General features: G+C 41.7%; 1 protein-coding gene across 3 annotated transcripts; it reads right to left on the bottom strand.

Annotated features, from left to right (window-relative positions):
• Positions 1 to 25,370: 25,370 nt before the first annotated feature.
• FAS (Fas cell surface death receptor) lies at positions 25,371 to 60,016 on the bottom strand. Of its 3 annotated transcripts, none has more exons than XR_006741690.1 (10): positions 59,806 to 60,012; positions 40,775 to 40,934; positions 35,359 to 35,496; positions 33,729 to 33,837; positions 30,936 to 30,994; positions 30,718 to 30,786; positions 28,954 to 29,009; positions 27,945 to 27,972; positions 26,545 to 27,195; positions 25,371 to 25,587 (listed from the first exon to the last, which is right to left on the bottom strand). XR_006741690.1 is itself a non-coding variant. In XM_045581887.1 (10 exons), exons 1-10 carry the CDS (start codon positions 59,833 to 59,835, stop codon positions 25,675 to 25,677), a joined length of 1,005 nt encoding a protein of 334 aa, XP_045437843.1. In that variant the 5' UTR covers positions 59,836 to 60,016; the 3' UTR covers positions 25,371 to 25,674. The 3 variants fall into 3 exon arrangements, 2 of the variants coding, with proteins under 2 accessions (XP_045437843.1, XP_045437844.1); XM_045581887.1 differs by having other exon boundaries at positions 25,371 to 25,702; positions 26,868 to 27,195; positions 59,806 to 60,016; XM_045581888.1 differs by lacking the exon at positions 30,718 to 30,786 and having other exon boundaries at positions 25,371 to 25,702; positions 26,868 to 27,195; positions 59,806 to 60,014.
• Between the last annotated feature and the right edge of the window lie 12,073 nt (positions 60,017 to 72,089).

The raw sequence follows: 72,089 nt of genomic DNA, 5'->3' as shown, positions 1-72,089 counted from the left end.
ACACGTAAAAACTGGTGAAATTCACTCCTCTATGTTATCAGGTTACCCCAAGTTGGGGTTGGGGTATCTAGGGGATTCTGAGATGCTGGTATTATTCTGTGCGTGTGTGTGTGTGTGTGTGTGTGTGTGTGTGTGTGTGTTTAATTTTATTTTATTTGAGTGCTTGTTACATGGGTGTGATCAGATTGTAAACTTTATTTGAGCTGCATACTTATGACGAATACACTTTACTGTATATATGCTATATGTCAATACATTTTTTCTTAAAAAGTACATGCATGCAGTTTTTAAAAAAATACATTTTTATTGATTTCAGAGAGGAAGAGGGAGAGAGAAAAAAAATCAGTCATAAGAGAGAATCATTGATTGGTTGCCTCCTGCACACCCCCAATTGGAAATTGGGCCCGCAACCCAGGCATGTGCCCCTGACCAGAATCGAACCCAGGACCCTTCAGTCCACAGGCAGACGCTCTATCCACTAAGCCAAACCAGTTAGGGCAATGTATGCCATTTTTGCTGCAAAGTCTCAGTGAGTAGGATAGACAGAGAGTAGGTGGGTTTGATCTTCTACAGAGAATGACCTTTGATTCTGAGACAAAAATAAAAGTTCGGCCAGATTCTTTTAATCAAATAGAACCAAATAGACCAAAGTGAATATTTAAAACACATTCAATCTATTATTTAGATTTATCAAGTGTTTGGATTTAAAAAAAATAACAGGATTTTAAACTAGAAAAATTGTTCTGGTTTGACCTTTATATTAATTTTCTGGATAGTTGGGTTTGGAATTTCAAAACTTTATGTGTTTCTTTTGGGGGTTGGGAGGGAGGTGTTTGTTTGGTTCTGTGATCCTGTTGAGTAAACTTCCAGAGCATTCAGGCTTTTGAAAACCAAGGAAACAGACATATTGATAAATATTTTTCAGATTTCCTATTTTCTTTAAGTTTTGTGAATAAATGCAACACTGTGATCAATATTCAAGAAGCCAGTTCTCTTAGGTATTCAAATTTAATCTTCATTTATTCAAACCCTTTTCCCCTCCACAAAATACCGTTTTGGATATCTCATATTCTCATATAATTTAATTTTTATTGCAACTACATGATATGGCTATTTATCTCCTTTAGACATATAAGGATATTGATGCTATTGAGATGAACTTGTCCAGCTAGACTTCAGAGTCCAAGTTCAGGAATTTTTAAAATTTTTTATAATTAAAAAATATATATCTATTGATTTCAGATATATAGGGAGAGTGAGAGAGAGAAAGAAACATCAATGATGAGAAAGAATTGTTGATTGGCCACCTCCTACAGGATGAGGGGAAAGGTGGAGCCCACAACCCAGGCCTATATCCTGACTGGGAATCGAACTGTGACCTTGACCTCTTGTTTCATAAGTTGATGCTCAACCACTGAACCACTGCAGCCAGGCCAAATTTTCCATCACACTAGTGACCCTCAGAAAACATCTTCTAGAAGATGTCACTGCGTCACTGCTGAGAGAATCTAGGAGGCAGTGAGCTCTGAGCTATGCTCACTAAGGCACCATCCTATGCCCATAAATAAATCAGCAGATGTTAGGCTAGAAGTAGGTATGGAGAAAGGAATATGGGCCTGGGAAGGTTACGGGAAGATTGGGCAAGTCTGCGAAGCGTTTACATTTCTTTTTATGAGGATAAGGGCAAGGCAAACAAAATCCAGTCCAAGATTTTTTTTTTTTTTTTTTTAATCAGACATCATTTTGACTACCTTAATACAGGGAAATTCAGCAATCCCCTTTTTCATCTGCACAAATGTTGATAAGAAGGAACAAACCACAGGGCCCTTTGAGGCTACAATCTTGACCTTGGCGTTGCTAAAGAATGTGTTCATTTGTCTTTGTCACAAGCTCTGCTGGAACCAAAAAGAGAAGAAATTGAATTTTGTAAACAAAGTTCAGAAAGACGTACTTTGGTTCCAGGAAAGGATTCACTTTGGCCTTACACTCAATATGGACTGAGTTGGCAACTTCAACATTTTCTCTGGGAAGCCCCTGAATAGGAGAACTGATGTTACATAAAAGGGTAATTTCTGTCATAAAAAAAAAAAATTAATGTTTGGGTCTTTGGGTGACATTGTGAGAGGAAAAATATTTATTTAAAATTGGCCTGTAGATGTAAGGAAAAAGTAGACCCCAGAGAAAGAAAAAAAAAAAAAAAAAAGCTAGTGACCTCAACTCTCCAAAATAAAAGGCTATTGGGATGACAGGATTTAAGCCTCTGTGCCTTTCCCTTTAAAACAAAAATAAACTGAAAAGTGGGATGGACTACACATCAAATTTTGCTCTTGGATGCTTCCTTAGCTATTAGGACCTTGGTCTAACTTCTATTTCTACTTCCACATATCATTCTGCATGAATTAATTTATTTAACTATTTGTGTCTAGAGAGCCCTTCCTCTATCGTTTGCTCCTCTACCTTATATGTGAATTGAGCAATGACAAGACTGGTTTGAAAGGTCAGTTTTCAGAGGCTTTCAGTTTCCTTCTAGACTCCACAACTGACCTCTGAGTAGCCACCATAAAAGCTGCTGCCAAAGAGTTTTCCCATAGAGGGTCACGGTTCCTGAATCTTAAGTCCAGACCTGCCATTCAACCAAAAGCTTTCTTACGTTGAGTATTTGCTTACATTTGGCTGTCTATTTGAATAATTAAGTAATTAAATTGAAATATATCTGAAAAGCAGCTGCTCAATAAATGTTTATTGAGTAAATGAATAAATGAATGAATTGGCTTACTTACCTAAACCTGGTTCTGTCTCTGAATCTGCTAAAAAGTGGTTGACATTGACTCTTCCAGGCTTGGTCCATAAAGTATATGCAGCACAAGGATCTCTAGGAATTTTCAAAACAAGTATCCCTCTGGAATTTCTTTAATGAAGGATATTTAATGAATATATAACTAGCTCATGAGAGAGGTTACAATGACCCATTGGCTAAATCCAGCTCCAAATCTTTTTATTTTACTTCCATAGTCTTTTAAGTTTTCTAATTAAAATTTACCAGGCAAATGATTTTACCTAAAAATATAGCCTATCTCTTGCTAGGTACTAGGACTCTATTTCTCCACAGCTCCACGCAGGTGGGATAGAGTGTCACCCACCTATTGTAGGCAAGGCATGAGCCCTACACTTGACTACAGTGCATGTCTGCTCTAAGAGGAGTTGCCCTTAATGATTTTATTTGCATTGTTACTCTTCATATGTATAGTGACCACACCTTTAACTTTAGACTGAGAGCTGTATAATTTTAGAAAAATGAGGGGGGGGGGGGAAGCACATTTTCTTCTTTTTATAGGAAAATGCATTTTACAAAAATTTAATCATTTCATCTACCTGGTCTGTTGAGGCATTTGAGTTCACAACTCTTGCCTTTTTTATTTTTTTGCCTGTTAGGGAGATTCTATGCCTTTTGTTTGTAGAAGTTTTATAAAAGCCAGAAGGGAGAGAGAGAGAGAGAGAGAGAGAGAGAGAGAGAGAGAGAGAGAACTATTGTTGTCTGCAAAATAAAGCTTCCTTAACAGTTTTGTTTTTCCTACCAAGATGTATTTGAATAACTAGAGGCCTAATGCATGAGACTCACGCGGGAGGTTGGGGGTAAGGGGTGAGGTCCCTCAGTTTAGTCTGTGCCCTTTTGCAATCCTGGATCCCTCTCACAATCTGGGACCCCTTGCTCCTAACTGCCTGCCTGCCTGCCTGCCTGCTTGGCTTGCCGCTCTTTACCCTTTGCCTGCTTGCTCCTTACTGTTTGGTTTGCTGCTTCTTAGTGCTGGGGAGGCAGGAGAGGCTCACACCACCCTACTGCATTCACCAGCCATGAGCCCTGCTTCCTGGCTGAACGGCGCTTCTGCTGTGGGAGCTCACTGACCACCAGGGGGCAGATCCTGCACCGGTTGTTCTGCCATAATGGTCACTGGGCTTTTATATATATAGATGAAATCATCAACTCAGATTGTAAGCTAGTTAGAGACTGCTGATGTAAAGGCAAAACTTGAGAAGATGGAACTATAGACTGGACATGAAGCCAGTCCATGGGTGGGGACCTGGGATCACACATGGGGCTGAGCCAAGCTGGGGTCAGGCAGGAAGGTGAAGATTGGAGTTCCAAGAGGGAACAAACCACTAATTTACTGGAAGGGCTAAGTCATAGTTCAGGAAACTCAAAGAGGAAAACATGTTTGGAACTTGTGTCCTGTCTAGGTTTCAAGACCTCAACACACATAGAAGCTGGAGGCCAAGTTTGCGTGTGTGTGTGTGTGTGTGTGTGTGTGTGTGTGTGTGTTTGGCAATGAGGTTTACTTTGTTTCACTGCAAATTTTTTAATGAATATGAATTCCATTGTGGCAAAGTCCAGTGGCAAATTGCAGAATTATTCACCTTTTTTTTTTTTTTTTTCATACAACTTGTCACTTAAACCTTTACTCTTTTAGAGAATTAAAAATGTGATTTAGGTTTTTTCACACTTTCCTTATTTGAGTAACACTTTTAAAGAAATTAACATAATTTTTATTGATGCATATGTTTATCAGTTTCCAAAGATACATGGAGACTAGACACTCCAAGTATCACTGAGCTTCAACAGTGATCATTTGTTCAATATGTTAATGACATGCTTTCTGACTTAAATCATTTCTGATCTCATTACTGCTTCATTCAGATAATATCTTGGTATTTCCACATCACTGGTATAATTATTGCCTTACACTAATCATGGCTGATGTAGGGGACATTTGACTTACTATTAAATTCTATTGTTGCAGTTAGCTCCCTATAATTCACTCAGTATTTCTGTTTTACCTGGGAACACCATTTTTTCACGTTTTACATTTTGGCTTAGCTTGGGATTGAAAATGTATTTGGTATATGTTGGCCCCTTGGGTTGGTTCATGTTTATCACATTGACCATGCAATCTTCATTATTTTTCTGTTAAAAAAAAGAAAGAAATTTATCCTGTACATAGATCGTCAGAATAGAAAATTCAGCCACCTAAATAATGACAGTGTGCATAATAATGCAATTCACAGCTATTTGTAATGGGTCCATTCACATAGTTATCTAATGTGTATAATTCTACATGCTTGATGCCAATGAGGGCCAGTTGATTTTCTTGGTTCTGATCCTTACCCATCCTTCTTCACAACATGACAAAACAGCATGAATATTTCAATGAAAATCTATCCTGCTACTGGATAAAACAGATATAACCAATAACAACAACAAAGTGACAGTCATGCATTCTTAAGAGTGAAGTCATAATATTGCATTTTTATATAAATACTAGAGGCCCATTGCACGATATTCATACAAGAATAGGCCTTCCTTCCCTTGGCTTCATTCCTAGCTCCCCGGGAGCCAGCACATCCTTACTTCTGAATGAAGCACCACTCCAGTAACTCCCTCCACCGCTCCCCTTCCCCTCATAGCAGGCTTCACACTGCTGTGGCCTGCATATGCAAATTATCCTCCATCTTTGTTGGGTTAATTTGCATACCCACTCTGATTGGCTGTGGGTGTAGTGGAGTGATGGTTAATTTGCATGTTTCTCTTTTATTAGGTAAGACTAGAGTTTGGTGCCCAGATTTGTGCACCAGTGGGGTCCCTTGCCTAGCCTGAACCCTCTCACAATCCAGGACCCCTCCCAGGATGTCAGACTGTTGGTTTTGGACTGATCCCTGCAGGGCAGGCCAAGGGACCCCACCAGTGCACAAATCTATGCACCGAGCCTCTAAATTTTTGCATATAAGATCTTTGGTTAATCTCTTCCACCCTCCCTTCTCCACCCTCCCCTCTGAGATTCATCCGTCTGTTTCATGCTTCCATGCTTGTGTGTTGAGCATCTGCTCCTGGTGGTCATTGTGTGTTATAGTTACCAGATGGTCAGCCAGTTGGCTGGTTGGCAGGTTGCCTAAGTTTTTATATCTATATATCTATATCTATATCTATATCTATATCTATATCTATATCTATATCTATATTTCCCATTCATTTTTATAAATATGTATTGCTTAGACTAGTACACCCTTTTGAGCTATCTGTTTTGCAAATATGTCCTTACATTCAGTAGCTTGTCTTTTCACTGCCTTAATATCTTCTCATGAACTGACATTCTTAATTATAATGTAATCTACTGTATCTTTGTTTTTCTTTATGGATAGTGCTTTTTAGTGTATTTTATTTATATAATCTTTGTCTATTTCAAGGTGATAAAGCAATTCTGTATTTTAATAAATAATTTTTATTTTATTTATAATACCATCTGACCATCTGTGATTAATCTTGTTTACAGTGAGAAGTAGGGGTAAAAATTAATTTTTATATGGCTATTCACTTGACCCAGCATGATTTTTTAAATATATTTTATTGATTTTTTACAGAGAGGAAGAGAGAGGGATAGAGAGTTAGAAACATCGATGAGAGAGAATCATCGATCAGCTGCCTCTTGCACACCTCCTACTGGGGATGTGCCCTCAGCCAAGGTACATGCCCTTGACCGGAGTCGAGCCCGGGACCTTTCAGTCCGCAGGCTGACGCTCTATCCACTGAGCCAAACCGGTTTTGGCCCCAGCATGATTTAATAAGACCATTCTTTCCCTTTCCCTTTCCCATTCCCATTTTCATTTCCTTTTCCTTTTCCCTACTGTACTGCAGTAATCAAGTGACCACATATAAGTGGGTCTGTTTATGAGCTTTCTTTTCTGTTCTATTTGTCCATTTCTAGTTTCATACTGAAAGTTCTTATATTTTATTGATTTTTTTAAAGGAGAGTGATAGAAAGTTAAAAACATCGATGAGAGAGAAACATCGATCAGCTGCCTCCTGCACACCCCCTACTGGGGATGAGCTCGCAACCAAGGCACATGGCACTGACCGAAACTGAACCGGGGATCCCTCAATCTGCAGAATCCCTCTATCCACTGAGCCAAACCAGTTAGGGCATCATACTGAAAGTGTGTAACTGCTCTACAAGAAGTCTTGAAGTTCAGTAGTATAAGACCTTTAAGTTTGTTTTTCTTCTGCAATATCATCTTAGTTATTCCTGGATTTTTGAAAATAGCCTTATATATACAGGCTTTTGAAACTTCAAATACCCTTAAGTAAATTCTTATATTATGTGCTAGATATTGGGAAAGCAAAGATGAGTCAGAAACAGTCACCTATTTCTCTTGAGGCTATCAGAGTATAAGCTGGTAATTTCAATGTGAGAGATGAAAAATACCATGGTAAAATAAGTCATCAGGGAGACCATTTATCAAGAACTGAGAATCTGAGATTTTACCTTCCTTGTAAGCTATAATTTTGTCTGACATAGCTTAATGGAAACTGGCAGAAGATACCATACTCCTGGATCAATGATAAAGAATTCTATTACTCATGACATGAATATGAGTTCATGTTTACATCAGTTCTTGATACCCAGGAATTTTCACAGGTTTACTTGAAGGGACCCTGTTGGAGGCTGCATGAACAGTGGACTTGCTTCACAGCTGAGGCCAGTGGGTTTAGGGAACCTGAATCCTTTATACTACCAAGAAAACAAACTTGCCATGTCCTTCTGAGGCAGGCATTATATCTATAAAATATTTCCAAGGCTGCTCTCTGTATAGACATCATTGAAAAGACAGCCAGGAACAGGACAGTTAGCGCCTCACTCACAAAACATGAAATCAAAGAGGACTTCCTAGAGGAGTTGCCTAATTTTAAGAATAACTCAGATACCAGGTACAGAAGCAAGAGTGGAAACTGAGTGAGTGAAGAACTGGAAATAGAACGAGAAAAGCACAGGACAATTTAGAATTACTACAGAGTAAAGTATTGTGCTCAGCTTCAAAGATTTAACCAAATTTTGATCATCATTTAAATATACTTATGCTATAATCCATGTCATTGTGGTCCCGGAGATGTTTGTGAGACAAATTATTGGGACATGGATCAGGATCCAATTCTGCGGGGATGAGCACTACGTAGTATGTTGTGTCTTCTGGACCCACACAGAATGAATTCCTGTCCACCCACCCTGATGATGACAGCTGGCTGCAACTGTGTGAAGACAGCCCCTTTCCCATGGCCTGCAGAGCCTTCGCGTCTTTCAGCCACTCCACACCTGCCATGGTTTTTAATCCCATCACCATCTTGATCATCTTCTTCTGGACCTCTCCGGTAACACTCTAAAAGTGCGTTATCTAGACTTGGACAGAATTTGGGAGTCTTGAGTTAATCTTTTTTTTTTTTTTTTTTTTTTTTTTTCCCCCAAAAAAATCATACCCAGGTGAAGCAGAGTTCTAGTCAATACGAGTGTGTTGTTTAGGCATCGACAGTACTGCCCTCACTGTGTGCTCAATGGACAGAAGCACAACCCCAAGAAAAGGAAGATGAGTTCATCTTTGAAATTGCTGAGAATTTATTTATTTTTTATTTTCTAAAACCTTTATTTTCTAAAACCTTTATTGTTGAAAGTACTGCATAGGTCCTCCTCCCCTCCCATTAACCTCTTTCAGCCTGCTCCTGTTTCCCCCCTCCCCAAGCCCTCACCACTGCCTTGTCTGTGTCCACAGGTTATGCATACTAGTATACCAGTATGCATACAGGTTCATAGGTTGATTTCTTTCCACCCACCCTCTCCTGCCTTCCCTCTTAGGTTCAACAGTCTGTTCATACTTCTATGATTTTGGGTCTATTTTTTAAAAAATTATTATTATGTGAAGCACCGAGCTTATTTATTTATTTATTTATTTATTTATTTATTTATTGTTTAAAGCACATGTGTCAAACACAAGGCCCGCGGGCCAAATCCATCCCACCAGGCCTTGCAATGTGGCCCGCACCGCGCTGTCATCACTGCACTCTGCTGCGTTTCCATCACAATGACAGTTTATGACTGTTCAGTAAACCATTCGGCCCGCGATTTAGGCTGGATTTTAGATTTTGGCCCCTTCTCTGATTGAGTTCGACACCCCTAGTTTAAAGTATTACATGATTCCCCTCCCAATTAACCCCCACCACCACCACTACCACCCCGGAGCAAGCCCCCACCACCTTAGTGTCTGTGTCCATTGGTCATGCTAATATCATGCATATAAGTCCTTTGGTTTATCTCCAATCACCCCCACTCACTCCCCTGCCCTCTCCCCGAGGTTGGACAGTCTGCTCAGTTCCACCTTGCCTCTGGATTCATTTTTATTCATTGATTTATGTTGATTATTATATCCCACATATGAGTGAGATTCTGAGTCTATTTTGATCATCAGTTTATTTGGTTCATTAGATTCCACATATGAGTGAGATCACGTGATACTTCTCTTTCTCTGACTGCCTTATTTTGCTCAGCATAGTACTCTCCAGGTCCAACTATGCTCTTTTATTGCTGATAATTTAAATGACTATACCTATTTATTGCTTCTGGTTCTACTAGAATTTGTGTTGCCAAAGCAGTAAAGGTATCACCCTACCAGCTCAATCAATGCTATATGTGGCTTTGGACTGACACGGCTCTGCCAAGGACAGTGCTACCAATTTAGAGAAAATAATTCTTGGTAGCCTATTAATCCTTCCTGAATTAGGGCCAGAGGATCACCTGCATCAGCATAATGGGGAGGAGGAGAATCATGACTGTTAAATGCAGATTCCCGGGCACTACCCAAGACAAATCAGTCTCCTCACAGGTGGGGCCTGCAAACTCTGCATTTTACACAAGCCCATTCTGTAATTTTTATGCACTCAAATATTAGAAAACTCCTGCTTAAGAAGGTTCTTATAAAATTAGTCCTTTGGTCCTGAAGGAGTTAATAGATCTCCCGAGGAGCCAATGCACTTGCCAGCCCCTGGGAGGAATTTCCCACCTATTCCTGCCAGTCTTCCTCCAACACCCCTCAGAGGAAAGTACCCCTGTAGTACATTCTCCTTATCTCATCGTTAGGATAGAGTGGGAGCTGAGATTGTTTCCTGTTGTCCTGAGCTGACCAGCACAAGTGGCTCAGGAGCATGGCCTACATTGAGGCAGCTCGAATGTGATAATCCTTAGAAGAAGGTCCAAATGGATTGCCAGGCTCAATGTAGGTGCACGTGGGCCAGAGAGATGAATGGCACACCATGGGCTTGGATGTCTAGAGAAGGATACTAACAATAAAGTGGTGGACACACCAAAAAGTATGCATCACGTTAAGTGCCACAAGAGAAATAAATGAGGTACAGGGAGAGAAGGAATAGATGAATTGGGTTATTTTCCTTCAAAGGCAAAGAAAAAGATGTCATGAGAATCCAAATGAAGAAAACACTACATCTGGGAGAGACAAAAAGGCAGGCATATGCCAATATGTCTTGAAATAAGCATTTTATTTTATACTAGAAGCCTGATGCAGGAAGATTCGTGCTAGAATGGACCTTCCTTTCCCTGGCTGTTGGCACCACCTTTCCACTCTGGCCCAGCCTTGGAGCCACATTTTCTGCTCTGGCCCCACTTTCCCACACATTCCTGAGGTCCTGAGAGACTGAGGGTGGAGTAGAACGCCTGTGTTGTTGCCATGGCAATGATGCAAGCATCCTGCCAGCCTCTGGTCACTCAGCGCCTGTGTATACAAATTAATTGCCATCTTTATTGGGTCAATTTGCATATCACTCCTGATTGGCTGGTGGGTGTAGCAGAGGCATGGTCAATTGAAATGTTTGCCTATTATTATGTAAGACTAGAGGCCCGGTGCACAAAATTCATGCACTGTGGGAGACAGGGATGTGCCTCAGCCCAGCCTGTGCCCTCTCATAGTATGGGACCCCTCTGGGGATGTCTGTGCATCATAGTGACTGGTCATTCTGCCATAATGGTCACTTAGGCTTTTCTTATATAGATACTAGAGGCCCAGTGTACAAAATTTGTGCATGGGGGTGTGTGTTCCTCAGCCCAGCCTGCACTCTCTTCAATCTGGGACCCCTCAAGGGATGTCCAGCTGCCCATTTAGGCCCAATGCCATCACCATGGCTTTGTCTAGAAGAACATCCGGAAGGTCTCCCAGTCTAATTAGCATATTATCCTTTTATTAGTATAGATCACATGTGTCAAACACAAGGCCCGCGGGCCAAATCCGTCCCGCCAGGCCTTGCAATGTGGCCCACACCGCGCTGTCATCACTGCACTTCGCTGCGTTTCCATCACAATGACAGTTTATGACTGTTCAGTAAACCATTCGGCCCGTGATTTAGGCTGGATTTTAGATTTTGGCCCCTTCTCTGATTGAGTTCGACACCCCTAGTATAGATAGAGGCCTGGTGCATGGGTGAGGACCGGCTGGTTTGCTCTGAAGGGTGTCCTGGATCAGGGTGGGGTTCCCTTGGGCATGGGGCAGCCTGAGTGAGGGGCTGGTGCCTGTTTGCACACTGGCCATGTTCCCTAGGGGGGGACTTTTACTCCATGGGGGTGTGGCCAGCTTGGATAGGGGTCTGAGGCCAGCTTGGGTAAGGGACTGAGTGCCGTTTTCAGGTTGGCCATGCCCCCTGGTGACCCAGGCTCCCAGCCCCTCTTTGAGCAGACGCCAGGGCAGGCTAGAAGCCTAGGTCACTCCCGGCAACCCAGGCCACCAGCCACTTCTTCGGCGGCTGCCAGGGTGGGTGAGAAGCTTGGCTTTCTCTTTCACCTGGGAAAATCCAAGCCTCCTGCTTGCTCCAACTCCATGGCTGCTACCATCTTTGTTGGGTTGATTTGCATACTAACTCCTGATTAGCTGGATGTAGCAGAGGGATGGTCAATTTGCATGTTTCTCTTTTATTAATGTAGATTAGTGATAAGACTTAATAGCGTTAAGGAGTTATGTAGTAGAATATTCAACAATATTAAAATATATATGATAATAAATAATAAGGTGATGGTTGTTTAGACAGTAAGAGCCAAAGAAATCAGAAGCAATGTAAATTTGGCCTCTCAGTGCTTTTGGAAATTCCATGAAGAAAAAAACACGGGCAAATTAGCACGTGCGTATGTATGATTGTATTTTTCCAGGAAACATAGAGGTGTGGTTTAGTCTTTCCATATTGTTTTGAAGTAAATTACTTCCTGAAACTATAAGAGGAAGCTCATGATATTTTTCCCTTCCTCTTAAGAGTACGGATTTTTCATAATTTCCTATTTCTGAGGAATAGGAAATTATGAAAATTTGAATTCTAATTATTTTAGTTTTCTTTTCCTAAGGCTGTGTTTCTTAGCTTCCTACTTGACTCAGTGTACAGTGAAAAATTCTTAGAATGCAATTTTTCAGTGTGAATATTTTTGTAGTGTGTTTGTTCTGGGTGTATATTTAACATGTTTTCTTTTATTAAAATATCAGAAACACATATGACAAACTGATAATATTTGATATTTGTACAGTGAGTACATGAATTTTTTAAAAATATATTTTATTGATTTTTTCAGAGAAGAAGAGAGATAGAGAGCTAGAAATGTCGATGAGAGAGAAACACCGACCAGCTGCCTCTTGCACACCCCCCACCAGAGATGTGCCCCCAACCAATGTACATGCCCTTGACCAGAATCGAACCTGTGATGCTTCAGTCCGCAGACCGACCCTCTACCACTGAGCCAAACCGGCTTTGGCATACATGGATTTTTTTATTATGTCATATTCTATAATGTGGTATTATATTACTACTAGAGGTCCAGTGCACGAATTTGTGCACCTTGAAAGGAACTGTGGACTATGAGGCTGTGGTGGACACAGAGGTGGGTCTCAGCCCATCCCCTGTGCTCTCACTCAGCCCCTCCTGCCATGGCCCCTAGTATCCTATCTGCCAGCAGCCTGGTTCCCACTGCCACCATTCCCATGTGCTGATGGTTCCAGCCCCACTTGCACCTGCTGATGGCGTGGAGTGATTTGGGCCAGCACCAACACCAGGTGCTAGTTGGGCCAGTGCCATCAGTGGGTGTGAGCAGTGGCTGCTGCCCCAATCACTCTTCATGAGAAGGGGGAGATGGAGAAGCCCTCAGGGGAGATAGGAGGCAGCAGCCACTGCTCACACCCTCTGACAGCACCAAGTGATCAGGGCCAGAGCCGGGTGTCAGCAGTAGGTGCAAACGGTGGCTCCAGTGCCAGCTGTGGGTTTGTGCTGGCAGAAGGTGGGAGCACCTGGCAGGATTGGGGCACATGGGAGCAAAGAATTTTCAGTAACCCCCAGAGGCTCACCCCAATGACAGCGACCATGCCCTGCCTTGGTCTGGTATCCCCACTTACCTGCTCCACCATCCCACCATGACTGACACCTGCCATGTTCCATGCTCTGCTGCCTGCTGCCCGTGCCCACCATGTTCTGTGTGCCTCCCTTGGTGGTTAGTGCATGTCATAGCAACCAGTTGTTCGGTTGTTCTACCATTCTGTCTGTTTGCATATTAGCCTTTTATTATATAGGATGGAATAGATATATCCTATATAATAAAAGCCCAGCTGCCAAATGGCAGAACGACCAGAATAACCCATCGACCAGTTGCCATGACACGCACTGAGCACCAGAGGGCAGATGCTCAAAACATGAGCTGCCCCTGGGTAGTCAGTGCGCTTCCACAGTGGGAGTGTTGCTCCGCTGACTGAGATGAGCGGAGCTTCCACAGCAGGATGAGCCCCACAGGCCACGCCCCTCACCAGTGCACGAATCACAGCACTAAAAGGCGGCAGTTACTACGCACTGTCCTTGTGGTGGGAGATGGCTCCGTGTACTCTCCATGGAACCTGTCTCATAGGGTTGATCTATTCAGAGCTTTAAGAATGGAATGAGATCATCAGCTTTTAAGTAGTTGAGGGAAAATATACACTGTTCCTTTTTCATTCTCTTTGTCCTGCCTTCTTGCTGGAGAAGGAATACCTGGCTCCCATGGAATACCCTGAATGCTATGCAGAGAGCTCACCGGCCCTTGGCAACTAGTGAGTCTGCCTTCCAATTGCCTTTACACCTAGCTCCGCTGCCTGAGCATCTTACTCAACCCGTATCACCGACTGAGCACTCACGGTGTCCCAGGCCTGCCCCAGGTGGTGCTGGGTGCTCACATAGCAGCAAGGAAACAGCTGCCTCGAGCATACATTCTGCCAGGAGAGGATGGGGGTGTGGGAAAGAAGCAGCCTGGGACAGACATGAGGTCCAGCCATTAAAGGGCATGGGCACCATGAAAACATGGGAATGAAGTCACATAGGGCTCACTGAGGGAAAGTGGACAAATTGAGGAGAGCCAGGTGGAAGCCTGGAGAAGGGCATTGGGCAAAGGGGACAGCCCACAGAGGGACAGTGGGACAAGCAAGAAGCTGAGTGGAAGCGGGTCAAGGCTGGATTAGGGGTCACATCCTGCAGGGATAGAGGGCCTATGAGAACCTGGCGTCCCCTGAGGGAAGGGAGAGGCGCCGGGGCTGTAGGTGAGGACCCACTGGGCTGATGCATTGGGGACAGACCCTCTGGTTTCTGTGTCAGGAGCAGACTGAGGGGGAAGAGGAAGCAGGGAGACAGCAGGATTCGACAGCTCCCTCCCCGAGGACGATGCGAAGATGGTGGAAATTGTGGTGGAAATTGTGGCAGCCGAGGTGGTGGCTTTGGGGTATGCTGGAAGGAAGGCAGAGTGTGAAGAACGATGTGGGGGTGGTGTGGGGTGAGGAGGCCCCATGATCTGATAGACCCCTGGAAAGGCAGGGTCTCTGAAAGCTGCCTGCGGGAGACCTCAGGTCAGATCCTATCCATTTTGAGAGTCTGACTGTAAAACCTATTAGTAGACCTTAGTTTGAGCTCCACACATGGGACATGGCACGTTCACAACCAGTCTCCCATGGAGACGTCCAGGCAGCAGATCATTTCTGTGTAGCTGCACTAATCCCTTCACATCTCTCCCCTCTCCCCAGTTCAATAATAAAAAATATATATAAGTCATTTAAAATATGAGCACTGGATTTGAATAGACATATGGCCCATAAGCACATAATAAGATGTCCAACATCATCAGTCATTGGGAAGATGCAAATCAAAACCACCATGAGCTATCATGACACATCCACGTAAGATGACTATATATAATAATAAAAAAGACAGATAGTAACAAGTGTTGGGGAGAATGTGCAGAAATTGGAACTTGCCCTTGTTGCTGCTGGGAATGGAAAGTGGTGAGGTCACTCTGCAAAATGTTGACAGTTCAGCAAAATGTGAGACAGAGAGTTCCTCGTATCAACCGCTGGAGCTGAAAAAATAGGAAAAGCCTTTGATGACACTTCCTTTTCTGCCTGTGCAGTAATTAAAATCTGCAGCGTCACTTGAAGGTTCTTAGTACTAAGAAATGCGCTTTCTTGAAAGAAGCCAGGCATAGAAAATCACATGTTATGTGGTTTCATTTAGATGAGATATCTAAAACTAGAGGCCCAGTGCACAAAATTCATGCACAGGGGGTGTCCCTTAGCCCAGCCTGCACCCTCTCCATTCTGAAATCCCTCTCACAATCCAGGACTGCTGGCTTCCAAACACTCACCTGCCTGCCTGCCTGATTGCCCCTAACCGCTTCTGCCTGACAGCCTGATCACCCCCTAACCACGCCTCTGCCTGACTACTCCCCTGCTGGCCCGATTGCCCCTAACTGCCCTTCCCTGCCAGCCTGGTCACTCCTAACTGACCTCCCTGCTGGCCAGGTCTCCCCTAACTGCCCTCCCCTGCCAGCCCAGTCACCCCTAACTGCCCTCCCCTGCAGGCCTGGTCCCCCCCCTCCCCAACTTCCTTCCCTTGCAGGCCTGGGTGCCCCACCACTGCTCTCCCCTGCAGGCCTGATCCTCCCCAACTGCCCTTCTCTGCCAGCCTGGGTCCTCCCCAATTGTCCTCCTCTGCCAGCCCAGTCACCCCTAACTACCTTCCCCATCTTGTGGTGGCCATCTTGTATCCACATGGGAGTGGCCATCTTTGACTACATGAGGGTGGCCATCTTGTGTGTTGGAGTGATGGTCAATTTGCATATTACCTCTTTATTATATAAGATAGTTAAACCCATAGAGACAGACAGCAGGTGGGTGGTTTCCTGGGGCTGGAGTGAGAGGAGAGTGAGAAGTGACCGCTAATTAAAACCTGGTTGACTTTGGGAGTGATGAAAATGTTTGGAACTAGATAGAGGTGCTGATTGCACAATGTTGTAAGTCTATTAAACCACTGAATTGTGCACTTTGTGTAAGTCACGTGTCCATTTAAACCACACAGAGAGCAAGAGGAGAAAGGGACTTTCCAAGTGCTTAAGAAAGTCCTGTGTGAAAGGATGAGTAAGGTGTGATGCATAGCTCCATCCCTGGAACAGTCAGGGCTGGCAGAGAGGAGAGAAAGCAAGGACTCAGCAGGGTGGGTGTAGAAAGCACTGCGTGGAGCACCCCCCCCCCCCTTCACCTACTGACTCAGAGTTCAGCTAATTCAACCAAGTAGACCTTCCAAAGAGCATTTAAGTCCATTTATAATTTATTATCTGTCTTCTGATGCTAGACTCTCAGTTTCATGAAGGGCAGTTTTTGGATGATTAACATTTCAGCAAAATAAACCTAGAAGGGTTCAAAAAATAGCAGTTGTTCAATAAATGTTTGCTGAAAAACTAATAATCCTGCGATTCCATTAAAACACCCTCCTTTCTCTATTGGTGTGATGTTTGAACACAGCCCAAGTGGAGCAAGTTTCTGCAGCCGTTTCTGAAAGCTTTGCTAACAGCACTGTGTGCTGTTACCCGAGACGAGAGCAGAACTCCCACATCTGAGAATGCCATAGTGATGGAGAGCTCCTGAGGGTTCATACACTTCACTTGCTAACCCTGCACAGCCTGCTGGCCAGGTTACTCCTAACTGCCCTCTCCTGCCAGCCCAGTCACCCCTCACTGCCCTCCCCTGCAGGCCTGGGAGAGCAAGTAAAGAGTTCATATACTTTACTTGTTAACCCTGCACAGCCACCTGTCGTAGCAGGCCGAAGCCCGTGACTCAGGCATTGCCAGAAGGCACGAGGTCGCTTATTTGGTAGCAAAAATGAGCTCATTGAGGAACAAAGGCAAACCTCAGAACAATTCTGTTGAGTCTGCCAAGTCCTATTGCCCAAACATACCCATAACTGAGGTGAAATGTCTGGAAATGCTCTGCAGACTGTCCCAGCTCTGGCTGTCACCCAAGAAATAATTCCAAGTGATTCCTGTGAATGAAGAGGGTGACCAGAATATAGATGTCTGTCCTCCTAATTAAATAAGTAGTGGAGCTCTGGCCAGTGTGGCTGAGTGGCAGAGCATCAGTCAGTGCACCGAAAGGTTGTAGGTTTGATTCCCAGTCAAGGGCACATACCTAGGTTGTAGATTTGTTCCCTAGCCCCAAGGAGTGAGTGCAGGAGGCAATCAATCATTGTGTCTCTCTCACATTGGATATCTCTCCCTCTTTTTCTCTCTCTCTCCCCTGCTTCTCCCTCCATTCCTTTTATTCTCTCTCTAAATAAAAAAAAAGAGTTGTGGAAAATCTGTAACATTTTTATTCAAAAGAGAATATGATAAATTCCAATATAAACTAAGAAACACTTCTGTGCTTTAACTTATCTCCTTCCAGTGAAATGCATTTGCTCTTAAACTGTGATCCAAGGGCCTTCAGCAAGACAGTTGTCAGGAGTGCTGGGTAACATGTGGAGTCCAAGGCATGCTAGACTTACTGAAACATCTTAAGGAGTGGGACCTGGGGGCATGCATTTTAAAAATGTCCTCAGACGAGTCTTGCACATGGTAGGTGTTAAGGACCAATGCTATCATGCATTATAATCTATTACACTGGCACAGATATTTTTTCTTGTTCTTCACAATTATAAGAAGGTGCAGGTGACATTTGTCTTCATTGTTTACAGGGAAACCAAAATTTAAGAGATGTGAAACCCAAGGCCATACAGTTCAAAATGGCAGCGGAGCTAGAATTTGAACCAGGATTTTCATGATTCTAGATCCAATCCTTGACCTACCCCACACTGTGCTGCTCCTCTGCTAAGAGGAAGAAGAAGAAGAAGGAGAAAAAGGAGGAGAAGAAGGAGGAAGAGGAGGAAGAAAGGAGGAGGAGGAGGAGGAGGAGGAGGAGGAGGAGAAGGAGGAGGAGGGAAGGGGAGGAGAAAGGGAAGGGAGGAGGAAGAGGAGGAGGAAGAAGAGAAGGAGGAGGAGGAGGAGGAGGAGGAGGGAGAGGAGGAGGAGGAGGAGGAGGAGGAGGAGGAGGAGGAGGAGGAGGAGGAGGAGGAGGAGGAGGAGAAAGGAGAAAGGAGAAAGGAGAAAGAGAAAGGAGAAAGGAGAAAGGAGAAAGGAGAAAGGAGAAAGGAGAAAGGAGAAAGGAGAAAGGAGAAAGGAGAAAGGAGAAAGGAGAAAGGAGAAAGGAGAAAGGAGAAAGGAGAAAGGAGAAAGGAGAAAGGAGAAAGGAGAAAGGAGAAAGGAGAAAGGAGAAAGGAGAAGGAGAATGGAAATCCGAATATATCTGACAGGGATACAGTGCCAAGGGGACAAGTTTAACACAAGCAGGAGAAACACTGCCGCCTTGTGGCCACCTGAAAGCAAAGTGTAGCCTTGTTCCTGAACAAGTTCTCCTTTCTTCTTGCCTCACCTTGGTGTCTTTCATGAATGGATTTGTGCTGAGTCATCCCCAGTCTCCACTGATGCAGATGACTGGTCCTTTAGCTTTGGACTTCGGTTTTGGAGCTGAGGTTTTTTCTGAGTTGACGTTTGTTTACTCATGTAGGTCAGGGACCCAACCACAAGATCATTAGTGCCATAAAATAGCCAGCAGATCCAAGGACCCTGCTGAAATACTTTCTGGCACCAATCTATTCTAGATCTCTAGATCCTTAATCTTTATCTTTTAACTTTAATTTTAAAAGTTTTTGTTTTCTATGGTCACAAAATATTCCTGATGAAACCAAAGCCACCCCAGGCATCCATGCAAATTGTCCGTTACAGCTCAGCCCTCAGTTTTAGAAACCCACACATGTGCATGCCCTGTCTCATAAGGCAAACTCCCCCAGCAGCTGCATAGGGGAGCATTGGTCTGAACCCCTCTGCTGCTCTCTTGGCTCCAGGCCTTTCTTGGTCCCCATGTCCTACAACTGCTCTTCCTCCCATCTCTCCACTCCTCTTGCTCATTTCTGTCACTGGAGCCTATAGCATGCTATTTCTTCCTTCAGATTTCAAATCATCAGTCACTTTTCTGACCTCACACACACTAGGTCAAAACTTCCTATTCTGCTATCCCTTTAACTTTTCCTTCTAATGGCATCTGTCAAAGTTGTAATTTAGCATTTGCTTATGTCACTATCCCCTTGATATCTGCACCTAGATTGAAGCCTCCAGGAGGTAAGTGTTCATAGGCCAGGGCCTACCACATTGCCTGGCACCGAGTAGATGAGCAATAAGCATTGATTGAATGAACAAATGAATGAACGAACATGTAAGTGAGGTTAGTCCTGGTCCAACAATCTCACCCTAAATCTCCTCAAATCATATCTCCCAAACCATCTTTGTGTGACTGCTGCCAAATATCTCAAAGTTGCTTCTGAACTCTGTTTACTAAATCCAAATTTCAAAGTCAGGAGAGGTTAGACACCATTTTAGAGTCCTTGCAAGCTCTCGAGAGATGGCAATTCTGCTTTGACAACAGCCCGGCAATTTCTTAGAATGTTCTGGTTCTTATTGCTTGTGTGACTTTGCATGAGGTTACCAACCTTATCAACCCTGAACTCCTTCATTTGTAAGATGGGGGTAACAGGACCTTTGGAAGGAGTCCCCAGATAACCTACGTTTAAACATTCCTCATCAAGTGTTATTTTAGTCATGGGTTTTTCCCAGACATCCTCGCCAGGTGAAAATTTCACAAGGAATAGAAGTGGAATTCTGTCAAATGTTGTTTCTCATAAGCGTAGAGCATGATTCATAGCTTGCACTCAATCAAGTTAGTGCCTTTCTCTCTATTTTCTTTTCCTCCTCGTGACTTCCTCATTGACTGATTGACCCGCCTTGAGTAATAGGGAAACAATCTCCTGCTAGGAGCAGCTCCAAGTTTGGCAGATTTGAACTTGGCTAAGTCTTGTATTGGGAGTTGATAGTGAGAGTGAGAGAGGCCCGAAACATCAGGCAGGTTGACCTGAATATGTCTACTTAGAAACCTGTTCTCCTTTAGTCCTAGTCCAGGCTCACCCAATTCCTCAGCCACCTCTAGGCACCATGCTTCCCTGGGCCTGCACCCTAGCAGTGCCCAGGTTCCGGGCCATTGCTTCCTTGAACTCCCCCCCTACAAGTCTTCAGTTTAAGGTTAAACAAGTCCAGGAAAAACTGAAGTGTCAATGGCCACAGTGGTTAAATGTCTTTGCATTCCTATGTAGCATTTATATTTTAGCAAAATAAATGATAACTTTTGTATTTTAATAAAGCATGATAGTCAGAATTAGTGGAATATTAACTATCCAAATAGGATATTATGTTGTAAAGGAATATTAAAAAGGAATTATCCATGTTTGTTTATTCAAGCACCTGTGATTCATTGAGTAAAAAGCACGTTATAAGCATATTTGGTGTGATCACTTTTATTTAACTGTGTGTGTGTGTGTGTGTGTGTGTGTGTGTGTGTATGTGTATACCTAGAAATTAATGAGTGTGGTTACCTCTGTTCTGTGAGACTGCTTTAATTGACACTTTATTCTTTAAACCTTTCTGTATTGTTTGAACTTTCTGAATGACTGTGCATTGGCTTCATAATGAGGGAGGGAAAAGAATGAATTTGCTGGGTTGTACTTGAGAATCACAATCACAAAAAACGCAGGGAGTCATATGCCCCCAAGTTGTTTTAGGAATGAGTTAGGAATTTACTAGCTCACTAGTTTTTTTGGTCATTCGTGTAGCAAACTTTTCACGAATGCTTACACCTGCAAGAAGAGTCCAGCATACCTCCTACCCTCTGCTTTTAGGGTAATAAGCTTCATATATAACTAAATGCAATGAGAGTGATCATTATGACACAGTAACAGGTTCCACGTTTGTGTGAACCAGGCACTGTGCTAGTTCACACAAACACACTCCTCTCTAATCCACAGTACACAAGTGGAGGGGCCACATGAGCCCTGATACACAAATGGGTATTGGGTGCCACTTTACACAAATGGGTGCCCGGTACACTCCACAAATGCTAGAGTAAGGAAGGTCTTTGTCCTGAGGTACTAGAGAAGGCTTCATAATTAGAACAAAAGGTGGCCTTCAGCTAAGCCTGGAAAGAGGTTGGCATATGACTTTTATTGACAGGGAGAGAATTCCAGGTCAAAAGTAACCCAAGAAAAGGTGCAGAGCAGAGGCAATCACTAAGTCTGGTGGCTGGACCATTTGTTAGCATCGTTGGGGAGACTTTCCAATGAGATGTGCTTGACTGGGAGCCCCCTGAAAAGGGGGCTTTGGGTGCCAGGTTTAGAGGACAAATTTAAATCCTTGCAATCCCTAGTCTGAGCTGTATACTTCAGACAGCGGGGTTTGTGACAGGAGGTGGGAGGTTGCCACCCAGAAAAGAAACACTCTCACTTTAGTAGCTAGAACTGATGGTCCTTCTTTCTTCAAAATGTTCTTGTTATCTTATTGGCTGGCATTGACTAGTGTGGAAACAATCTCATTCCTTTTACCACAGCATCATCACTGAGAGAATGAAGGGAAAAGCATGAAATGAGAGCAGTCTTAACCTTTTACTTGGTACCATGTCATCTGTCATAGTGTTTGACTGCCCTCTCGTGGCCATTTCACTGCATTCTATTGCAGAATCATGTTTATTTCTTTAGGAGGGGTTATTTTTACAAAATTATTATTAAATGTACACTTAATGCATCATAGTGCCACTTTACCATGTTTCCTTTTATATCTTTATTACTGAAAGTATTACAGATGTCCCTCCCCTTCTCCCTCCATTGCCTTCCTCCACCCGGATCCTGCCTGCCCCATTGTCTGTGTCCATGAGTAATGCATATATGCATGCAAGCTCTTTGGTTAATCTTTTCCCACTCCCCTCCCTACTTCCCTCTGAGATTCATCAGTCTGTTTTCATTATTATTTTAAATATCTTTTATTGATTTTTTTACAGAGAGGGAGAGGGATAGAGAGCTAGAAACATCGATGAGAGAGAAACATCAACCAGCCGCCTCCTGCACACACACCCCCCCTTCCACGGGGATGTACCTGTAACCAAGATACATGCCCTTGACTGGAATTGAACCTGGGACCCTTAAGTTGGCAGGCCGATGCTCTATCCACTGAGCCAACCCGTTTTCAGCTGATTTTATTTTGTTCATTTTTTAATTTAGTTTACTTTGTTCATTAGATCCCGTGTTCGTTATTTTGATAGATTCAATTGTTGATAGGTATGTATTTATTTTTATTTTATTATTCATATTGCCTCCCTCCTCCTCCTCCTCCTCCTCCTCCTCCTCCTCCTCCTCCTCCTCCACCTCCTCTTCCTTTTCCTCCTTCTCCTCCTCCTCTTCCTTTTCCTTCTTTTCAAGAAGACTCTTTAACAATTCTTGTAATACTGATTTGGTGGTAATGAACGCCTGTAGTTTTTTTCTTATCTGTGAAGCCCTTTATCTAACCTTCAATTCTTTATGAAGCTTTGCTGGGTAGAATAACCTTGGTTGTAGGTCCTTGCTTTTTATCACTTTGAATATTATTTGCTACTCCCTTCTGGCCTGCAAAGTTTCTGTTAAGAAATCAGTTTGTTTATTTCCAAAGCAAGTAGCCAGAGCTTTATGTAAAAGCTGATGTATATCCAAACATCATCAGCTCTTTGTGTGGTCTTTTCAGCATCCATCTTCATGGATGACATACCACTATCCATCGTGGGCCCGTGGGATGCTGGAGGTGAGTGTAATGATAGGAAAGCTATATTCAACACTTCCCCATGTGTTATAGGTGGATATCACCTTTAACCCCAGAGCAGCTCTCCATAGCAGCATGTATTATTATCCTTCTTCTATAAGTGAAGAAACTGAGGCCTAAGGAGGTTAGGTGATTTCTACAAAGTAGCAAGGTCCCAAATCTCCAAATATACTATTTTTGGAGCCAGCCCTTTTAATCACTTGAAGGACCTTACAGTATATTAGTATATAATCGGACTACACACACACACACACACACACACACACACACACACACACACACATACACACACACACACACACACACAATAAAATCATACAGAGTGCTTACTGAAATGATTCCAGGGGAGATCCTGAAGACAGTCGCAAATAACTTCAGAAGAGGCTTTCAGAGAGTTGGTAATGACTTCTTGGGGGAGCCAGTGGAATTTAGTGGAATTTGGGGTCAGAGAGTACAGGATGCAAGTAGTCAAGGACAAGCTTTGGACTCAGAATAATGGTGTGAGAAACAAGGAGTGTGGGGCATCAAGGAGGCAGTGGGAAAAGAGGCTGGGATACTGCAGAGAGAGAGGAAACATCATGAAAGACCTTGGATATATGTGATAAATTTAATGACATGATCATTGTTCATGAAAAAGATGAAGCTCCCCATATAATCAGTTACTCACTATTAACTTTCTGACCAAAGGGCAGCCAACACAAAAGACTAGTGCGTACACTTGTTCCTTAATTGCTCATTCAAGCAATATTGATTCTGTGCATCGATTCTGTAATGCACCGATTCTGTGAATCATGATTTATGGCCTAGCAAGTAAGAGACAAACAGCTATATACAAAATGGCAAAATATGTGAACACATTAGAGGTCCTTGGTTCAGACATCAGGGTGGCATTCCATTGGAAATGGCATTAAAGCTGAGACCTGATAAATTGGAAGTAACAAGACAAAATGGGGGAAGAAGCAAGAAAGAAAAAACTCAGAGGCAAGGATGAACAGGATAGCAGTGTTGAGGAAAAAGAGTAATTTGACATGGCTTTAGAATGGGAGGGGAAGGTGTTGAGAGAAGATGCTAGAAAGCCCATGGCTTGTAGGGCCTCTTAAACCAAGTGTAGACTATTCTAAGATCAGTGGGAAACCACAGAGGATTTTAAGTAGAGAAGCAACACAATGAAGTTTGCCATTTGGAAAGATCATGGAGGCTGCTGTTTGGAGTATGGATTGGAGGGGCAAGAGTGAAAAGACAGAAGGCCAGTTAAGAACCTCAAACTCGGGAACATGGCTATGATTGTGGACATGGGAGTGGTCTCACTCAGGTGAAACAATGAGGGATGGAGCCATATCACCGAGTTCAAGGACTTTCCCAACTTCTCTTCTCCTGCCAAAGGAACCCCAACTTCTTCACTGGGACTCACAGAGTGAACACATCATGTTCTCTAACTCAACTTCACCTTGCAGAGTAGGACTTCTGCTTCTGACCATGAAGAATAACCAGTGCCAGACTTGCCCCGTGCTGTCCAGCGCTAGCAAACAAGACAGCAGGTAGCACAGACTGTGACTCTTCAGAGAAGAAAAACTAATGAGGTGAGCCCGATGATCACTCAGACTTTCTGCCTAGAGGGACCTCCCAGATCCTGGCCCAGGGGGGGGGGGGACCCTAAACAAAGCATTGTCACCGTGTTGAGTGGAGGCACAGAGGTTTGAGTTCAGGAGACAGAGGCTGCCAGACATTGCATAAACCAAAGAGCTAAAAAGAAGGCAGCTATGTAGAGCGAGAGCTCCGGGAATCTGTACAGGGGTTCCCTGGAGCCTTTGACTGAATACCATGCGCAGGGAGGTCACTAGAGTTAGGCAAAGAGCTGTAGGGCTATAATTCTATGTCGGTGAGAGATACTGACTTTCCCACCAACCAGGGTGAAGGGACCTCATTGGACAGACCTAGGAAACAGCAGGCCTGACCAGCCAGCACAGAGTCAATGCTGCCGAACCTGTCCTGACAAAGATATAGACCTGAACCATCTAATGTGCTGGCCACCAACCACATGAAGCTATTGAACCTTCGAAATGCAGCCAGTCCAAACTGAGATGTGCTTGTGAGTATAAATAAAATACAATCCAGATGTTGAAGACTTGAAGACTTTAGTATATTAAAAAAAAAATGCAAACTATCTCATTAATGGTTTTATACTGATTACATGTTGAAATGATAATACTTTGGGAATAGTGGGTTAAATAAAATATATTACTAAAATTAAATTTTTAAAAAGAGAAATAGTCTGGTGGTCACCAAGTAACCACATGGGAAGTTTTCAGGAAAGAATATTTCAAAATCCCTATTGAGCTTTCTTATGAATAAAACCTACCTTTTGAAATATTTACTTTCTGATCCACATTTCCAGTGCCTTACTTATAATCCTATCATAATAAATATTCACATAATAAATAATAATGTGGTTTTGGGGAAGGCTTTTTTTGGGGGAAGTTATGGCCTATGAAGGAAATATTTAACTACCAAAAGGAGTTTAAAAGGTAAATACTCCCTGAGAAACCAAAGACAGCATTGAAGACTCCTGAACAGGTTACAGTTAGCTGTAGTTAGAGAAATGAAGAAAAAAAAAACAAAAAAGGCAAGGTCTCAACAAAAAAAAGGATAATGAGAAATACCAAAAAATGACTTTCATGAAACATTTTTACTTACACTTTACATTTCCAAACATAAGTGGTGGGGAGAGGAGATTTTCCTTCAGTGGAAGCTACTTAGATATTTTGAGATATCTATTTCAGTTTATAACTATCTTCCGTTTACATCTATACAAATATAAATACAATTTGTTAAAATTCACTTACATTTTCTTAAGTGTCTAAATGTAGAATTAAGGAAGTGGCGGTGGGGCGAAGGGGCTTGTTTATCTAAGATGCTGCAGGAAATAACAAGTCCTAAAACCGGGGTGTAAGCTGCATTTGTAGCAAGAGAATGTATGGGAGTCATACAGGGCAAGATAAGAAACTACCTCATCAGCTTTGGCAGCCCATGAGAGGTAGCACAGAGCTACCTCTTCTAAGAGCAGTGAATCTCTCCAAACCAGGCTAGAGCTTTCTAAGAGCAGCACAACTTACAATGGCTCATCGTGTTTCATAGATAGTGCTTCCAGGTTTGGGAGTGTAGAGGCTATGAAGACACACATCAAGGAAAAAAAAACAACACGAAGAGGATGCTCTAGGAATACTTCCTGATGGAAATGTTTTGGCACCTGAGAAAGTGGTGGATTATTTTGATACAGTGCGCTGGCATACAAATATAAAATTTCAAGCATAACTGAGTTGGCACTTTCTATGTGAATTCAAAATTGAAATGCTTCACAATGACATGCCAATAATCTATGTAAACATCTTTGAAGTAAAACGTTATTTAAATTCTGCATTCAGAGGTATACACAAGCTTTCCCTGAATATGTTCAGAGTTTCAAACAAAGTTGACAAGTATTGTAAAATCTCTAGAATCATCCTGGAACTGGGGAGGTAAGTTAAAGGCAAAGCTACTTTTTCCAGGGATTGTGACACTGCATCAAGAGGTAATAGTTTCTGTTGATTCATGGATGGGTTCAGCCTGTAGGTAGACCTTTGTGTTCTCATACAGTAATTATATTTACATCTGTGGAATTATACATTAGATATTAGAGCATGACCCCAATGTTTTGTCTTTGCAAATACACCTATGTGTATACCTACCATGCCATTGCATTTATTCTTAAACAGGCATGTCTAGATTTTAAATATTCTTGAAGGAAGACAGAATCATGAGGTCCTTAAAACACATAAATATATAGCTCTGCAAATATATTAAATGTAAAAAGAAAAATATTCCCAGTAAAAAGTTAAGCAATATTTACAGCCTTCACTTAGCTTATTCAAACACTAATTTTTCTATGTATTGTCTATATTCAAAACTAGTTGTTTTTCACTTTAGAGAAACTTTTGGCTTTCATTTTCATTTGTGACGTTAGTATTTTCACGTTTACTAGCAATGTCCTTTAGGATTATATCTTGAATTTTTTCTGCGCTAGTACAAAGTTTGCTTTTTTTGAGACCTGTAATCAAAGTGTCATATGCATCCTTCTTCCCGTGAACTTGATACCAATTACGGAGCAGCTGGACTTTCTGTTCAGCTGTATTTTGGAGATTGTCATTCTTGATTTCATCTATTTTGGCTTCTTTGAGACCATTCTTCCGAACAAAATCTTTAACTTCATTTATTGTCATTATATCAGCAATAACGCTAATGTAGTCAGTCAAGTCAATGTCTGAAAAAAAGAGAATAGTCTCTGAAAATTGGTTCTGGTAAACAAAATTGCCATGACTGGAAAGCATTTACTTCTTCTCTTATAGCACTTAAGAATACAGGTTAGTCCTAGAGATCTAAAGAGCTGATAGGGAAATGCAAAAACAGCAATAACCTTGCCTTCTAATCCCAAGACCTCCTATATCCCCAGTAACTTGCTCTATGACCTGAACAAGATACATAACATCTCTATGTCTTCTTTTCTCATCTATCAACAGATTAGAAAAGAACATCCCTAACATCCCTTATGGGTCTGATGCTCAATGATCTACAAACCTAAGATATAGGCAAAGGATTCATGATCATCATATCTCTGAACCACAGCTCAAAAAAGAGAACTGAGTAGAATAATAATTTGTTGTTCCAGAGCTGAGACACACCAATAATAACGAATCTACAATTCAGATGAACCTCTAAGTCAATTTAGGCAGACGTTCTATAATACATCTAAATGTTCCTAAGGAAAAATTTTCCAAGGCCTCAGAATATAGTGCTTTATTGCTACCTCACTTATTTTTAACTAGGAATATTAGTAATAAATTTAAATAAACTGCCTGAAAAACCTGAGTAATGAATGGGAAGAACTGTAAGTTCAAAGAATAGTGAGGTCCCACAATATGTCACCGAAATTAGCAGCATTATCTTACTCTAAAATTGGCCTGCTACTCCTATGGAAGCCAGATCTATGAAATAAAATGATAAAAGCCTTACCTGAAGTAATAAACACTGGGGGATTTTCCTGGAGAGGAAAACAAAACAAAAACAAAACATGGACAGAAAGAGAAAAAGAGAAAAATATACTTAGAATAGTCTAATATAATCTTTAAATTTTTCCTTAATACTGAAAGAAATACAGTCAGTTGCTTAATATATAAAATTAGCTAGATGAAGTGATTAAGAAGGATTCTTTCATCATTCAAATTTTTATTTAACTTGAAATTGTGTTGTGCTATATTGATTTAAAAAAAAACAAACAACTCCCACTGAGCCCCAGCACCACATGAGAAAAAGCATTATTCATGAAGTGAACTGGTTTATCTTCCCTGTGTAACTTTTGCCATTTGAAATGCTTTGATTCCATGTTGGAAAAGAAATATGGTGAGAGCTATGGTAACAAGTGGCTGGAGAAAGTTGAGCTGTGCCCTTATAGGGGCTGTAAGAGCTATGTCTGTTCGGGCTCGGATACCGAATCCATGCTCTGGCAAAGGATGTTTCTGTAGTTTCTTTTTTTTAAAAAGTATATATATTTTATTGATTTTTTTTACAGAGAGGAAGGGAGAGAGATAGAGATTTAGAAACATCAATCAGCTGCTTCCTGTACACCTCCTACTGGGGATGTGCCTACAACCAAGGTACATGCCCTTGACTGGAATCGAACCTGGGACCCTTGAGTCTGCAGGCTGACACTCTATCCACTGAGATAAACTGGTTTCGGCATTTCTGTAGTTTCTATGCAAGAATAACGCCAACGTGGGACATGTTGCTTGGCCACATCCTTTTTCCAACTGACCTTGAGCAGCTCCTCACTTAAGTCCTGTGTTAATGCTTATGTTGTATGGAGCTTATTTATAAACTGGGCCTCAGATCTTAATCACTTTTTGATGCCTTCTAATCCATGCACACACAGACACAATAAATGCTTGTTTTAAAAAAGTAGCGAATAAAAATTGAGTTACTACTTTATGATTTTAAGAAAGCTGATGCGTGTTTCAACACTTACAGTATCTGGAGGTGTAGGTTGAGGACGATTATTATTCCAGCACCGTTTTTTCACCCCTAAAAGACGAAAGAAATTTCTATCAGTCTCAGGTCTCAACCTTGGCGAAAACACTACCGTCACACTAGAGGAGTGTGAGAAAGAAGCCGAAATTCATTGAAAAGTAAAGTGACCCTAAAAGACAGTACTGTCCTGATTTTGGACAACCTCACCCCACCAGAGATATGCCACATCTTTTAAAATTAATTTCAGAGAGGAACAGGGGAGGAAGAGATGGAGGAAGAGAGAGAGAGATTGAGAGAGAGAGAAAGAGAAAGAGAGAGAGAGAGAGAGAGAGAGAGAGAGAGAGAGAGAGAGAGAGAGAGAGAGAGAGAGAGAGAAACATCAGTGATGAGGGAGAATCATTGATCAGCTGCATCCTGCATCACCTCATTGCAGATTGAGTCCACAACTCAGGCATGTGCCCTGACCAGGAATCGAAACATGACCTCCTGGTTTATAGGTTGAGGCTCAACCACTGAGCCACGCCTTTGGGCAATATGCTACACCTTAATTGAGACATCCAATTACCTCACAGTGGCCTAGCCCAGTGGTCGCCAAACTCATTAGTCAACAGGGCCAAATATCAACAGTACAACGATTGAAATTTCTTTTGAGAGCCACAGTTTTAAAAGTTAAACTTCTAATGCCATGTCTTCAAAATAGACTCACCCAGGCCGTGGTATTTTGTGGAAGAGCCACATTCAAGGGACCAAAGACCCGCATGTGGCTTTCGAACCACAGTTTGCTGACCACTGGCCTAGCCTAAAGCTGGCTTTTGACTTACTGAATGACATCAAAATTTCCTCTCATCAACCTGGAGCTACATGTCATGGCTACAGCATGGCAGAGAAGCACAGGATATGGAAAGCTGACATTTGCTTGCCATGGAGTGACATTTAACGTCCAGAAATTCAAGTACGTGCACTCACAAGTAACTCAAGCATACACACTCAATGAATATATACCTTGAAGTCAGTATGGGATGGGAGAAAGGAATGTGTAAGTCTGCAAGCATGGTTATGGCAGTTAAACATAGAACACTGCATGTATTTTTAGCTGAGTAACCTCTATCTTAAGCTAAACTGAAGAAACAGAGCCTATTCCAATTGCACGCTTCAGAGTGATTGAAAGATGCATCGCCCTGTGTTTTCGGAATGATGAAAAGGTATTTTTCTGGTGTAATTAAGATTACCCTCGATTTGGGCTTATTTGGCTTATCTGCTGATTTACTAGGTAACCCTTGCATAAAACGTATAGCACAATATTTTAAATTATGGTGGATAAATGATAAAATCATGGAGTTTGAGCAAGCGTGAGGAGGCACAGAGAGGGACAAATTTAGCAAGTGTTCCCTGAATGCCTTTCCCAGCAAGGCCCTTGCTTCTCGTGTTATCTTAATGCGGGACAATCTCAATGGACGATGAAAGATAACTTCTGATTCTTGGCAAACTTGGCTGCTGCCAGGATGAAAACACTGTGAGGATGGGAATAGCCACTCAGTGCTCCAAAATGGTTGCTCAAAAACTGTAGCTGAGGGATAAATATAATCTATTCTTTCAGCATTCACGAGTGCATTTGCATTTGGTGGCAGGAATTAAAAATATACCAGGGCTAACTACCTACCTGGTGGCAAGCTTTCTTATAGGTCGGAGACAGAGGGGAGTTCTTTGAACAAGTCCTTTCCAAGTTATTTCAATGTACAATTTGAACAAAGTAAGAACTTACCCAAAAATATTAGTATAGCTATTGGAACCAGGAGCAGGAGCCACGCCAAGTGTGCGTGAGATGTGGATCCTGTAGATTGGAACATTGGACATTTTATATGAAAATGAGCAGTCTTTAAGATTAAACAAGTACTCTCAAAGAATCAGAAGGGATTGGCTTTTCTTCATATTTTACTGTGGGAATAGAAGGAGAGTCTACTCATTAAAAAAAGTAATAACCTTCTTTACATCTGGTGTCACTGGTTGCTGTGCAATCCTCAATGATTCCATGTTTACACCTAAAAAAAAATACAGAGAAAATATAAAAAGCCTGGTGGGCTAATTCCTTGATCATTCTCAATGACACACTATACATCCCGGGTCATTGTAGTCCTTTTTGCATCTCTGGCAATCATAGTCCCTCAACTATTTCTAGATTAGCACGGCAGAGCTGGTAAAAATCTGTAGCATAATTTGGATGTTTGGGTGAACAAAGAATGACTATGTTTTAAAATACCAAGAGTTAAAAGAAGGTAGTCAAGTATTGGCAGAAAAGAAGAAGAATGAAATAGAGCCTGACATAAACTTAAAACTGGTCATAAGCTGTGCTCTTAAAATATTAGGAGACAATGATAAACTACCAAAAGCAATTTCAAAGCAGTCCCATAGAACAATAAAAATGGCCAGACAATAGCCACCACTCATGATGCTCCTGAGGGAACTTACTCCACTGGGCCTTAGAGGTTTCTCTCTTTAACATCAAGGGGCCATTAGGATACTTAAGAGGTTTCTGTATTTTTTCCCCCCAGGCAGTCAAACACTGACCCAGTCTGAATTAAAGCTTGGCTCTACCCATTACCTAACTCGGTGAGTTTGAGCAAGTTACTTAACCACCACAATCCTGTTTTCTCACCAAAAACAAGGAGACAGTATTACCTGCTTGTGAGGGTATGGTGAGAGGAAAATTAAATCAAGATTATGAAGTATTGCCCTAACTGGTTTGGCTCAGTGGATAGAGCGTTGGCCTGTGGACTGAAGGGTCCCAGGTTTAATTCCAGTCAAGGGCATGTGCCCTGGTTGCAGGCATATCCCCAGTGGGAGGTGTTCAGGAGGAAGCTGATCGATGTTTCTCTCTCATAGATGTTTCTAGCTCTCTATCCCTCTACTTTCCTCTCTGTAAAAAAATCAATAAAATGTGTTAAAAAAAGATTATGAAGTATTGAGAACTGTTATTGTTGTTTTTATTTGACTTGTATTAGTCCCGCCTCCCAACCCCAATCCCTACTTCTGTCATCATGAGGGCTGTCTCAGATATCTACTTGGGGCTAAAAAGAAGAGGCTAGGTTAAGTGCACGTACCTTACTTTTTTCTTCTTCTAGTAAATAAGAGACATCAAGCATAATGTTCCTACTTTTCAAACCTACTAGGTGAACTCCTAAGTGACACCTAAGATGATTACATGTTTAAGGAGAGGTACATTGATATAATATTAATTATATTTATATGTATGCACAACAGTGTCTTACAAGTACAAGCTATTTTTATAATACATGTTACCCAATCTGATCTTCACAAATATGAGACCCATAAGACAACTGATGACTGTATGCATCTTAATATGTGAGGGAACCGAAGCTCTGAGAGGTTTAGTGGTCCACTTACACTCACTCTGTTAATCATAAGAAAAGTGACATGGCCCTAGCCAGCTTAGCTCAGTGGAGCATCAACCTGTGAACCAAAAGGTCCCCGGTTCCATTCCAGTCAAGAGCACATACCTTGTTTGCAGGCTCCTCCCTGGCCCAGGCCCAGGCCCTGGTTGGGTTACCTGCAGGAGGCAACCAATCAACGTGTTTCTCTCACATCTACATTTCTCTCTGTTCTTACTTCCCTTTTCCACTCTCCTTAAAAATCAATGGAAAAATATCCTCTGGTAAGGATTAATAATAATAATAATAATAATAACAATAAATTGAAGAAGAAGAAGAAGAAGAAGAAGAAGAAGAAGAAGAAGAAGAAGAAGAAGAGGAGGAGGAGGAGGAGGAGGAGGAGGAGGAGGAGGAGGAGGAGGAGGAGGAAGAAGAAGAGCCGAAACCGGTTTGGCTCAGTGAATAGAGCATCGGCCTGCGGACTCAAAGGTCCCGGGTTCGATTCCAGTCAAGGGCATGTACCTTGGTTGTGGGCACATCCCCAATGGAGGGTGTGCAGGAGGCAGCTGGTCGATGTTTCTCTCATTGATGTTTCTAACTCTCTATCCCTCTCTCTTCCTCTCTGTAAAAAGTCAATAAAATATATTTTTAAAATTTAAAAAAAGAAGAAACAGAAGAAGGAGAAGGAGAAAGAGAAGGAGAAGAAGGAGGAGGAGGAGGAGGAGGAGGAGGAGGAGGAGGAGGAGGAGAAGAAGAAGAAGAAGAAGAAGAAGAAGAAGAAGAAGAAGAAGAAGAAGAAGAGGAAGAAGAAGAAAAGTGACATGCACAGTTAGTTTTTCTAACTGTGGGTCAAAACCAAGCTCTTTAGCATGAAAGACAAAACCCTTCATGATCTGGCCCTGGCTCCTTTTCAGTCTTTCCTACACCCTAGCCAGGTACCCTGTTCTCTGGAGCTTCCCCTGTCTCTTTGCTCTTGCTGGTTCCCTGCTTGATCCATGCTCACCTTCCTCCAAGACTCAAGCCATGTATCATATCTTCACTGCATCTCCTCCAGCAAAGTTGAAAAGTTCTAAATAACTCATAATACACTGTCACGTGTCTGATGCTTGTCACATGGTGTTGATTCAATAACCATGCCTTTTTAATGTCCTTGCCTCTAGTCTGAGAGCTTCGATGTCAGAAATGCTTCTTGCTCATCTTGTTAGCTTAAGTGGCCAGCCCTCAGGAGGTTCAATACAAGTTTGGAGCCTGGGTGTCTGAATGAACAAATGGTTATCCAGTTGTTCAGAGGCAAAGCAAGACTAGAACCCAGTGTTGCTTCCCCCTAGGAAGACAATGTCTCTTAAGATAGATATAGTGTATTAATCAGAAAAAGATCAAAACTTACGTGCGGCAAGGGTCACAGTGTTCGCATGGTGGAGCCTTACAAAAATAGTTTGGTTTACATCTGCACTTGGCATTCTGGGTCTTGGTACAGTTTTTTTCCACTTCGAAGCCTAGAAATCCAATTTTCAGACAATTAGTTATAGCAGCTAGTTATATGCTGGCTATGGGAATGATGGGCAGGAGCGGCATGGATTTTTGAGATCCGCTGCTAAATGAGCACTCACACCATCATGACTTTAGAAATACAACTAGTGTTTTCATACAAAACAGGTAACCTCAGGTTGAAATGGTTGAAATCATTTAGCAGAGTTTTAAATGGGTAGACAACCCAGCAACCAAGAAAACCCTACCTTTGCTTAAATAGCTCCCCCGTTCTTCTAGTCCAGTGTTTCCCAAACTTTTGACATATGTGTACTCCTATAATTTTTGTAATGCTGAGTACCCCTCGTACTCATGAGAATGTAGAATTAGGCACAGCTAAGCACGGTGCAGGGCATATCCCCACCAAACTCCGATGCAACGCGCACCCCCACCAAACTCTTCCCGTACCCCTGGGGGTACGCGTACCACACTTTGGGAAACACTGTTCTAGTCTATACCTGGCTATGCAAAGTGTGGCTTGTGGACCAATAGCATTAGGATCACCTGGTAGCTTGTTAGAAATGCAAATTGTTAAGCTTCACCCCATCTGGGCAAGCAGACCAATCTCAAATCTTTTTAGAGATTCTGATTTAGTTGGTCTAAGGTGGACCTACACATGGGCATTTCTCATAGCTCCCTGTGTGATTCTAATGTACAGCCAGGGTTGAGAAACATTGCTTTAGAGCTTTAATGGAGACAAGAAAAACTTAGGTCCAGAGATTTCTTAATGTCAAGCAAAACTGGGAGTATATATGTTATATTTTAACCTGGGCCCTCAAAATAGGTTGGGATAGTCATGAAAATCCGGGGGTCCAATTGGAATTATCAGAACAAACTATATCCTGGCCGGGACCGGTTTGGCTCAATGGATAGAGCGTCAGCTTGGGGACTGAAGGGTCCCGGGTTCAATTCAGGTCAAGGGCATGTACCTTGGTTGCGGGCATATCCCCAGTAGGGGGTGTGCAAGAGGTAGCTGATCGATGACTCTCTCTCATCGGTGTTTCTAACTCTCTATCTCTCTCTGTTTCTCTCTGTACAAAAATCAATAAAATATATTAAAAAAAAAAAAAAAAGAACAAACTATATCCTGAAAGGAAGTGAAGCATTCCACTCACCTCTCAGGATCTTTTGTCCTTGGATTTGAAGGGTTCTGAGCGCTCTCTGGCCATGAACAAGAGCCATTGCACACGCATAAATCAAGACAGGAAGAAAAGTTTCTGCACTTTTACCTGAAGCTAATGAATCCTTTTCGTAGGGTTCATATTTAGTCTGTTCCCTCATCTGGGAGATTGCCCAGACTTGGCTCAGGAGAGGCTAGCCTAGTTCAGTCCCTGGTCCTGCTTTACACCAGTCAGCCCCATCCTACCTCTTCCTGTATACCAACATAGCACCAGAGTGGGTCCCAAATCCCAATTACAGATCTATTATGAATGATTTTACATGGAGCATTCTACAATTAGTCACTTTCAATGGCTTTTTAAGACTCATACCATGTTCTCCATCACAAATCCCGCATCTTCTGCATGTAGAAGAAAAATGTTCCTTGTCTGTGTACTCCTTCCCTTCCTGGCAGGGCTCACAGACTAGTTTGTCCCCATGAGCTTTGCAGTCATCCTTTTTCCGTTCACCTGCCAAAACAAGAGGAAGAAAAATGGAGCAAGTATTTGAATGCAACAGCACGGGGAGTGTGCAGGTATGGCAGCAAAGCACTGCTAAAACAGGGAACTTTAGCTAATGATCTATAAAGACAATAGAGGAGATGCTTATTGTTAAAATCACATCAAGAGACAGAAAGTCTCCCAAGACAAAAGCTGAAAGAGTGATGAAAGATGATTAACAATAGTAACATGTGACAGGAAACAGAGGGGCAGGGTAGAAGCTGGAATGACCAAATGCACCAGGAAAAAAAAAAAAGAAGAAAAAAAGCCTTATTAACTTTTTGGTGGGGGAAGGGAGAGGTTGCCTTGAGATGGCTGCTGCTGGCCACTGAGATGACCTAAACTTTAGGTGCTAAAGCATTCACTTTTTTCCTGGTTTCTCATTTCATGTTCCAAAGTCCACAGATGCTGATACAAGTACATGTAAGGAAAAGCACATTTGAAGTTTCTAAAGACTTTGATGAAATCTTTAGTAGCCCCATGAGCTTTAACAAGATGCTTCATCTCTCTGAGCCTACATTTCTTCATGCATACGATGGCGATAATAACCTTGCATTGTTACCAGAAATGCACAGGGCATGCCTAGTAAATGCTTACAGTCCCTCTTTTCTCCCTTTTCTTTCTGCTCCTTTGCCATTAAGCGTAGGAGTATGTTATAATGGGCAGGTAGGAGCATATTTAGAATAAAATTTATCAACAGATTTGTTATCTTAATGCATACAATTTCAAATGATATTCCCATTCGCTTTCATTGACTTTAAAAATAAAACAAGTCATCATATTGCTATTAGTAAGTATTACACAACAATGCCTTTTCCTAGAAAATACATTTATTTAGCAAGTGCTTATTAAAGGCTATTGTGTTCCAGGCACTACCTAGGAGTGGAAATAAGCAAAGGAAATAAGCAAAGCCTCGGACTCTAAGACTTCACATTCTCAGGGTAAGACAGGCAGCACACCTATAAATCTGGGGCATCAAGTGGTGATAAGGGCTACTGGGAAACTAGATGAGGGGGGAAAAAAAGAGAGAGAATGAAAAAGGAAGTGTCAGAAAATAAAAGGGGAATGTAAGAGAAAGCATGCCTAGTGACTCCAATTATTAATGGTATAAGTACGAAGAATAAAGAAAAGTCTAATCTAAAGCTGGCTATGGAAATGATGGGCACATGTATAGCAAACATAACTGATGTTGTCTTTCCTAAGCATATGACTTTCTCAACAACCTCGTAGCATTCTTTTTTTTAAAAAAATAAATCTTTATTGTTCAGATTATTACAATGTTCCTCTTTTTTTCTCCCTCCATTGCTCCCCTCCACCGGGTTCCCATTCCACCCTCTGCCCTTTCCCCACTCCCCATTGTTCTCATCCATAGGTGCACAGTTTATGTTCAGTCTCTTCCCGCACCCCCCAACTCCCCTTTTCCCCGAGAATCGTCAGACCATTCCCCTTCCATACCTCTGATTCTATTATATTCACCAGTTAATATTGTTCATCAGATATTTTAATTCCTTTGGTTTTTAGATTCACTTGTTGATAGTTACGTATTTGTTGTTCATAATTTTTTTAAATATATTTTTATTGATTTTTTACAGAGGAAGAGAGAGGGATAGAGAGTTAGAAACATCGATGAGAGAGAATCATAGATCAGTTAGTTGCCTCTTGCACACCCCCTACTGGGGATGTGCCCACAACCAAGGTACATGCCCTTGACAGGAATCGAACCTGGGACCTTTCAGTCCGCAGGCCGACACTCTATCCACTGAGCCAAACCGGTTTTGGCTATTGTTTATAATTTTCATTTTTATCTTCTTCCTCTTCCTAAATAACCCCCTTCAGCAATTCATATAATTCTGGTTGGCATTCTTTTTGACAAGGCAAAGTATTTACTACATAAATAAATTAATTTAAACATATGACATTTTAGTAAACAAGGACACTATTCCGTCAATAGAAAAAAAAAACAAATTAGAAACCTGGAATTGAATTCAAATACAGTGCACTGGGGCCTTATAATGCTGTAACAATACTTAAAAGAAAACCAAGCCAAAGTACAATTATTATTTGCTTGCCAGTGGTATTATCCCAGTTACTAAATGAATTGTCTTCTTTGATGAACAACTCTGCAGAATATGCCTAGCACAGTGCCCACACCATGACAGGGAGAGAATAAATCAGCTTTTTTCTTTTTTCCAATGTACACAACGTAAATTTATTAAAATATAAAAATGAGTACTGCAGCTGTTTTCTTGAACATAATACATTTTTCTTCTGAGTATAATTGTACATATGCTCCTTGTAGAAAATTTGGAAAAGGCAGGAAAGTACAAATAGCACCTATATGTTAGCCTGAGATATTCATTTTTATCATTTTGGTGCACTCTTATAATACCAATGTATGCAAATATACGTGTGTGTATGCATATGTAATATGTATGTGCATATATGTATATGATATGCACACACTGTAAAATTCTTATTGGATATGGTATGTGGCAAGGACTTTTATGATAGAAAATCACTAAAAAAAATACTGCTTTTGTTTTTTTGTTAATCTTCAGCTGAATCCTCCAAAATCCTTTTTTCCGTTCACATTTTTTTTAGAAAATGGAAGGGAAAGGGAGAGACAGAGAGAGGGAGAAACATTGATGTGGGAGAGACACACTGATTGGTTACCTCCTGCATGTGCCCCAAACAGGGCCAGGGATCAAACCTGCAACCAGAATGCCCTTGACCAGAATCAAACCTGATAAAATTATAGACACTAATTATCTGTATGAGAAGTTTTCAATATTTTTATAATTTGATAATTTTTACATTGATTTTGCCCTCACCTAAGTCATCAACAACTCAGTTTAGCAGCTCACTTTTCCTGAAATTCTCCAAAGCATTCAAACTAATTTTCACAGAAATAAAGTCTATTTTCTCTTTGTATTTATATACCATTGATTACATAACATTTAATGAAATCATATTTATATCACAGATTTGAAAACAATTTGAATATTAATAAAGCCTAAAGTTCAACAGGAGGGACTAGAGGTGGGTGGAGTGTTTAGCATGTGTTGGATGCCATCCAGGACATTTTAGAGATGGAGCAAAGAGAACCAGTTAATTCAGCCAGCAGATTAGTTAGAAATTCCTTAAGGAAACACTTTCAACAATAAAGAATTAAAAAAACAAAACAAAACACCTCTTAAGGGAATTTGTGTATATCGAGAAATATATTATAAATATATCAGAAATCAAGATTTTGATTTCTAGCTTTGGACTACTCCAAAATTTACTTAGTTCCACATCATTGAGTATCATAGTGAAATGTCACATATAGAGCATTTCCCTTTATTTTGACCATTTTCTTAAGACATTTTCCTATAAATTGATTTCTGTATCAGTAGGTAAAAAGGTCTTCAAGTTTTTGACCCACATACTTCAATTAAAAAGAAATAATGGTACATAAGCATTCTTAGCTCTTAAGCAGGATATATGCACCCCTATGCTCATAGCAGCAACATTTACAACAGCTAAAATTTGGAAACAGCAGATGAGTGGATTAGAAAACTGTGGTACATCTACACAATGGAATACTATGCTGCTATAAAAAGAAGGGAACTCCTACCATTTGCAACAGTGTGGATGAAGCTGGAGAGCATTATGCTAAGCAAAGTAAGTCAGTCAGAGAAAGATAAATATCATATGATCTCACTCACTCATTGGATTATAATATGCACTGGGGCCTTATAATGCTATAGCAATACTTATATGGATTATAATTAACAACATAAACTGATGAACAAAAATAGATCCAGAGATAGAGAAGCATCGATCAGGTACTCAAACCTCAGAGGGAAGGTAGGGGAGGGTGGTGGTTAGGGAAAGAGATCAACCAAAGGACTTGTATGCATGCATATTAGCCTAACCTATGGACACAGACAACAGGGGTGAGGGCATGATTGGAGGTGGGGAAGTGAGAGGGCAATGGGGGGATAAAGACACATATGTAATACCTTAATCACTAATAAAACTGAAATATTAAAATCCACAGGACAAATTGAGGTGTTTAGTAAGTTATCAAAAGTCAAGAGGCATTCATTTTTTTCCCATTTGGAGAAGAGTAAATAGCCTTAAGTGTAAAGGGTTGGGTTATAAGGGAGATTGTCTGTAGGGTTATAAAAACCTGGAGAGGCAGCCAGGGAAGGCTGGAAGAATCGTCTTATAAGCAGGACCCTTGCCTGTTTAATAGATTGAGTGCTGGGATTCTGGGAGGCCAACCATGAAACCCTACACAGTCCTTTAGGATTCTGCTAATCTGTCACATAAAACCAAGTGTTGTTTTCCTTTATCTTCCTATCTTACTTCACAAAGCAGCAAGAACTTATTCATATCTGTATGAAACAGTCATCAGTCTACTCCATTTTGAAAAACAGCTTGCACAACTGCATTCTGCTTAGCTTCCAATTTGCTGGTGTTAGAAGGATTTCCGATCTGAAACTGGTTTGAATTTCAAAATACTGATGTTTAAAGACCGTTGGTTTTTGTCTGTTGCTTTTCTAGCTTGGCTAGTTATATAGCTGCAAAATGCAAATGCTGTTTGCAGGCTTCAGTGTCTCTAGCTGAGCAGGAGTACTGAAATACTTGCTTTCAGTGTGCCACAATTATTATGAAATATTCGAATCCGTTCTGAAGTGATGAGCTTTAATACCTACAAATGAGTCTTCTTTTGTTAATAAAAAATGCAGCTAACTAGATAAATCCTCTCATTTCAGAGGTACATAGCATTTGTAAACTATACTTATTTATACCTACATCCAACAAGTGTTATAAAGATGAATTAAATGTGTGTGTTTTTTCTTTTGATCATAACCCAAGGATATTTTTCCATTGATTTTTAGAGAGTGAAAGAGAGAGGGAAAGACAGAGAGAAGTACCGATGTGAGAGAAACACATCAATTGGTTGCCTCCTATATGAGAGCCTGGGCCTGGGCCAGGGAGGAGCCTGCAGCCAAGTTATATGCCCTTGACCGGAATCAAACCCAGGATCCTTTGGTCCACAGGCCGACACACTATCAACTGAGCCAAACTGGCTAGGGCTAAACGTATCTTGGGAAAATAATCTCCAAGCTGGTTTTTTGTTCTTAGTAATGTAGTTACACAGGAGAACCAAATGCTGTAAAAAACCTTTTCTTTATCATCACGATGCTATTCCTCACCCTGATTCGCACTCTAAGTGCTGCATGTGTGTGTGACATACCAGGAAGACATGGCAGGCAGCAGAAACTGCCCTGACGCTGTTGGCCTTCCGGACACCCGGACTCCCTTTTGGTAATGTTCTTACTCGGTTTCAACGGCTCAGAATAGGTATTAGTCACTGGGGAATTATCTTTAGTCGATTCAGCGAGAATGGCAAGTATCTGCAAAAGAAAAGCAGGAAGAGAATTTTACTGACTTCTGATCCAAAGAACTTGGTAAGCAAGGATAAACTGCCCCCAATGACTGTATTTGCCACAGCACACAGGCAAATTCAGTGTGGGGCTCCATCCTCCTGTTGTGTTGACCCATCTCCAAAAAGGGAGCAGGTCCACTGAAGGACAGTTCAGATGTCAGGTTCTCAATCTGCCCTCGAAACAGCATCTGAATGGGCTCTGGGTTCAAAAGCAAACACTGGCTCCCACATACCGGCCGGGTGAGTGTAAGTAAAGTCACTTAAGTTCTCCGAGTCTCTGTGTTTTTTATTTACAAAGTGCAAACAATCTCTTCTTCATGGTTTGTTAATTGAATAAAAGAAGGCACTTAAAGGTCTTTGCACAATTCTTGGCTCATAATAAATAAGTGGTCAATAAGCAGTATTATTGTTAATTATTATTGCTACTATTATTATAAAGATCCACTGAGGGGCAGCATAGTGGAAAAACCATGAGATTTCAAAATGTCTCCTGTTTGAATCCCAGCTCTGCCACCAACATGTGAGTGACATTAGGCAAGTTTTATAATCTCACTGCTCCTCAATGTCCTGATCTGTACTTCCGGTCTTGAAGGCTAAAGGGTTATTATGAAAGTAAAAAGTGATACTTTCTCCTAAGCCTTGCATTTAGCTCATATAGCATGTTCTATTGTTTCCCCTTTTTAAAAAAATGTATTTTTATTGATTTCAGAGAGGAAGGCAGAGAGATAGAGAGATAGAAAGATCAATGATGAGAATCATTGATCAGTCGCCTCCTGCACGCCCCCTATTGGAAATCAAGCTTGCAACCCAGGCATGTGCCCTTGACCAGAATCGAACCTAAGGTGCTTCAGTCCGCAGGCTGATGCTCTATCCATTGAGCCACACTGGCTAGGGCTATTTCTTCCCTTTTTATACATAGTCATAGAATCAACAGTTTCGATGAATCCTTCTGGTTATCAAATCATACAATAAATCTAACAAAATTTTCTTCACCTTTGTTCAGAAAAAAAGAAACTTCACTTAATAGAGAACCAATTTTTAATCTATTTTTGGTTCCTGTCTTCTGGAGATAAAAGTCCATCCGTCTAAGTGATATTGTGTTAAATTTATCTGTTACAGATTAGAGTTCCTAGCAAAACGTTTAGACCCTGGCCAGGTGGCTCAGCTGGTTGGAGCATCATCCTATACACCAAAAAGGTTGAGGTTTCAATCCCCAGCCAGGGTACATGTGCGGGACAAACTAATCAATGTTTCTCACATTGATGTTTCTCCCACTTCTCCTCCCCCACTTCCTCACTCTCTCTAAAATCAAGAAATATATTCTCAGGTGAGGATTTAAAAAATGTTTGGAAACACTTAGAGGTAATGTCCAGTTGTTTTCTCCCCCGAGTTTCCTAGTATTTATTTATTTTTGTTTCTCTAAACATGAATTCAAATAATCTCTCATCTTATGTGGAAAATGTACATTCTATTGTGCCAGGCATCAAAAAATTTAAACTATTAGTTCTGTGGATTTTTTTTTCACGGTCATTTTTCGTGGCATATATATTTTTTGTATTTTATGATATAGCAATAATACTGATATCTTCTGAGTCATGAGAACTAAATGTTCTACACAGATAAATCACTGCCACACGAATCCCTATCTCTTTCATTTCAGCCCTTCCCCATGTGGTCACCAAAGCTACAGGATACTATGAGACCTCCAAAGAAGGAAGAATGAAGATGTGGCTGTCCACTTCTCCTCCTGAGATAAGTGTATTTTAAAATGGATCACTAATATATAGTCTTCCAAGAGGGAAAAGAACACCAAAATAGCAAGAAAATATCTGACTTGTTCAAGGTCACTCATTAGCACAAGATAAAGAGCTAGGACTTGGCTAAGTCTCCTAACGCCCATTTCAGTGTTGTTTCCCTTCCACTCACAAGGAGGTGGAATTACCACAGGATGCCGCTTATTTTCCATATAAAAACAACTCTATGTAGGGAACAACTAAGACACAGATCAGAGGAATTATGCCTGAATATGCTGTCTTTACTATCAAGCTACTGAGTCTTCAATCCAACAGACATTTCTTGAGCCAGGTTCTAGGACTAAAAACATTGATTGTAATAAAAAGTGAATGTTTAGTTTCCAGAAGCAGATTTGCACATGAGCATGTGATATATAATAGATTAATAATTTGGGGATGTTTTATCCTTAATATTGGCATGACTTACCGTATTTTTCGGACCATAAGACGCACTTTTCCCCCCCCAGAAGTGGGGGGGGAAAGTCCCTGCATCTTATGGTCCAAATATAGCCTACACATATACTTTAAAAAAAAAGTTTTTTTACTTGCCCGGCTCTAAAATGGTTCTAAATGCTGCTGTTTACTTTACAGGGTTGATTACATGTGTTTATGACTGTGATGTTGGGTTTTAATGCACATAAAATATTTTAGGACACTATTTGTTTCAGAATCTTTTTTTCTTCATTTCCCTTCTCTAAAAACTGGTGCATCTTATGGTCCGGAGCGTCTTATGGTCCGAAAAATATGGTACTTTTTTTTTTTTTTTTTTTTTTTTTTTTTTTTTTAGAACACTTTTGAATCTATGATCTCTCCATACAGCTTTGAGTAAAACAATTTATTAGCATCAATTTATCTTTTCAGGAGGACAGTTCCCTGCTTCTTACTTTCTGTACCGGTCATCCTGCCATCCTGTTAATATCAGTCTTTCTTCTAGATCAGAGAATTTAAAGCTAATAAATAGCAATTGAATTGGGCACTCTAGAAAGTAATAATAATGCGATTGAAAGCATACCAAATGTTTAATGGAAAGGCTTTCACATGAAATCATTCAAATTTTCAAGATCCTTATCCCATTAATACCTCACTGTTCTATGTGATAGACTGGAATTAAATATACAAACCATTTACAGTGGTGCCTCACACAACGAACTTAATTCGTTCCAGGAGCAAGTTTGTTATGCGAAAAGTTCGTTCTGTGAAACGCGTTTTCCCATAACAATACATGTTAAAAAAAAATAATTCGTTCTGTAGCATAAAATATGCTAAGATGACATAAAAAAGATAAATTTTTTGTTATTATTTTTATTTAGATACATCTAAAAACATAATTTTTTAAAAAAAAAAACACACATTTTTTTAATTTTAAGACAGACTAAGTAGAGTCTACCGAATCTTGCACATCTTCATCCATTTTCTGCTTTTTGGCCGATGGTTTCATGAAAAACCTGTCCAAAGTCGTTTGTTTTTCTCTTTTCTCCAACATCTGCCGGAAATAACGGACAAGAGTATCGGAGTAAAGATCGTTGATCCTGTTTGCTTCAGCTGAATCCGGATAGTGGGCATTGGTAAACTCCTGAACTGCTTTCCATTTGACCAGGATGTTCTTGATGTCAGCAGTTGGGATTGGTTGATTGTTTGATTGTTGCTCCTCGTTATCAGATGACGCTTCCCTTTGAGCATTGTCCTGTTGCTGGACCAGAAGTGCTTGGAGCTCTTCAGTTGTCAGCTCTTCTTCGTGTTCCTCAATAAGCTCCTCTACATCCTCTTCCTCTATCTCTAATTCCAACCTTTGGGCCACTGTGATGATGTCCTTCACCACTTCTGTGTCATCAACTACTGCTTCTTCCTGGGTCCACGAAGACACAAGCATCTTCCAAGCAGAAATGAGGGTCCTTTGTGACACTTCTTCCCAGCCTTCTGTATAAGTCGTATTGCCATAAGGACATCAAATTTCTCCTTCCAAAACTTTCGGACAGTCATATTGTCTCCACCAAACTCGAATTCTTCAAACACCTTATTAAAGAGGGCTCTAGTGTAGAGTTTTTTAAAGTTCGCAATAACTTGCTGATCCATTGGCTGAAGAATGGATGTGGTGTTTGGTGGCAAATACTGCACCTTGATAAAAGGATAATTTTCCTGCAATATTTCCTCTAGGTCTTTTGGGTGAGAAGGGGCATTGTCAAGTACTATCAGAAGGGCTTTGAGCGGCAGTTCTTTTTCCAGCAAGAATTTCTTCACGGCAGGAGCAAAGGTTTCCAGAATCCATTCGTTGAAGATAACTTGGGTCACCCAGGCTTTTTGATTGGACTTCCAATGGACGGGCAGTTTGGACTTAATAACGTTATTTTTCTTGAAAATTCTTGGATTTTCAGAGTGATAAACCAATAGAGGTTTGATCTTGAGGTCTCCGCTGGCATTAGACGAAAACATAAGGGTAAGTCTGTCCTTCATGGCTTTGTGTCCTGGCAATTTCTTCTCCTCTTTTGTAATGAAGGTTCTGCTCGGCATTCTTTTCCAGAAAAGACCCGTTTCATCGGCATTGAACACTTGTTGTGGGCAGTATCCTTCATCCTTAATACATTTTTGAAAGTTAATAGAGAACTTTTCTGCTTCTTTCTTGTCAGCACTGCCAGCCTCACCATGCATAGTAACGCTGTGGATTCCACACCTTTTCTTAAATCTAAAAAACCACCCCCTGCTGGCTTTGAATTCTTCTTCATTATCTTGATTGCTGCTACTTCCAGGGACGTTTTTCTTTAGATCGTCATAAATTCTCTTGGCTTTGTGACAGATAATATCTTGGGTTGTTACGTCACCTTTCACCTGCCTGTCCTTAATCCAAATCGCTAATAGCCTCTCCATTTCCTCGTGGATTGAAGACCTATGTTTTTCATGAAATAGTTTTGATACTCCTTTGGCTACTTTGGCTGATTTGATTGCATCCTTATTTGTCAAAATGGTGGAAATGGTGGTCTTGCTGAGGCCAAACTCTTTGACGAGGTCACACTGTTTTACCCCACATTCACTCCTTCTAATTATTTCCTGTTTCATTTCAACAGAAATCACCTTCCTGCTTTTTTTAGAAGCCATGATATAAAAAAAATATTGAGTTTAACTTAAAAGGACGACTGCCGTGATACGTGCGTGATTTAATTCGTAATGAAGAACGATTGCCGCGATACGTGCTTAAGTTAAGCGCAGTGACTAACGACTGCCTTCAGTGCCTGCGCGGAAGGATGCAATACATCGGCAGCGATCGTGGAAGCTCGGGCGAAGCAGTCGTGGAAGCTCGGGCAAAGCGGTCGTGGAAGCTCGGGCGACTTCGTTGTGTGAAACGAAGTTCGTTGTATGAATCATGAAATGAAGTTCGTTGTGTGCAGCATTCGCTGTGCGAGGCGTTCTTTATGCGAGGCACCACTGTAACATTCCAGATATTGCCAGCACATGAAAGCATCCAGAGTTGATACCCAATTGTGTGTGTGTGTGTGTGTGTGTGTGTGTGTGTGTGAGAGAGAGAGAGAGAGAGAGAGAGAGAGAGAGAGAGAGAGAGAGAGACCCTATCTTTCCTGGTATGCTAATTTTATCTAATATTCATGAGATTATCTTATGACCAGGCCCACAATCCTTGGTTTAAATGATCAAATGCTCAGGGACACAGCACATTTTATATTTATGGAGTGTTGCATTAGTGCTATTTCTGGAAAATTGCATATACTCAGCTTTCTGGAGCTGTGTAAAATAAACTTTCTAATTCATTTTGTTTTAGCTTTGACGTTCTTGATTGGAAATCAAAATCTACTGGGCAAAGTACATTCAGAACTGGAGCGATGTGCAGCCTGAAGTAGAGCACTGAAGAGACAAAATACCCTGGCCGTGAAACAGACACCAACCTCACCTCATATTTGCTCACACCTGCTTCGCACAGTTGAATTTCTGGAAACGTTTCTTATTTAGTTCAGCATCAAAAAATTATGTCAAGAATGAAAAAGAAAGCTGGGTTTGAAGAGTATGTTGGGACTGCTGCATGAGGAGATATAAGCAGTGCTCCATACAGATTGTATTTTTAAAAAGTTTTTCATCAACTCAAGATTGCAGTATGCAAAGATGTAACCCAAACTTTCCAGGCAGATGCTGAGGCGTTTTGACTGTGACAAGGCAGGAAACCCACAAAGAACTAAATAAGCTGAGTGCTCAAAAATTTTTTTAATCAGAAAATCTTTTGAAAAGGTGAGAAAATAAGTTAAATCAATCCCTGAAAAGTGAATAAACTAGAGCAAGTATTGAACAAGTGGGAGAAAATGAAATAATTTTAAATCTCTGCCATAACAAAGATTGAAAACCAGAGAAAACTCAATTGTATATTCTGCTAGGAATAATAATATTAGCTACTCCATTAATCAACTAATAATTAAGCAAATACTTTGTTGAGTGCCTACTATGTGCCAGACAGATGACCTTGGAACACAGCAGTAAAAAGATAAGGATTCTACGTTCAAAGAGTTTATATATAAATGGTCTACTTCTAACCAAAGCACAGAAGGGAGTTTATTCCAGACAATCACTATGCTCAGATCCTGCAGGAAAATGCTGTGTTCACTAGAGAATATAGTGGTCATCCAGAGGGTTCAGTGCTGGAAGGTCAGGGATTAAGACAACAGAAAGAAGAGAGAACGTAGGGAACATTTCAAGAATAAAGAAATGTTTCAACAGAAAATTATTATTTTTTTTTAAATGTATTTTATTTATTTTTTACAGAGAGGAAGGGAGAGGGATAGAGAGTTAGAAACATTGATGAGAGAGAAACATCGACCAGCTGCTCCTGCACACCCCGACCTGGGGATGTGCCCGCAACCAAGGTACATGCCATTGACTAGAATCGAACCCTGGACCCTTCAGTCCGCAGGCTGACACTCTATCCACTGAGCCAAACAGGTTTTGGCAGAAAATTATTTTAACACTACAAAATGTTGAGTGCTTATTTCTAGTTGCCAAGACTATGAGTGAGTTGTTGTGATTGTGTGCGTGTGTGCGTGTGTGTTTTGCTTAACTCATCTGTTTTTTTCTATACTGAACATGTGTAAAAGTAGACATAATAAAGATAATAAAAAATAAAATAAAAAGGGACAACTGTAGAGGTAGCAGGATTGTGTTAAAACCTAAAGAACTTTCATTTATCGTTTGTGCTATTCTTTTTCAATAAGAGTAGACAAGCTGGATAATAACAGTGGTGAATCTATAATATTATAGCATCCTAGTATTTGGAAGGTGGAAAATATTCTAAATCTATTAGCACTTAATCCTTCATATAAGTTTTCTATCTTTTGCTGTTTAGGTTTCAATAGTAGTCTTATAATTTTACTAAATCCAACCATTATAACCACTCACCTTTAATTGGATATATTTCCTTAAACTAGAGTTATTATCCAGGATAATAAAATAAAGTTCTTAGTCATTTAAAAATGCATGTTGAAAATAAAAGGAAGATGAATGATCCAATTAAGAAATGGGCAAGGGACCTAAATAGAATATTTTCAAAAGAAGACAGAAGGAAGGCCAAAAGGCACATGAAAACATGCTCAAAGTCACTAATTATACGAGAGATGCAAATCAAAACAACAATGTGGTACCATCTCACACCTGTCAGAATGGCCAACATCAACAAATCGACAAACGACAAGTGTTGGCGAGGTTGCGGAGAAAAAGGAACCCTCGTGCACTGCTGGTGGGAATGCAGACTGGTGCAACCACTGTGGAGAACAGTGTGGAGTTTCCTCAAAAAACAGAAAATGGAACTCCCATTTGACCCAGTAATCCCACTCCTAGGAATATATCCCAAGAAACTAGAAACACCAATCAGAAAGGATATATGCACCCCTATGTTCATAGCAGCACAATCTACAATAGCCAGAATTTGGAAACAGCCTAGGTGCCCGTCAGCAGATGATTGGATCAAAAAACTATGGTACATCTACACAATGGAATACTATGCTGCCATAAAGAAGAAGGAATTCTCATCATTTGCAGCAACCTGGATGGAATTGGAGAACATCATGCTGAGTGAAATAAGCCAATCAATGAAAGAGAAACACCACATGACCTCACTCATTTGTGGATAATAAAGAGCATTATAAACTGATGAACCAAAAGATAGATATAGAGACAGTAAAGCAACAAGCAGATTGTCAAATTACAGCGGGGAGGGGAGGAGGATCTGGGGGAGATAATAGATCAACCGAAGGACTTGTATACATGCATATAAGTACAACCAATGGACATAAAACTATGGGGAGGGAGGGGATATGGGGGAGGGAGGGAGGGGGGCAAAAAAAATCATTAAAATATGTAAAATAAATAAATAAATAAATTTAAAAAAAAATAAATAAATAAATAAAAATGCATGTTGATAACGTGACTTAAAAGTTAGATATCTCAAGTTGAAAGTGGACATTTAACTCCTCGTGGGGAACTTCAAACAGATTGATGAGAGTAGATGGATGACAGGGTTCCAGGGAAAAGAGTCCCCCTCTACCTACCATGCAAACTCTCTTTCAAAATGCAGAAGGCAATGGGTGACTTGTGAGGATGGTAGATAGAGAAAGTGAGTTTTTTTTAAGTCTCTAACTAATTCCTAAGATCTTAGTCATATAACCTGAAATTGGGTATTTCACTTTATTGACCATTTTAGAGCAGAAAGGGTTTTAGAGATGACCCAATTCAAACCCCTCATTTGATAGAGGAAGCTGTGCCCCAAGCTCGTATGGGGATTGGTCCACAGCATACTGTTAACTCAAGAGAGTCAGGATTCTTTTTTTTTTCCTTCTTCTTCTTTTTTTAAATATATTTTATTGATTTTTTTTTTTACAGAGAGGAATAGAGTTAGAAACACCGATAAGAGAGAAACATCAATCAACTGCCTCCTGCACACCTCCTACTGGGGATGTGCTTGCAACCAAGGTACATGCCCTTGACCGGAACCGAACCTGGGACCCTTCCATCCACAGGCTGACGCTCCATCCACCGAGCCAAACTGGCTAGGGAGAGTCAGGATTCTTATGGGCTGAATCACATCTCCCCCACTTCTAAGTTCTTAGATTGAAGTCCTAACCCCCAGTACTCCAAGGTATCACCATATTTAGAGGCAAGGTCTTTAAAGAGATAATTAAGTTAAAAATGAGGTCTGTAGAGTATGTCCTAACTCATAGGGACTAGGGTCCCCATAAGAAAGCAGATGGCATTGGGTCACAGACACAAAGGGAAGAAGGTGTGAAGACAGGGAGAAGGACAATTCATAAGCCAAGGAGAGAGGCTTGCAACAGGGCCTTTTTCTCATGGCCTTTGGAAGGACCCAACCTGGACAACAGCTTGACTGCAGAGTCTGGCCTCTAGAACTGTGAGAAAATGAATGTCTGCTGTGTAAGCCACCGGCCTGTGATACTTTCTTTGTAATGCAGCCCTAAGAAATAAATACAGCCTCTTGATTCTCTGGTGCTGAACCTGAAGGATGTCATGGTACATAAGCACTTGGGACTCCTCACAGCTGAGCGCAAGCAGTTCTCGTCTTGCACTGACACTGAGCTACATAAACAAGAGATTTCAGATGGCTTTTGGAACTGGTATCATCAGGGGCTGATAGGAACCTGAACCGCTTCTGCCTAACCTTCCAGGCCCCTCTAGGCAGGTTGACATATCGTTGTCCTCTGCTGCTGGGAGCACAAATGGAAAAACACATGAGGCTCAGCTGGTTGATTCTGTTCACTTGCTTTCTAGTCTTTTAGTTATTTATTAACACTACAGAAAAATAAATTCTAAAGATACCATGAACAGTTCACTATTTCCAATTATATCATGCACCTATAACATATTTGTGTAAAAAAATAAGGAAATAGTCATGACATTTTGAGGTAGGTACATTATTGAAAAACTGTCATAAAAACAGATAAGATCAAATTTTCTACATGAAAAAGGCAAGTGAAGATTCCATTCATTCTTTAAAAAAAAAAAAAAAAAGTAAGTAAAAATACAAGGTAATCTTATTCTAACAATGTCTTCTTTCTTCCTTAAGATCAGTTTTTGGGAAGACCAGGAGAGAGATAGTTGAGGCACGTTAGACCCCTGACCAATCAAGCAATACATATAATAAAATGAGGAACTAGAAAGATCTGACTGGGATTAGATTTTGAGTTTAGTGCTAGCATTAAAAAATAGTTCTCAAAACCCTGACGGACATCAGAAACAAGTAGTGATGCTTAAAAAAAAAAAAAGTACTTAGGTCCCTCTATAGACCCAAAGATTCAGGATCTCTGAGAATGAGGCTCTCCTTGTGATTATCTTCAACAAGCACCCCAGTTATTGTGATATTCACCGCAGTGGAGAACAACTGTGTGACCAGTGTAGCTCAGTGGTTGAGCGTCAACCTATGAACCAGAAGGTTACTGCTTAATTCCAGGTCAGGGCATATGCCTGGGTTGTGGGCTTGGTCCCTGCTGTGGGCATGCAGGAGGCAGCCGATAGGTGGTTCTGTCTCATCATTGATCTCTCTCTCTCTCTCTCTCCCTCTCTGAAATCAATAAAAAATATATATATATATATATATATATATATATATATATATATATATATATATATATATTTTTTTTTTTTTTTTAAAGAGAAGTAAAATAAAGGTTAGTAAGTTACACTTACATGTGAGGGCTTAAGAGCTTTATAGATTAACAACATTTGCAAGTGTTCTCACTTGCAAATCAGAATTTGACTTTTCATGGAGAATTCATGACCCTTCTAAAAATAAGCCTGAATAAAACTGGTCATCTGGGTGGAAGAAAAGGATAAAGGAAGGGCTATAAAATCCTAAACTAGAGCCCTAGGTCCTCATGCCCAGAGGAGCCACAGTGGGAGCACAGAAAGAGAAAGCAGTCAGGTGGAGCAGGAAAGAATGAGTAGGAAGGGCTTGTCTAAAGGAGACGCCATCTGGTTCAAAGGAGTGAGGGCCACGTGGCATGTGGGCCTCCATCTTCTTTCAAAGAGAAACCAAAATCCTCCAACATTTAAATGGTGGCAACTAATATAAAAAATATATACATACACATACATACATATTCTGTGTGTTAATACCATGCAGTCTAAATAAAATAGTCTGGGGCAGGGTAGGCCCAACTTTTGAAATTAGGTCCAAATCCATACAGACACTTACATGAAAAACAAAACAAAAAAACATTCTATGGTACTAGGATCTAGAAACCTTTTGTGAGGATGGCTAGAAGCCAAAGCTCAATTTTCAGCCTGGGCAAGCAATTTAACCACTTGCTCTAAATTCATTTTCTATCTTTATCTCTCTTTCTCTCCCCTCCCCCACCACCTCCAAGATCTTTGCCCTCAGAAATCAATATTGACCTTTCTCTCATCTTATGTTTTTATGGCCTCCCAGAATACAGAGGGAGTAAATCTATAATGCTGCAAGTTTTAACGAAAGGACAACCTGTTGTTAATGAATCCAATGCCCAGTTTATTGTAAATATGCAAGTTTATCCCAGCCCACAGCTTAACAAAAGCTGCAGTAGGCTTCCTCACTTTGCTGGGCTGAGTACATCCACCAGTTGTAATATTTGCAAATTTATAAGATTTCCTTGCACAAAATGCATGACTTCATACTAAATTCACTCTCATACCCACTTAGTGGAACATGTGCTAGTTATCAAATATTGCTGTGAATGCTGATTCTAAATACCATAGGTGGGAGTGGTGTGGTTGTACAAAAGGTCATTTCAAATCAAGAATGGAGCTGTGATCAAAGGAGATATCTTGCTCAGTTCCTTCTATGGAAGATGAAGTCATCAATTTCACAACAATCAACTTTCTCATTTGGGCTTTACTGCTCATGCTTTCACTTCAAAAAAATTTAACAAAATAACTGATCAAATGAAATAAAAATAAAAAACAGTAAGGTAGGCAAGTAGGTTGAATTATTTGTCCTTGTTTAAGACTGAATTAAAGAAACTGTACTTAATTGGTGTTGGGAATCCAACAACATAAAAAGCCAAAAACACTTTATTTTTCTTTTTAAAGCCAGGTCTTCCAGGAAATGATTATAACTTGCGAGGTAGTTAAATGCTGTTTTCTCACTTTTGTGAATGGATGCACACACCCACATAGCATAAAAAGTACAATATATACATAATATATGTGTCAATACTACATGGGCTTAACCTGTGGTTGGCAAACTGCGGCTCTCGAGCCACATGCAGCTCTTTGGCCCCTTAAGTGTGGCTCTTCCACAAAATACCACAGCCTGGGTAAGTCTATTTTGAAGAAGTGGCGTTAGAAGAAGTTTAAGTTTAAAAAATTTGGCTCTCAAAAAAAATTTCAGTCGTTGTACTATTGATATTTGGCTCGGTTGTCTAATGAGTCTGCCGACCACTGGGCTAAACAAAACAGACTGGGACAGTGTAGGCCCAATTTTTTAATAGGCCTAAATCTATACTCATGTGAAAAAACAGTTACTGGATCCAGAAACCTTTTGTAAGGTACTTACAATAGTTCTAACATAATTTTAGGTAATTATACACACAAACACATATAGAGACATATATGGCTTTGGCAATAGTAATTATATATATGTGTGTGTATATATATATATGTGTGTGTGTGTGTGTGTGTGTGTGTGTGTGTGTGTATGTGTATATACATATATATCTCTTCCAGTACATTTAAAAAATGTTTCCTTTAGAGTAAATTATAAGTAATAAAATGATGTGATAAAAATTATAGTAATATAAGGTCATTTAATAAATGTCCTCTCTATAATGCATCCAATAAATATTAGTATATGAGAATTAGGTAGAAATAGAAAAAGATTGGTGAATACACAAACTGACAAGAGGCAAGCTATACAAAGTGCTGAATAAATATGCAATTTTGTACATGTGTATGCAAGGCCAGAGGCTGTAAATAAAATAAAATTAAAAAAACCCTTGTATTAGGTGGTGAAATAATGAGTGATTTCTTTTTCAAAAATTACTTTTTGTATCAATGTCTCTATATTTACCTATTTAAAAAGAAAAAAGAGATGGAGTCACTGTCCTAATTTGGGTTATCTTGCTTTTCATTTTATCGACCAAATTTGAAATTATGTCCTTGTTATCATTTTTTATCATAAGTAAATAGTCTTTAATACCTATTAGAAAACATGAGACTCATTAAGGGACTTTTGAAACCCAAGATAATTTGCCAAAAGGTATTTAACTCACAAGGGGTTTTTCAAGAGGGGGATTTCCTTATTCAGGTTTTTGATCATTTCTTAGAAAACAGTTATTCTCTCCAACTGACCTTTGTTCTATAGTGATAGAGCTGCCCTAAAGAATTCTCGTGGCCTTCAGAGAGATTCCTTCAAAATATTGACACTTCCACGATAGGAACTATTTAGAAGGAAATTACTAGTGTCCCAAAGAGATTTACTCAGAAACAGCATCAACCCCAAACAAGTCTCAACCCCAAACCAAGCTCCCCAACTCAGAGAACCAGAGCTGAGAACAGGTGCCCACAAAACATCTGGCTGTGAGTGTCAGTGGGGATTCTGCCCACCAGGGAGAAAAGAAAGTCTGCTAAAGACACAGGTACCCTCCTAACGGGTCACAAAATCTCACAGCCACTCACTCTGGGACCAGGAGGAGTGCTTTAGAGTCACTTGAGGAGAGGCTGGGTTTGTGACTCTGAAGAGAGAGCTGAAGGACCATCCACCAGGATTCCTGCTCGGAGTCATTCTCCCATACCGTAGACCTTATCTTGCTTGGGTGGAGCTCTCCCCTGCAGATGGCATCAGCCTGGGGGAATGCAACCGTCCACGGCCTGGACTCCCTGTTGTCCCACCCAGTGGAACTTATGCCTTATTGAGCAGTCAGCTGCCTGAGCTGGGGTGTAGGCAGACTTAGGGGGTGTCGGTGACTATGTTGTGTATCTTTGGGATGGGGGACATGCACCCTAATTTCTCATGAACTTGACAGGCAATGCCTCCTCACCATGGACAATCTGCTGTCACCATGCTTGGGGCTCCTGGCAAATCCAACCTCCTGTGAGTGGCTCCACCCTGCCGAGGTCTGGGCAGAATCCAGGCAAGACTGAGTTGTGTGACTCAGGGGTGGGAGCCACGACCGCCCACTCCCGAAGCCTGAGGGATACCTCTCCCTCATGGGAGACCCACTAGCCCCATCCTCCTGACTCCTTATGTCCCCATCCTGCTGAGATTGAACTCCTGACAGAATCTGGGAAACACTGAGATGCATGGCTCTAGGACAAGAGCCATCTTTCCCTCTCATGCCAGACTGGTGTAGAGTCCTCCCTTCACACGGCCAAATCTTGGTCTCTTTGGACCTGTTTATAAACTGCTGGCCTGGTACTGGTGACTCCCTGAGACCCTGCCACACACAAAGGTGTGTGAGCACCCAGCAGGTGGCAGCTAGGCTTGGTCTACCCTGGGGCATTTGCTGAGTGGCCTCAGACCCAAGTTTAAACCTGTATCAATCTGCTGAGCAGCACTCACTGAGAATGTATCTCATGGAACTTGAATACCACCAGAGGTTCTGTGACTGAGCCTAACTGGCAGCTGGCAGGCAGAGGCAGGTGGAGGCAGATCTTGGGGAACCTTAGGCCTTTTGCCACTGGGTTCAGTGCTGGTGGGAAGCAACTTGATGTGCGGCTTGGTCCAGTCCTTCCCATGCACACCAAGGCCCAGCAGAGGCAGCCACTAACAGTGGGTCACTTTGTGTCTCCAAACAGGTAGCCCAGGGCTGGTCACAGGCAGTGTCTGACACTGACCTGCACCAGAGTCCCTCCAAAAAGACCCTAGAATAGACACATCCAGTGGCCAGCTTCAGACAGCATCAGAGCAGGATCCAATTAGCTTCAAAAGTGGTACAGACCCAGCTGAGGTGTAATCTGCCTCCTGTGGTCAGCATCTGCACAGCAGCTTGTACCCTGTGGTCAGGGTCAATCCTCACGGGCACCCAGCCTGAGGGATGGCTTCATGCATGAATGGGGCAATGACAATCAAGATTCATTTACAACAGGAGGGGCCACATAAGCCAACAAGGGACATTTCTGGAGCATCCAACCCAGCTGATCAAGGAGACTGTGCCACTAGCTCCCCCAGGACACCTACCACATAAGGCCATGATACAAAGCAGATCTATATAGCAGATCTATCTAATACATAGAAATGAACATAATGAGGTAGCCAAACTGGGGAGACAAATAAACAAATTCCAAATAAAAGAACAGGAAATCTCCAGAAAAAGAGCTAAATGAAGTGGAAGTAAGCCATTACCAGAAATAGAGTTCAAAAAAGTGGTTATAAGGACACTGAAGGAACCTAGTGAGAAATTCAACAGCATGAAAAATGACACAGAAAGCATAAAAAAAAACAGTAAGAAATAAAGAACACAATATATGAAATAAAGCATAAAAATGAACAAATGGGACTATATCAAACTAAAATATTTTGCACAGCAAAGGAAACCATCCACAAAATGAAAACACAATCCTCTAATTGAGAGGACATTCAACAGTGATACAAGCAATAAGGTGTTATATGCAAAATTTATAAAGAACTTATATAATTCAATACAAAAAAAACACACCACAAACAAACAACTTAATTAAGAAATGGACAAAAGACCTAAATACACACTTCTCCAAAGAACATATAAAGATGCCCAAATAGACATAGGGAAAAATGTTCAACATCACTAATCATCAGAGAAATTAAAATTAAAACCACAATGAGATATCACCTCACACCCGTCAGAATGTCTATCAATAAATCAACAAACAACAAGTGTTGGTGAGGATATGGAGAAAAGGGAACCCTTGTACAATGTTGGTGGGAATGCAGACTGCTGCAGCCGCTGTGGAAAGCAGTATGGAGTTACCGCAAAAAATTAAAAATGGAGCTACCTATAACTCAGCGATTCCACTTCTGGAAATATATCTGAAGAAAATTGAAACAATAATTCAAAGAGTATATGCACATTACTGTGTTCATTGCAGTGTTATTTACAATAGCTAAGATTTGGAAACAGCCTAAGAACCCATCAGTAAATGAGTGGATTAAAAACAACAACAAAATTGTAGTACATTTACACTATGGAAAAACTACTCAACCTTAAAAAAAAAAAAAAAAAAAAAAAAAAAAAAGACATCTTGTCTGGCCTGTGTGCCTCAGTGATTGAGAGATGATCCATGAAATAAGAGGTCACCAATTTGATTCCAGTTCAGGGCACATGCCAGGGTTGTGGGCTCAATCCCCAGTAGGGGCATGCAGGAAGCAGCCAATTGAAGATTCTCTCTCATTGGTGTTTCTATCTCTCTATCCCTCTTCCTTCCTCTCCCTAAAATAAATAAACACATTTTTTAAAGAAATCTTATTTGTTGTGACAATATTTATAGACCTGAGAAAGAAACTAGCCAGAGGAAGACAAGTACCACAGGATTTCATTCATATGTGGATTCTAATGAATAAAATAAACTAACATACAAAATAGAAAGAGATTGACAGAGAACAGATTGACAGCTGTCAGAAGAGAAGGGTTTGGGGGTTAGGGTGAAAATGTAAAATGTTAAGCAAAAGAGAACCAAAAAAAAAAAAAAAAAAACCCTCAAAGACACAGACAATAGTATGATGATTATCAGAGGGAAAAGGGGGTAGAGAGATATAGAAGAATGTAAAGAGCAGATAAATGGTGATTTGGAGTGGTAAACACATAATACAATATACAGATGAGGTATCATAGAATTATACATGTAAAACCTACATAATTTTATTAACCAATGTCACTCCAATAAATTCAATTAAAAAAGAAAGAAACTTCAGAATGGAGGTGTGATATTAGGGAAGTGGTAAGTACAAGGCAGGCCTCTGGGTAACTAAATTTAGAAGGGAGAAATGGAGGACAGACTATAGAATGTAAACAAGGGTTATCTAGGTGACAGGGTTATGCCATTTTTTTTTCCTTTTTACTCATCTGCATTTATAAACCATATTTAATAAGTCTTAATTTTCTAGGCCACATATCATATAAATAAAGGGTGTCCCAAAAACGGATACCTACACTTTGAATAATTATAAAGGCCGTGTTTATTAAAATACATTTCATTTTCAAAATTGAACTATCAGCTGTTAACGTGTGTATACATTTTTTGGAGCACCCTGTATAATAAACAAACTGTATTTAATTTATGATATTATACATAATATAATAATATGAATATATAAATAAAGGTATGCATATAGATGAATGTGTGTGCATGCATTCTTTCAGAGAAGCAAGGTTTCCTTTGTGCTTTAAATATGTACCTCTTGTAAAGATGCCATAGCATAAAGTTAAGTAAATATAGCTCCCGGCTTTGATAATGTTGCTACATGTACTAGTATTGCAGTCCCTAGAACTAGGAGGGATTTCCAAAGCAAACATTGCAATAATGTAGTCCTTAATCATAAGGAAGAGAAAGGATTTTTTAAAAATATTTTATTGATTTCTTACAGAGAGGAAGGGAGAGAGATAGAGAGCTAAAAAGGTCGATGAGAGAGAAACATCAGCTGCCCCTTGCACACTCCTACCGGGGATGTGCCCGCAACCAATGTACATGCCCTTGACCGGAGGAATCGAACCTGGGACCTTTCAGTCCGCAGACTGACGCTCTACCACTGAGCCAAACCGGCTCCGGCGGATGTGGGTTTTTTTTTGTTGGTTTTTTTTTTTTTTTTAACTTATTACTTGATTTTAAAGAGAGAGAAAAACACTGTTCCACTTATTCATGCATTCCTTGGTTGATTATTCTTATATGCCTTTTCAGGGAATCAACACACACACCCTACACATATCAGAATAATGCTCCTGAACTACCCGCCAGGGCAAGAAGGATGTGATGTGAGATTGTATAAATGGTTTCTCAATTTTGATTCTTAAATTTTTTCTAAGGAAGTTTCTAAAGGCCCCAAATATTGCACCTTATTTCTGAAGGGACCAGGGAGAATTAATTTTTCCAATCAGGGAGAATTTTCTTCCCAATCATAACCATGGTCCAGACATTATTATGTTTGATTTTCTTTCAACTTCTGTTGTTGTTGTTGTTGTTTTTAAATGGGTGCAATCAACAAACTCCCTGGGCTTTGGAATGAAATGAAATCCCGGCCTTGTCACCTGTGTGAGCTCGGTTGAAAAACTTTCCAAACTCCATTTTGCATCTGTAAAATGGACAGGAGGCCATCCTCCTCGCTACACAGCTGCTGAGAGAACTGATTAAGATCATGCTTATTAACACGCCTAACAGTGCTGGAGCTTGGGTGGGGCCGAATAAAATAAGAATCCATTGGCTTTCAGAGGCCATGATTCTTCAATTTGCCACCTTGGAGCTGGCATTTCTGAGAAAAGGACTCCAAAAAGAGGCGGCTTCTTAGGCCGAGTGCAGGCGCCAGGGCGGGAGCTGCGGGAGCCGGCACCGCAGCGCTGGGGCCGACACTCCCTCCCGCGCCGGTTCAAACTCGCGTGGGAGTGAGTGCCGCTGAGAAAGTTTCCAAGAAGAAAATGAAAAGCAGGAAGGGGAAGAAAAAAAAACAAAACAAAACCCAGCGACAGTGACTTGCAATATTAAGGAGAGGCATTTCCGGAAGCAAACAAAAACAGTTTCTTTTTCTGCGCCGGTGACAGGAGAGCAAACAAGACGCGAGCAGCGCCAAGTTCACGGTGGAGAGAGGAGCGGGGCAGCCGAAAGCCTCCGGCGCCGCCGCCGCCGCCGCCGCCCCGGGCTCAGTCCCTAACTTTGCGGGAAAAGGCAATGCCAGGTCCAGCCCCGCATCCCGCCACGGAGCGGACCTGCGGCGGGATCCGCAAGGACCTGTTCGGAAGACACCCCTCTCCCCCCCGTCTGTCCCGCCCAGCTGTCCCTCCGATGCCAAAGTCCTAGCCCCGGGGACGCTGTGGATCGCCGTCCCGGGGCGCGGCCCGCCGTCACCCCGGGCGCTGCAGCGCCCGCCCCACCCCGGCGGAGAGGACTCACCAGGAGCAGGAGGACCCCGATCCGGGGCATCGCTGGGGAGCGATCCGGCGAAGTTTAAGAGCTTCTGGAGCCCCGGCAGCGCGGCTCAGCTCCGGGAGAGATGACAGCCCCGCCCGGCCTCTCCCGGGACTCGCAGCTCCCCGCTTCTCTCTCCAGAGTGTGTCTCGGAGCACCTGTGCGAGCTGCTCCCCGAAGCGACCAAAGGAAATGCACCTCCTCCCTCCCGGGCCCGGGGGTGGAGAGGGGAGGGGAGGGGAGGGGAGGAAGCCCTGCGGGGAACTCCTGGCTGGGGAGAGCGCCCGGCCCGGGAGGGGGTGCGGGGGGAGGAGGAACGCCGGGCGGGGCGTGGAGCAAGAGCGAAGTTTATTGCACAAACGGGCATTCCCCATTAGAACACCAGGCTCTGCATCAGCTGTGCGGGCGGGTGTGTGCGTGTGTGTGTGTGTGTGTGTGTGTGTGTGTGTGTGTGTGTTTGTGTGTGAGTGTGTGTGAGTGTGTGTGTCCCCCAGCTCAGGCTGTATTTAAGGTTCACAATAACTTCCCCTCTCCTCCTTTATTACTCATTTCCTGGTCGATTTTCTTAAAAAAAAAAAAAAAGGGGCGGGGGGGGGGGGAGACACGGTGATTCTTTGATGCTCTAGTTAACACCTCTCAAAGTTATTTTGGAAAAGTAGATCTGTCTGTTTGAGTAGTTTGCACGAATTTTACAGGAGGGGAAATTTGTATGCTGACTGGTGGTTTGTGTGTGTGTGTGTGTTTTTAAAATACATTTTGATTGATTTCAGAGAAAAGGGGTGAGAGAGAGAGATAGAAACATCAATGATGAGAGAGAATCATTGATCGGCTGTCTCTTGCACGCCCCCTACTGGGGATGGAGCCCTCAGCCCAGGCATGTGCCTTTGACTTAAATGGAACCCAGGACCCTCCAGTCTGCAGGCCATAATCTATCCACTGAGCCACACCAGCCAGTACATGACTTGTGTTCTGAGCTGCACTTATGACCAGTCTTGTAGGTGTTGGTGTGCTCGTCTCTGCCGGGCCTTCCAGGGAGGCTGGTGAGAGCTGCAGGGAGACCTTGGACATTCCAGTCCTGCTCCTACAGTGCCCAGCACAGAATACCGTACACACAAAAGGAAGGGAAGGGGGCTAGGGCTGGTGGTGTGTTATCGCTGCAACCTTCCTGTAAATCCAAAGCTTTTATAAAATAATAAGTTCATTGGAATGAAAAAATGTATAAGAAGGAAGGAAGGGAAGAGAGAAAAGAGAGAAGACAATTGACAAAATCAACATCTCTTTAGACTGAATTATGAACTAGCAACTTTCAAAAGTGGTTCTTTCGTACTTAATATTTATCATTTTAGCCCAGTGAGGTGAGTAAACTTACTGTACAAATAAAGAATTGTAGCCAAAAGAGTTGAAGCAACACTGGCAAAGTTGCATAGTTGATAAACAGTAGAGCTGGGAATTAAACTTGGACATTCTTGCTCCTGAGGCCCTCCCCTTTCTAACCACCCCCTCTTCCACACCTAATTCCCCCAAGTTCAAACAGTGCTTTGTGGGGGGAAATGTTTCATGATGAAATGATTTTAGAAAATTTAGGGTTAACTTAATCCAAAAATTCTCATTGCTCTTAAAATGCTAATGTGCATCAGGAATATCTAAGAGGGGGCTATGATATGAATTCCCCCTTCCCCACAAACTTCCTTGTCTTCTTTCTGGAGTCCTTTGAAGAGGACCTATTGAATGATCACTTCATGGATGCTGGTGTCCTGGGGAAAAAAGTTTGGACATCATTAAAGGTCATTTTTACTTATTTATTTATTATTTTTTGTTTTTGTTTTTGTTTTGTTTTTTCAGAGAGGAAGGGAGAGGGAGAGGGGGAGAAATACCAATGTATGCACCGAAGATCAAACTCACAACCTTGGTATGTGCCCTGGCTGGGAATAAAACCCACCACTTTGTGTGTGTGTGTGTGTGTGTGTGTGTGTGTGTGTGTGTGTACAGGATAACATTCCAACCAACAGAGCCACCTAGCCAGGGCAAAGGTCATTTTTACTTTATCAGCACCACGCTCTAACCAACTGAGCTAACCGGCCAACTCATTTTTACTTTAATAATACATTCCTAAGACCTCCAATCTTTGAAGAGCCAAAAAAAAAAACCCAAAAAACAAAAAAAACCAACAATTTTTAAATCCAGATATGCGAGATATTTTGGACCCAACCATCCTGATTGTATTCAAAACATGCCACATAAGCTAAAGCCCACTTCTATTATAAAGATATGCTGGCCATTGAACATGTCATTCTGAATAGCACTGAAACACATATCTAAATATGTAGAAAGCTAAGGGGAGAAAACCTTCACTATCTTTTCACCACCGAGTTTATTCCTTCTCTCCATGAACCTAATGTCCAAAAAATGTTTGTCAACCAAATTGCCACCCACAGCAGTAAGTTGACTGTTAATTCCCAACTGTGATGAGCATCTATGACTGTTTTTTCTACATCTTCTCCCCTTCTTCCTGGTAACAGCACTGCCAAGTTGCCTTTGGGAAAATTGGCCCTCTTCCCTCTTTTTAACTCTTTGTAGTAGTTAGTTTCAGAAAAACAGGGCCTTAGAATAGATAGAGCTAGAGAAGTATCTATTATGCTTAGATAGACAGATGTATTTTCAAAAACTGGCTTATGTGAGTGTGGAACCTGGCAAATCCCAAACTGCAAGGTAGGCTAGCCGGCTGGAGACCCAGGAAAGAGTTGCAGTTTGAGTTTAAGTCAGTCTGCTGGCTGAATTCCCTCTCTCTCTCAGGGGAGCTCTTATTTAATTATTAATTCCATTCAAAAAGAAAATAAAACATCCAAAACATCCAAAGTAGAACCAAGTATTTGGGTCTTGTGGCCTAGTCAGATCAACCATCACAGGAGCATTGACACCAATCCCAGGGCTTTTGTGTGTATGTAAGTGGCAGGAGGAGGAGGAGGAGGAGGAGGAAGAGGAGGGGGACAGAAAACTCCACTTGGTTAAGGCAACTACCACCCCACACTCAATGGGAGTAAACTTTGTGACTTTTGCTAGAAACAGGAGGACCTGGTCCCTGCTCCATTGGATTTGAAGTGGGACTGTGTGAAGTGTGGAACTGAGGTGGTGGTGATGAGGGCCTGCCAGTGCTGAGGACAGAGTCGACCCAGGCTGAGAAGAAACTGTGCTGAGAGGCAAGATAGTGCCACTTGAGTCCTGCTGTCATCTTGAAATAAAATCCCAGACTCCCACAGTTACCCAGCTCCATACAGTCTCAACTTTTGCTTAACCCCGATTCTTACAACTAATAGAATCCTAATTTATATATCACCAGAGCTTATGATCAGCATAAGAAATCCTGTTACCAAAAGTAGTTGTTACAAGTTAACTATTACAATTGCAGTGTTAAGTAAAGATAATTGTCTACCCAGGCCTGAGGAAATAGCAAAATAACTGGGGACATTCTTTCGGAAAAAAAAGAAATAAATAAAAAATAAATAAAAAAAATTCTATCACTAGAGGGTGCCAGATACCATCTCAGCCAAGTAAGGAAGAAATTGAATAATTTAATGCCTATCAATTAATCCTATATAATAAAGAGATAATATGCGAATTGACCATCACTCCAAAACAAGATGGCCACCCTCATGTGGTCAAAGATGGCTGCCACCATGTGGACACAAAATGGTCACCACAAGATGGCCAAAAGGGGAGGGCAGTTGTGGGCAATCAGGCCGGCAGGGGAGGGCAATTGAGAGGGACCAGGCCTGAAAGGGAGGGCAGTTGTGGGCATCAGGCCAGCAGAGAAGGGCAGTTTTGGGGGACCAGGCCTACAGAGGGCAGTCAGAGGGGGACCCTGGCCTGCAGGGAAGGGCAGTGGGGATGATCAAGCCTGCAGGGGAGGGCAGTTGGGGGTGACCAGGCCAACAGGGGAGGACAGTTGAGGACAATCTGGCTGGCAGGGGAGCAGTTAGGCATTGATTAGACTGGCAGGGGAATGGTTAGGGGGTGATGAGATGACAGGCAGAAGCAGTTAGGGGCAATCAAGAAGGAAGGCAGGCAGGCAGGCAGTTGGGAGCCAGGAGTCCTGGATCGTGAAAGAAATAGCCCATATTGGAGAGGGTGCAGGCTGAGCTGAGAGAACCCCCTTCTCCCCCTCCCCCCACCCCCCCGCCCGACACACACACCAGGCCTCTAGCATGTATATATATCGATTTCAGAGAGGAAAGGAGATGGACTGGGGATCAAGTCCGCAACCCAGGCATGTTCCCTCAACCAGAATCGAACTTAGGACCCTTCAGTCCATAGGCCAACACTCTATACACTGAGCTAAACCAGCCAGGGCAAGGATCTATATTTAGGCCCTTCAGGGATGTGAGATCCAAGTCATTCTGACCCACTCCTGGGGTGGGAATCACCTTTGGGGCCACCAGCTCAACACCTCCCCTCTTTATTTTTTTTATTTTTATTTTTTAAGATATATTTTATTGATTTTTTTTTTTTTACAGAGAGGAAGAGAGAGGGATAGAGAGCTAGAAACATCGATGAGAGAGAATCACCAATCAGCTGCCTCTTGCACACCCCCTACTGGGGATGTGCCCGCAACCAAGTCAAATGCCCCTGACCGGAATCGAACCCGGGACCCTTCAGTCTGCAGGCCAAGGCTCTATCCACTGAGCCAAACTGGTTTCGGCAACACCTCCCTCTTTAAACCAGACTCTGTTCTACCAGCCTCACCAGCCAGGCACCAGCCTTTGCTTGAATCTTCCAGCACTGGCTCCCACAGCCTTTCAAGGAGGATCATTCCATCTCAGAACACTTTCCAGTGGTTAGATGTTCTCCAGATAGCATAACTTCCTGTAGTTTGACAAGTGTTTGTTCAACATCCACTATAAAAGTACACTACTTATAAACAGTCCTGGAAGAGCCCCAGGGAAAACAGATAATAGTAGTCCATCTCCCCTCAACCCAAGGTTGGAAAAGGCATTTTTGCCATCGGAAAGCTCCCCATAGCCCTTCACAAGCATGTGTCTTGACTTATTTTCAAGCCAGGCAACAAGGACAATGATTCAGCCTGACTAATCATAGTAAGCTAGGGGGAATTGAAACTTTTTAAATCTTCACACCCAGGAAAGGCATGAAGGAATCCCTTCCCCTGCTCTGGCTTTGAAATCCCCTTGGAATTTCCAAGGTATCTATGGTGTTTATCAAAATTATTTTATAAAATTATCTTCAAATTTATTTTTACTTAAACTATGAAAATATGTTGTGAGGAATCATTTAAGGAGCTACAATTGTCAGGTCAAACAAAAATAAAGTATCAGCCAAAACCGGTTTGGCTCAGTGGATAGAGGGTCGGTCTGCGGATTGAAAGGTCCCAGGTTCGATTCCGGTCAAGGGCATGTACATTGGTTGTGGGCACATCCCTGGTAGGGGGTGTGCAAGAGGCAGCTGGTCGATGTTTCTCTCTCATTGACGTTTCTAACTCTCTATCTCTCTCCCTTCCTCTCTATGGAAAATCAATAAAATATATTTAAAAAAAAAGTATCATCCTATCTAATAAAAGAGTAATATTCAAGTTGACCATCACTTCAACACACAAGATAGCTGCCCCCATGTGGTCAAAAATGGCTGGCCCCATGTGGACACAAGATGGCTGCCACAAGATGAACAGCAGGAGAGAGTAGTTGGAGGGACCAGGCCTGCAAAGGAGGGCAGTTGGGGCAATCAAGCCTGCAGGAGAGAGCAATTAGGCGTGACCAGGCTGGAAGAGGAGGGAACTTGGGGGCAACTGGGCCTGCAGAGAAGGGCAGTTGGGGGGGAACAGGCCTGCAAGGGAGGGCAGTTGGGGGTGACTAAGCCTGCAGGAGTGGGCAGTTAGGGGTGACCAGGCCAGCAGAGGAAGGAAGTTGGGGCAACTGGACTTGCAGGGGAGGGCAGTTGGGGGTGACCAGGCCTGCAGGGGAGGGCAGTTAGAGGTACACAGGCTGACAGGGGAGTGGTTAGGGGGTGATCAGCTGGCAGGCAGAAGCAGTTAGGGGCAATCAGGAAGGCAGGCAAGGGAGCAGTTGGGAGCCAGCAGTCCTGGATTGTGAAAGGGATGTCCTACCGGGATCGGGCCTAAATGGGCAGTTGGACATCCCTCGAGGGGTCCCAGATTGGACAGGATGCAGGTTGGACTGAGGGATACCTGGGACTCTAGTTAATAATAATATCTAATGCTACATAGTGCTGGGGAACTTTGTGAGTTCTTTCATACCTGTTAACTCACCTAAGCCTCTTAACTGCCTCATGAAGTAGGTCCTGTTCCCATCTCATTGGACAGATGAGAATTGTGGAGTGACTTACCCATAGTCACGTAGTTGTTAGGTGACAGAAATGAATTTCTGAAATCTGGGCTGAATCTGCTTCCCCTTCAAAAAAAACTTGCATGATCAAGTATGATCAAATCATCAACGCCTTAAGGAAGTACAAAACCTCATTGTTTTGTTGTTCCGTTGAACACATTGTTTACTAGGATGGATAAATATCATACTTATTTACTAAGATGGCAATTTTGTGAGCTAAAGAAGCTCTGTGCTGCACTGAGCAAGAAACTTGGTTGTTTATATTCAGTCTTCCTTCTAACAGTCTTGTCTATGCGAATTGGATTAAGATAAAGATTGCCATCATTAACATTGTGTGACCATAACTCTACTCTAACTCGGTGCTTTCCAAACTTTAATATGCAGATAAATCTCTGGGTGATATTATGAGCAATCCTGTATTCTGATTCAGTAGGTCCGAAGAAGAGCATGCAATCCTGTATTTCCCACAAATCCCCACAAGATGTCAACATCTGGAAAGATCACTGTGTTGGCAAAGGTTTAACCAGCTCAGGGAAACCACCAACCAGTGCCATTTGATCGCATACAGACAGACCAGCTGTCTCTACTTTTAACATCGTGGCCAGTTATATTCTTATTCATAGGTCTCTTCTGCAGTACTAGGTAGGAAATGGAGGAAAATCAACACACTAAATCAACTCATAATAAACACATTTTTATCCAGTGCACATTTAGCTTTTGACAATACTACTTAGGCCTAATTTTCACTTAGCAGAAACAAGTCTGCCTTGACTACATAAATAAATTCTTCCTGTCAAGAAAAAAAAAAAAAAAAAGAGAGAGAGAGAGAGAGAGAGAGAGAGAGAGAGAAACAACTTTGTTCATTTTCAAACACACTGAGATTTTATTTCTGTGAACTGAAGGAAAACTGGCCAGAAGCCTGCTGATTCCCTCAGCCAATCAGAACAATGTGACCATAAATGTCCATGTATTCCCCCCTCCGTGAATCTCTGCTTCTTTATTCTTGTCGTGGGACCATGCAGCTTCCAGTTCTGTGCCACATACTCTGCCTTTTATGTCTAACTTTCCTCTCCTTGAAAAAAAAAAAAAAAATTAAACTTGGTGGGATCTCTCATCTAAAAAATCTATTGTTTTTTTTAATGTTAAAAGCTATTAACTTAAGATACATGCAGCTTTAGATGAACTTTTAATAATAATACCGAACACATTTAGAACCCTTAATATGAGCTGGGTATTATTCTATGGGCTTTACAAATATGGTTTTATTTAATGCTCATACAAATCCTGTGAGGTAGATCTTATGCCCATTATAAGGCTCAATAACTGAGGCTTTGAGCAGTTAGGGTTCTTGTCTTTGTCATACAGCAAGTAAGTTCCAGAGCTGGGATTTGAACCAAAAAATAACTTTTCTTATTCAGATTAACAGGCAACTAAGGGAGTCAGGTCTGTCTGACTGTAAAGCCTGTTTTGTTTTTTTGTTTGTTTGTTTGTTTTTGCACAGAGATCTTGATATTTCCTATCTTTTTAGGTGAATGAGACAGTTTTCCTGGTGTTTGTTGGCTTTTAAATAGAGGCTTCATCTGAAACTTTGCATACAACCGAGCATAGAATACTTATTATTAAGGGCTGGGACACTTTCTGGAAGAGTCTAAAACACGTTGCCTAACCTTTTCCACCCTTTTCCCCATCTCACCTTTCCCACTCCTCTCATAGTTCCCTCTTCTATGACACCTTGTCTCCCACCCCTGCCCAAGGGCCTCTGTGTGGCTCTAGTGACACAGTACACATGGGATAGAATTGGAAAATGCCCCTCTGGCCTTCCCTGGGCACTTCCTCAGATCGCATCTCTTCATTTTGTTTTTCTTTTCTTGGATACTAATTTGGCTCTCACCCCAAATAGAATTTTCAACCTTTTCCCCATGTTGTGCAAAGTCCATAAACCATGATTATGAAGGCTAAAGCAGTGGGCAGTTCCTTCAAAAAGAGCCATTCGCCCCACAGCGATGAATGCATCGCGGCCTTCAGGTTCATTTCCCCTTTTTTTCAGGGTTATTGCTGCAGCGCCAGCGTTTACTATCATCCCAAGTAGAGTAGCGTTTATTTCAAGGGCTCTTGGCAGTTGTTTGACCAGCCTCTCCTCCCTCCTGAATGTTGGCAACTCCTCCTGGTGAACATCTCTCTTTGAAATCAACCAGAATCTGGGCTGTGATGAATCACAAGACCTGGCTTCCTTGGGAGCCTGGGCTGCCGAAGCCGCACCCTTCTGCAGAGCCTGGAAACTTGCTGACCTCGTGTTTTTTCTTTTCTGTATCTCAGCTTTCACCTCTCCCCCCACCTTCTCTTTCTCTCTCTCTCTCTCTCTCTCTCTCTCTCTCTCTCTCTCTCTCTCTCTCTCTCTCTCTCTCTCTCTCTCTCTCTCTCTCTCTCATACACATACACACACACACACACACACACACACCAGTGTAAACCATTAGAAACAGCTTAATAGCAGTGGACCATGTTCTTAAACATAAAACAATATGGCATTGCCTTTTTTGTTGTTGTTTGTTTCCACCAGTGCCTATTTTTTATGCACATTTATTCTTTATTTCTTTTTCTCCTGCCTCTGGTCATCCTATTATTTCCTCCAATAAACAGCGGAGACAGAAGGACTTGTTCAGTGTGGGTGTAGATCAGGACAGGGGGAAACTGGGCACAGATGTCTCCATGGGGAGATTGTCAGGGGTCAGCAGCCTCTGAGGACCGAGCCTTCTGCCTGGAGGAGCCACATTTGCCCTCTCTGCTTCTAAAGGCTCACTTGAATGGAAGCAACTTTCTCTGTCATCTCAGGGAAGATGGTAGGATTCTAGGTGTAGACAGTGGGGTGGCCATGGAAAACAGACTGGGCTTCTTACATAGGGTGAGGGAGATGAGAAACATTCTAGGCAACCGCCGTTTGGCTTTCACTTGGTTTGTGTCTCAGAAGGTATGTGGTATCTGAAGATGGTTTTTCTTCTGTTCTGTACCTATTGCTTTATAGCCTTTTCATATCCCTCAGTGAGGAAGCAATAACAGGCCAGCCTATCCTTGCCCAGAAATGGGCCTGAAGAGCAATTCTGGGCTTTACTTGCAAAAATATTTATGGAATTTTTTGACAAGTCACTATCTTTGCATGGACATAAGAAAGGGAAGGTTTAGGGTACAGAGGTGAACAGGATATGGGCCCTGCCCCCTGGAAGAGCACAGGCAGGCCCGAACAATGTATGGGCTAACAGCATGGACTCTGGAAATCAAATTCTGGATCCACACACATTAGTTACGTGGGCACAGAGAAGTTTCTCAGTTTTTCTGATATTCTAGTTTTCTGATCTGTATAAAGAAGATGATAACAGCCCAGCTTGTGTGGCTCAGTGGTTGATCGTTGACCCATGAACTAGAAGGTTATGGTTTGATTCCCAGTGAGGGAACATGCCTGGGTCATGGGCTCAATCTCCAGTAGGGGTGTGCAGGAGGCAGCCAATCAATGATTCTCTGTCTACATTGGTGTTTCTCTCCCTCCCTTTCCTTCCCTCTCTCTGAAATCAATAATAAATTTAAAGTATTTTAAAAAGATGGTAACAGAATGTATTTTATATGCTTGTTAGGAGGGTATCAGCAATTCATGGCAAGGGTGTTGCACAGTATTTGACACATAGAAATTTCTTGATGAATATAGTTCCTATTAGTGTTATTACTAATCCCAGTATAAGAGAGGCAAAATTACTATGAGAGACAGGAGGATGAAGGGTCTTTTCAAGCTTTAGGTATCACAGCAGGCTTTATGGAGAAGCTGTTCCTGGGGTTGGGACAATTTAACATGCAGAACTGGGAGAGAAGACCCACCTTAATAAACTCCGCCTTTGGGATGATGCCCTAGATTCCCTGGCAGTTAGGTGAACTGACACTCCAGACTGCGCATGGCTGATGACTAGACCCAGCTCTCAGCATGAGCCTGGCTGTCTGTCATTGCTTCTTTGCTTTGCGGTTAGGTTCCAAGAGAACAGACTCTTGTTTCTCCTGTCACTTGCAGACTGGTTAGAGCAGGCCTGACAGAAGCTCTCTCAGGGTCCAATAAAACAGGATCTGTAGAGTTATGACAAATACATTGACAGCTATGCTTTTTCAGTTTCACCATTTATGTGAAAGGAAGTGTAGGAACTTTTAAAATAATCCAGTCCACAAAAGTATTAATTCATTAGATGCCAGACATGCAGAAATTAAGTTTCTCCTTGGAGATTCACAGAAATACATTTTGTTGTTTATCCAAAGGAATCTGGGACCTAGGCAACACTCCCTAAACCAGAGTTAAGCACCCGAGACAATGTAAACACCCTCTACAAACACTGCTATAATAAGGTCTAATGATGTTTAATAAAAGAAAGAATTATTCCATTCCAACTGCCTGGACATTTGCATTTTGCTTTATTTAATAAAACTAGAGGCCTGGTGCATGAAATTCATGCATGGGGAGGGGAGTCCCCTCAGTCCAGCCTGGATCTGCTCCAATCGGGGACCCCTCAGGGAATGTCCAACTGCTGGTTTCAGCCAAAAACGCCAGTAGGACAGCCCTACTACTATTTTCCGGGACCACTGGCTCCTAATTGCTCACCTGCCTGCCTGCCTGATCACCCCTAACTGCCCCTCCCCCATCAGTCTGATCACCCCTAACCACCTCTGCCTGCCAGCCTGATAGCTCCTAACTGCCACGGCTCTGCCCTCCCACCAGCCTGGTCACCCACAACTGCCTCCCCTGCCAACCTGGTCACCCTTCACTGTCCCCCTCTGCTGGCCTGGTCCCCCCTCACTGCCCCCCTCTGCTGGCCTGGTCGTCCCTTGCTGACTCCCCCACTGGCCTCGTCAACCCCATGCAGACTGCTGGCCAGTCATTTGGTCATCCCTCACTAACCTCCCTGCCAGCCTGGTTGCCTCATGCACCCTGCTGTTTAGTTGTTACTGTTGAGTGCATCGTGACCAATTTGCATATTACCCTTTTATTACTATAGATATTTTAAAGAAATTCTGATCAACATTTTCTTACTAGCATAGCCTTTTTAATTACAGATACACAATTTGAAATGTCAATAGAATACAATTGTGTTAATTTGAAATTATAATCAGTCTCAATCCTTAGCATGAATTTTTACATCATACAATATTAAATCACTGAACTGTTGCTCAGTATGCTCAGGATACTTTACATATATAAAGAGGAAGTGGATTTTAGCTTAATAATTACAAAAAATCTGAGAGGCAAAAATTTTGAATTAGATTAGAACAATGGAAGGAATATTTAAATACGATTAATTTTCTCTTTGTTTTGCATGACACTCAAAATGAACCAATATATTGACCCCAAACTTATTCAACCACTTTGAGACTAAATACTCTCCTCTCATCTTTGCTCTGGCATTTATATAATATTAATAATATTATCTATTAACATATTAATTACATATTATCACTGTATACTATATTTATTAATAAAAATTCCTAATCATAATCAATGAAAGCGTCCTAATCTTGAAAGGACATTAGATTCACAGCTGAGTCATTTGGCTCTGGCCTTATGCTTGAGAGGGACCCCAAATCTTGGAAATAATTAATTCGAGAATCTAATGAAAAGGAGCTAGATGAGGCCTCTGTCACAAATATTGATTCTAAATTAAACTCATTGACTTATAGCTCTATGGTACTGAGGTGCCACACTGTAGTATTAGGACTAAGTATTCGTCTCTACACTAATACCACACTAACCATTCTCCAAATCTAAGGCAGGCTCCTAGTTCTAGAACAGTTTAGTACCTCTCAGCTTATGTCTTTGCTTTTATCCTAGAATATTTCTTGAGAGCCCACTGTGTGCCAGGCACGGTTTTATGTCCTGGAGATGCAGGGATGAAA

Source organism: Pipistrellus kuhlii, unplaced genomic scaffold (genome assembly GCF_014108245.1).
Source record: "Pipistrellus kuhlii isolate mPipKuh1 unplaced genomic scaffold, mPipKuh1.p scaffold_m20_p_15, whole genome shotgun sequence".
NCBI lineage: Eukaryota > Metazoa > Chordata > Mammalia > Chiroptera > Vespertilionidae > Pipistrellus > Pipistrellus kuhlii.
The sequence above is the reverse complement of the archived record's forward strand: the minus strand, read 5'-3'. Positions and strand labels throughout refer to the sequence as shown.

Bases quoted from the DNA above. Each gene is read 5' to 3' on its own strand.
- FAS (XM_045581887.1), bottom strand. From the start codon at position 59,835: ATGCCCCGGATCGGGGTCCTCCTGCTCCTG. The intron at 33,838-35,358 runs GTATGAGTCTTA...TTGGATTTCTAG, and splicing joins GATTTGTGATGGAGAACATG to GCTTCGAAGTGGAAAAAAAC. The intron at 27,973-28,953 runs GTAAGTGTTGAA...TTTCCTCTCCAG, and splicing joins AACCTACACCTCCAGATACT to GAAAATCCCCCAGTGTTTAT.